This window comes from Silurus meridionalis, chromosome 5 (assembly GCF_014805685.1).
Source record: "Silurus meridionalis isolate SWU-2019-XX chromosome 5, ASM1480568v1, whole genome shotgun sequence".
In the NCBI taxonomy this organism is placed as follows: domain Eukaryota; kingdom Metazoa; phylum Chordata; class Actinopteri; order Siluriformes; family Siluridae; genus Silurus; species Silurus meridionalis.
The window spans coordinates 18,728,259-18,800,347 of record NC_060888.1 but is presented as its reverse complement, the minus strand read 5'-3'; the positions used below and the strand labels follow the sequence as shown (position 1 = coordinate 18,800,347).

Genomic DNA, 72,089 nt, shown 5'->3' with positions numbered 1-72,089 from the left:
GGTGGTGGATGAAGGAGGAACCATTCATGTTAATCAGTAAATGTGCAAATACAGTACTACAGTACTATATTTCTCCATTAATAAATATTCAAAAAAAATAGTATCAAAAGCTACATTTATTCAATGAAATGCTCCATTCTCCTGCACATCACTCCTCAGGAAAGAGATTTCTATTGTTGCAGGCACATAGTAAAATATTCCTTTCTCTACAGGAACTCTTGCAATAACCATGGGGCAAAGATTGTCTCAGGTGACAGGTTATCATTATTTGCAATTCACTTCAAAATAGCAAGGAATGCCATGTTTTTTCTAAAATTTAGTGGAGTAAAAAAAAAGAAGAAAATATTTTAATGTAAAGTAAAAGTAAATATATCTCAAAATAGAAATCTGGTACAAAACAGATATACAAATGTACAATAAACAAATTAATATAGTAAATTCCACTGTACAATTTATAGTGGAATATGTGGAATGTGGAAAATGGCAAATTTTTTATTCTTTGGATTCCCTCGAGGATATTTTTTCACCGATATACCACCACTCCAATTGAACTTAAAGAGACTTTGTGCTGCTCTCCATTGAAAAAACAACATATTACCATGATTTAGAGACCCTTATTCGAGAGCCTAAATGGCATCATCTAAAAGTTGTCTGTCACTTCAAAGTTCTGTTTTTTTTGCACCACACTAACACTGTCCCGATGCTCTTGCCCCTACAGAAAAACACTGGAAGATTCACCTCTCCCATGATCTTTAAATGAGAAAATCAATGGTCAGCATGTTCAAGCAGATAATGAAAACAAATGAAAACAACCCCCTGATGGCAGGCACACATCTGTTGCTTTGTAAAATGTGTGAGAATTCTTTTATACGGCTTCTTGATCCAAATGCTGATGTGATGTTTGTTAGATGTTAAGTACACTGTACGTAGGTCTCAGTTTGACTTTTCTTTCTTTCTATTTGGCAGTTTAACCTATAACTGCTGCACACATTATTTCTAACATGACTGCATACTATGAATTATTCAGTAACGGCAGTAAAACCCACAGCAAAACTATTGTAGGTCTGAACACGTTGATCCATCCTATTATGTTATGGGATTGGCATTGCAAAAAATATGCCAAATAATACTGAGGGACACCTACGCTTGTTTGCCGGTAACAGAATAGTGATTAAATCTTCCCTTTACATCAATCATTCTGGCCATCAGCTCAGGGTACTGTCTGTGCAACATTACACGTGGGTGTTCTCAGGTTTCTCACAGGTGTGAAAGGGAGTGTGAATGTGTATGTCCCATCTGGCTTTCCTTCCAGGGTGTATTCCACCTTACATCCTGTATTCCTTGGAAAGGCTCTGGGTCAACCCTTAACAGGAAACAAGTGGTTGGTTAGAAAGAAGTAGTGAATTTGACATAGCTCAGGTTTATGATGATCATAGACTTCAGATCAGCAATCTGACTTTTACGCTTTCGTTTTTTGGTTTATCCACACTAACACTGAAGAGCATTTTCACTTTTTGTGTTTCCTGGAAGTTCCTGAGAATGAATACAAAATATTTCTAATCTCTAAACTCTTCACCTAAGCATACTGGCTTTACCACATTTTTTTCTGGAAAATACAGGCGCTCAGGTTTCCCAGTGTTGACCGTGTTTCCATGTTTAGGTGCATGACTCAAGTCCGTTGTTCAAAAATAAATAAATAAAAATTCTCTTTTTGGACTTGTCAGGTCTAACGCAAAACGAGTCACCTGCAAGATTTTATCACTGCAAGAGTATTTATCAGCCACAAGCTGCTGCCAATATAAACAGGAGAACATGGCAGACAAGTAATTGGTCAAAGAGCAGAGTCCAAAGTAAGTTAGTCTTTCTCTGGAATAGGAAATGTATACACATACACATACGCGCACACACACGCACACACACACACACACACACACACATATTGAGCTTTGCACGTAAAACTCATTGAAGCCTCTTCAGTAATGGCTCTGAGTTACATTCTTCCATAATAAACAGCAAAAGAGAATACTCAAACTGGCCAAATAGACATAAAGAAATAAAGAATGGGTTGAAAGACCACTCAGTACTAATGTTAGGTAGTTGATAGCAAACAATAATAATTAAGATATGACAGGAAAACATATTTATTCTATTTTCAGCCAATAAGAAATACAGTACATATTTATGCTGGTTAATATATTGAACAAATAAAATAAAATAAAAAATATTTAAAGTTCTTCTAAATTCTTTTGTTGTTGATTTTCACATCAGTATTTTTTACATCACATCAGATGTGGTTTCATCCACGAAATAGGACAACAAGGATATAATATCCAGAGGCCTGCAAATCACATGGCTCATTGATTACTCACACCTATCTCCTGCTTTCTCTAATTAGCTCCCTTTTGTTTCCTGGTTGAGTTTGTGTTGTGTTTAGCCTGTTTTTTTGCTAACATTTTTTGCTTTATTTTTATTTCTTTTGTGTATTCTTGGAATAAATTGCTTGCACATGCATCCACCAAAATTGCACAGTTCAACAATTACATTTAATGTATTTTTATTTGTATACTGCTTTTAACAATGGACATTGTATCAAAGCAGCTTTACACAGATAAAAACGGTAATAAAAGCATTTATAAGCATGTATAAGTTTGTTCCTTATAATTGTAAGTTTGTCCTTAATGAGCAGGCCAGGAAAAACTGTGGCAAGGAAAAACTCCCTGAGATGGCATGAGGAAGAATCTGTGAGAGCAACCAGACTTAAAAGGGAACTCATCCTCATCTGGGTGGCACCAAATATCCATTTATCGCAGTTCATTGTTGTTGAGGTGTACAGTGATAGGTGATAAAATGTTATTTGCAGTTTTTGTTCATGCAGGTTCATAGAAATTGTTTCGAAAAAAATGTCTGATGTGATCTAAGTGTCCTATCTGAGTAACACAACGGTTTTTAAGTTCAAACATTAACTACCATTAAGACACAAAGAACAATATCCTGAGCTGCAGAATAAATAGTACTCTATAATATATTAACATATTCCCAGAAGTTTGTATATATAGCATAATATATTCTGTTTCTTTGATAAATAACAACTTCCTGAGCATATACACTTATAGGTATATTATTAACTTCTATCAAAGAATCAGCTAGGGAGTGCTTATAGAGAGTTACTGTAAAGTCTTAAGTAATTTTTTTTTCTCGGTGGATTTCAGATGTGTTGTTTTTAAAAGATTAATAGACCTGTATTAAAGGGTCTACATCAGAGAATATGAACACGTTATGTCCAAACTATAGTATGTTACAATATGCTATTTGGCCAAATGTAAATTTTATATATAATGCATCAAAGGAATAAAGAAAGCTAATGGTTAAATATGGTTAACTTGCTGTAATTTTATTAGATTTTCCTATAAATTTGTAAAATAAATAAATAAATAAATAAATAAATAAATAAATAAATAAATACAGCTTTCCAGTACGTGACTGTCACCTATTACAGTCATTGAATCACTGAAAGGGAAAAGAAAAGAAAAAAAGGTTGAAAATAGAGATGATCAGGGGGGAAAAGGTCCAGACAGGATGTATGTGTATTACACTTCTTCCCACAGCCAAAGTGCTGTTCTGCTCTAACAAAGAACCATTGCACAATAATCTGCCCTTCTGAAACCACCCATCATGCTGCCAACTGGAAAGAAAAATTATCACAAAGTTTTTTTCCAATTTGCCTTGCAGACACTCTGGAAGGGTTGCTGCCAGTTTCTATCCAGTAAACAGCAAATTAAGGTGTTTATAACCTCGGTATTTTATTAATTAGAGCAAACTGCTGAGCTGTAACACAGGCTGTTGAGGTGTGAATTCACAACGTGCCACAAGAGAGTCGTTATACACTCAACACTTAACTCTAAGGTGGAAAAAAACCATTAAATTGCATTTGAACCGTGAGTAAGATGTCAAAAAGGTTAAATAAAAGGAAATTGAAATTTTCTAGAATTTTTTCTTCATACTAAAAAAACAAAACAAAACACAGCAGAATATTCATATGTGTACTGATGATTTCTTATGGTTAGATGTTTGGTGTGTTACTGTAAAGGAACAAGAGGTCACCATCCTAAAAAAACTAGAAATAGAAAGTGAAACATCATGCTCACAGTGTGATTGTAAATTTTGTTCAATGCCAAGTCAAGACAGGTCTTGGCATGTTTATTAATAAAGGCAAATTTATTATTAAATCTTTCCCAATTTCCCTTTGGGTCATCAGTAACACCTTAACAAGCTACTCCAAAATTCAAAAGAAACCTTTTTTATCTTTACCTAAACTTGTGAAACTTTTTTCCCTGAATCTGTATATTCAAAGCCATTGGGGCTAAATTTAAATTCATACAAATGAAAGCGATCGGTGGAATATTTGACCAACTCGTTAACCTTTGCTTTACTATGGAAGTTTGTAAGAGCGAACTAATCATGGAGTGGGTGCTAAAATAAAAAATAAATAAACAAGCAGATTTGTTTCTTTTTAATAAGTAGATTATTATATATTTAATCAATTCATATGTCCATTATACAGATAAACTATGAATTGCCCTGTGCAACTTCATTTATTTGTATGTACTTTATCTATTTTCCAACCCAGTGCACCTTTTCCATCAGTGAGAAGCTCACAAAAGCTGGGTATTTACACACTCAGTCTAAAGACATTGATTAATGAGAGACAAGATTAGAGTTCTGTCTGAATCCTAGTCCCTGGTTTAAGATCACTGGTTCAGACACGGATAAACAAGAAAAAGAAAAGGAAACTTGAACACCCTTTTCCTGCTAGCTATGACTCTTACAATAATATCAGCCTTTCATGTAAGTTAAAAGTAAGAGGTCATTGTTTCTGTGTATAAAAATTAAATATGGAACACGAAGCCAAAAATCCACTTTGCACCCTTCAGAATTTTCCTTGATCTTTCATATGTTAATGTTTAAAGCCACCAAATGTTGTTCGCTTTGAGATATGAAACAGTTTAAAAGTGCAGTTTTAAGCCTATAGATGCACCACAGTATGATGGATGGATGGATGGATGGATGGATGGATGGATGGATGGATGGATGGATGGATAGATAGATAGATAGATAGATAGATAGATAGATAGATAGATAGATAGATAGATAGATAGATAGATAGATAGATAGATAGATAGATAGATAGATATCTTTGAAAATGATGCTCAGTACGTATTGTCAACAAAGCTTAATCTCCCGGCAGCCCAGTCCTGTGCCTGCTTTGTGTCATGCAAGGTTTTGACATGGGATGATGGATTGAGGACACTGTACACTAAACACCAACGCCTCAGAGCGTGTACACACTCACTGCTGCCTGCATCAGGAGCACGGGATGTGTTCCAGCCAGAGAGAAAAAAGTGGCCTCAATGAACTTCACAAAAAAAAAAAAAAAAAGAAAAGAGTGTGTCTTAGACATAGAGTTGAAAACATGGGCTTCCTGGGAATAGGCTCCTTGTTGTTAGTGACTAATAATGAATCGTCTGTTGACATCACCGAAGAAAGACTTAAATACTGAATAAATCGTATATATGTCAAAATAAAATAAACAATTCAATTAAACTGCATTAAACAGGTCAATAAGAGAACAGGCAAGGGATTGAGGGTTAGTATTTTCCTCTGTGTAAACATAGGGCTTTATTCGCTATTTATAATGCTGTCAGCCAAGTAAACTAAGCTGTTTTAATCACACGCTAATCCAGACTTGTAATGTCGTTCCTGGATGTAAGGTAACTAGCTTTTATAATCACAGCCGGGAACAGGGCTGATACAAAATTAGTTTGAAGGCTTTAACTATGCACTCGCCAAGCACTTTCTTTAAAAGCACTAATCACACTAATACAGGATAGAGCTTCCCTTCCAAAACAGCCTCAATTGTTTGTTGCACGCAATGTTGTAGTTAGTTAATGGGTTTATCTGGGTTCATTCACATTTACAGGATCATTGGTAATATATATTTCCATAAGGGACTGTTTATTTTTTTCTGTAATATTTACCAGGACATAAATGAGCTTTGACCTGGAATTTAAATAACACTACCGCTTTTAAGTTATGTTGAGGCAACAAACTTCACTGAGCAGAACGTGCAACATAGCAGTAGAGTGTTTTATAGTCTCAAATCGATCGCCTGCAGGCTGTTCTGACCTCCTGCATTCTGACTTGTGCAAAGCGAAAATACATATAATTGCATTCTGACAAAATTATTTTCAGGTTGTGTTTATAGAAAAATAGTCAGAAGCTTGAAGCAGCACTGTGTAACTGAGCAGTTTGGAAGAAGAGCAGATCTTCTCCAACTGAGACAGACAGTATTGCGCAGTACAATCGGTTCAAATGTTCGCATGCCCAAATGTGCACACAGCGGTCAATGCTGATTGTCGATTAGTGTGTGTTTGAGGTGTCACTGTTAACTGTGTGTGTTATGACTGGTTATGTGGGCAGGGTATTTGACAACCTGAAAGTCTACTGAGAGCAATCTGGCAGTCTGAAAGATGACATTTAAGACTGTGTGTGTGTGTGTGTGTGTGTGTGTGTGTGTGTGTGTGTGTGTGTGTGTGTGTGTGTGTGTGTGTGTGATCTTGAAGCCTTTGTAATGATTTGCTCTACAATTCCATAAACTTATATCATACTTTACATTTTCAGGAATTCTAATCAAAAACTTGACATATAATACTTTTAAAGATACACTAGAAGGACAAAAGTATTGGCAACTTAATTTTCTAGCCATATGTAGTTTTTCACCAAGCTTTTACCACAAAGTTGAAGACACACACTTGTGTTAAATGTGTTTTCATGCAGTAGATTTAAGTTGTCATTTCACTTTAACTAGAAGACCCAAACCTGTTCCAGTATGACAATGCCTTCTGCAAAAATCCAGCTCCATGAACATGTGGCTTACATGGGTTGGAGTGAAAGTTCTTGAGAGGCCTACTATAGAACTCTGACCTCAAACCTATTGAACACCTTTGGTATAAATTGGAATGCTCACTGCAACCCAGGCCTCCTCACCTCATCTACATCAGTACATGAGTTTACTAACACCCTTGTGGCTGAATGAGCACAAACCTCCACCAGCACACTCCAAAATCTAGTGGAACATTTTCACAGAAGTGTGGAGGGAATTATAAGTGCAAATATGGACTTAATGCAGAACATAATGTTCAACACACATAACAAAATCTTATCGTCTAATCTTGGTCATGTGTCCACAAACCTTTGCGTTGAATTGTTTGGTTGGCATCAGTTGAAATATTAGCCACGGGGTATCGGTTCGGGCCACATGCTCGTAGTGTTTGTGTGACTATATATCTTATAACACACATTGACACAAGTACAATCACTCAAAGCTTCTTAGCTCAAAAAAGTGAAGGGTTGTGTGTATAGATTCATTTAGTTCCTAGGGTATTATTATGGTTTGAAATTTTTCAAAAGACTTCTTAAAATAATGACGATTAATCAAAATGCTGTATCTCAGAATTATCTCAGGGTCATTTTCATGGTTTCATAGATATTATGCGCACATCTACAAAGATCACGAATATATGAGATTCCTTATTATCAGAAAACACAGTCCTGTCTATATACAGTTATGTTACATTTAAATTCTATTATGAAGGTTTTTTTCATTGTACAAATTTTTAAAATGTTTTAATCTGTCATATCTTTCTATTTTCTTAACTATTTATCCTATACAGGATTGCTGGGTAGCCGAGAGCCTATGCCAGGGAACCAGAGTAACCACAGGAAAACCCTAAAACACCAGGAGAACTCACACAGCGTGAAGGTACTGGAGATGCAAATCAAATGTGCTAATCAGTAATCTGCCATGCTCCCTTTATTGGCTATCTGCCCTCTTTTACATGCATGAGTTCAGAGATGCTCTGAATGAGTAGTGTAACTGTGGTTAACAAATGGGAGGAAGTATGTCATACCTCCTAGAATGCATGACAACTATGCTCTCATGACCTGTCCATAAATGGCTGTGGCATTTATTTGCTTGTTATTTATTTACTGGTTATTTGTTTTTTTTTTCTCCGTACAATAGAGTGGAATTGTTTTTTTCTTTGTCTATATTATATGTAACACCCAATGAGAAAAATCAATAATAATAATAATAATAATAATAATAAAAATAATAATAATAATAATAATAATAATAATAATAATAATAATAATAAATGTTTTCATCATCATCATCATCATCATTGTTATTATTATTATTATTATTGAGATTATTAATAATATTAATATTCAATTCTATCTTTTTATTAGCCTGTGTTATTACTGTTATATATATTATTTCTCCTTTAGTCTGTTTTGGAGCATTTAATCAACTATACAGTTCGGCACTGTCTCTATCACAGAGTCTTAACCACCTTCGTAAACCCGTACCACGTTCATTTTCTAACCTTATCAGTCTGCAGTGTGTCAATGTGGTCTGTCTACAAACCATGACAACTTTAAACACAATGTTCAGACTCTCTAATGGGCTACCACGACCCCCAAATCGCTTGGAAAATAAGAGATGAGGACATCACAAGGTAAACATATGCATGCAATGACTCAACATTGTGGTTGATCCATTTGTTATTGAGAACATTCAGGTATTTTCAATAAATATTTAAAGCGGCTGCTGTGATGTCACGTTTAGACGTCTGCATTGTTTCAAATGCAGAGTACTGGGATTAGTGGGTGAGAGTTCAAAGGTTACAAAGGGCCGATGTTTCTTTTCATAGTATTTACTTAAACCTTGGTCCACAATATTTGTCTTGACGCAGTGTGGAGCCTCAGATTTATGTGTCCACACTTCTAAAGCATGATTTTATTACTGGACATAAACACAAATTGGCAGTATGCATATGTTTGTTTACATTTGTACCCACGTGAGTTTGTGTATATATTGTTGCGTGTTTGCGCATGCGTGTGTGTGCATGTGTGTCTGCACACAGGTTCCTGTTTAAAGTCAGCGTGGTAGTCAGTAACAGCTGGGAATTTTACAGCCGTTTTCCAAAACAAGTCCCTGCACTCTGCATACCCAAGCCATGCGCTTTAATATTCTGCAGAAATTTAATGAGGAGCTGTTTTTTTAGCGCAACCCATAAGAGCACATATGCTGTAATCAAATAAAACTGCCATCCTGGACTGTTAAAGTTGCTTTGAAACCTCGAGCAGTGGTGTATTCCCAGCCACATTTAAACACAACTACCATAATCATTTTCATTTTAACTGTAAAAGTGCAATGTTCCTTGGTGGTCTTGGTGTGAAAAATTTTGCTTGCCTCAGTCTTAATTAATTTTGCCCAGTTTATTTTATGGCAATTAGCTGGAAGTAAAAAAGTAAAAAACAATTTAAAGCATATGTTACTACCTACACTATTACTACTACTACTAGTACTACTTGTACCATACCTGTCCTAATAGTAATAATAGTAAGAGGAATATTATGAAGAATAAAAATACACTAGAATAGATTTGTCAGGTGGTTTAAAACCAATCCAGCAAACAGTATTATTTTTTTTTAACCAATACTGAATGTTTATTATTAGTGAAACCATACTCAGAATTAAGACAAAATATTTTTGTAAATGTCAAAGTAATTATCGTGTTTTAAATTACATAAATCATCAGGACACCAAATGATATTTTTGCTGTTTCCACATGGACGGTCTTAATTGCCGGATGTGTGCATCATGGCGTGTTTTTTCTTGATTAATTTATATATTTATATATATATAGGCCTTCCTCTTTTCCTCCTTCCTGGTGGCTCTATCCTCAGCATTCTCCTAACTATATACCTCATGTCCCTTCTCTACATTACTGTCAAAATCCCTGACAACAAACCCTAAGTGAACATGTTAAAACTGTGTCCAAAGTGTAAATTCTTTGTCTGAGCACTATTGTTAAGGGTAGTAGAAATTCACCAGAGCTGGAGAGGTTGTGGCTGAGATATAGGATATATATATTTGCAATATGGCCTAGCATGCCTCATTTGTCTGCAAAGCTGCCATGGTGCCCAACTGACTGCATTAAATCCATCATGCACTATTACAGGAGTCAAAGTCAAAATGCTAGTAAAATATTTGGCCTGTCAAGATTTTCCTGCACCTGTCAACATCCACTAGGAGACGTTTTAATTAGCTACTGGCAAAGCTTTCATGAGTTATTCACTGAACCTCATGATTTTAGCTTGTTTGTTTGTGTTACATGACAACCTGAGCTATTTCATTTTTGAAACTGAGCAACATATGAAACATCTGGAACATTCGGTTTCTCTGAAGCTGCTGTTTACAACATTTCAGCCTGTCCTGCAATGCGACATTACCTCATGTAAAAACACAGTTATGCCATATTACCTTAAGGAAATTTAATTAGCTTTCTAAGAACTGGGAAAAAAATAATAATAAAACTAAATGGCATAATTTGACACATTATAAATAGCCTATCTGCACTTTTGCTGCAAAACAGACATGCTTATGTACTTATTTAGCGTATAAAGGACCTTCTAAGGACCTTCGAAATAATTAATGGTTAAAACTGGTACAATTTTATTAGCTTCACATTTTTGTTTTGTATGTACACGAAAGCGATTTAATAAAAATGTAAATGAATTTATTGTGCAAACTTGATTTTGCCTGGGAAAATGTTCCATCTGTGTACTTTAAAGGGTGCAAAAACAATATTGTGTGCAAACGCATGGCGAACGTGCGGAGGGCTGCACATTTTACAGCACGTGCATGCTCATAATGTGCGCTACAGCTGTCTCTATACCACAAGAAAGTCATAAAATCTATAGAGAACACTCTGTACTCCTTTGCTCAGGAAAACGGGTCTTCCAATGCAGATGATATTTCTGATGTGTGATGTCTGATGTCTGATATTTCTGATATTTCTGATATTTCTATATGATAGCATGACACGGCAAAAACAGGCAATGATAGTGGCTCACTTCAGGTTTCGACTCCCATGATGTTACACAGGTGTGTTAGCTCAAGCGATTAACATTTGATTTTTTTTAAGACATTTTTCATGACAGTATGATGTTAGCTTAATGGCAGGCTGTAACTCATTTTAAAGAGCACTCAGCAGCCTTTTTGGGCGTGGAAACTTTGACACATTGTAATCAAATGTGCTGCATTCTAAAGTGGTGTGTTTTTACTTTGCATATTTTGTACTGGGAAGCACGTTTCAGTACACTGAGGATGTGAGATGCGCACATTCCATTTGTATATCATTCAGACTAATGATTTTAGTTCACATTTTGTGGACTCCAATGGATCTTCATTCTAGCTCCAATCACATAGTTGGTTGGTTCCGAGCTCAAAAACAGGCACACTATAAATTTGTTTAGGCTTGGACGTAAATCTACAGGTGATGAAAATGTGTATAATGTAATAATTATACATATTATGTATAAATGTCTAATTCTCTGTATAATGTCAGGGACATGCCTTTCCTCAGCCCAATTATAATGGCACTATATGAAACTGAACATCACCGAGCTCACAAATGAGGACAGATAGCATAATCCTTTAAGTATTACACAAATCTTGAAAAAAAAAAACATGTGGTAGCTTTAACCTTACCTGTAAAAAAACAAAAGCTATATCTTAGCTCTTGAGAGAGTGAGCAATCATGAGAGCAGTACAGAAGGTATCTGGCATCCTAATAGCAAATTAACAGTTAGCTAGATAAAATGATCAAGTAGCTAGTTTTATTTAATCCCAACTACAATAATAAACTTCATGAGAAAAATGACTGATTTGGGGAATTTGTTCACTCATAGAATAGTTATTAGCCATTTTTACTAAGCTAGCTAATTCAAAGAGCATTTCCTAAAGATACAAGTGTGAAATGGTTGAACCTGTTGCGGTGCTTGAAACTGCAATTTGCTTTTTGGACAAAAATACATGTTTGTGATGTTTAGCATGAAATGTGTAAGATCTCCCCAGAGAAACATTCCTGTATTAGTCAATAATGTTCACACCCCAAGCCTATTTCACATATTTCACAACCCACCCATGCTACATGAGAGGAACTGTTGTAATATGCTTGAACTGTGGGAACCACTGGGCCACTGTAGAGTCAGGAAATTATAAGATTAAGCATTTAAAGAAGTGTCTTAGTTGCTATTTAAAGTCTGGCAGTCTTAAAAATAGACTTCCTAGATAAAGGAGATAAGCTGTGATATTTTTTATGCTTAGCTTTCAGTATTGTCTAAAAGCAGTTTTTGTGCCCCTTCCATGGATTTTCTTGTTTAGAAATTTCCCTTAAATAGTCACCGACCAGGCAGCACTGGTTTCCTGATTTGAGTTAAGAGGAACACAACAGTCTTGCAAATTATAAATAACCTAAGCAGTCTCTACAGCATTTTTTTTTTTAATTTTGGTTGGAAAATATTGATAGATTTTTTTTTTTTTCAGAGGGCTTCAATTTTAGGAAACGGGTTTCAACATTAGAGACTCAAAAGATGCTTGCTGTAAAAGCAATGTTAAAATGGCCTTAGTGTCAATATCTACCTTTAAAAAAATAACCTATCCATTCATGTATAGTGCTATATCAGGTAGGACACAGGGAAAATGTCAAACCTGGTGTATCAGAAGAAACATCCGTTGTTTTGAAAATATATGCTATTAACAGTCTGTCCTCGAGGTCATATCCTGCACTGTTTACGGCCAGACGTTTCCTGACGTGTGCAGGCAGCCGTGGAAAAGTGACAACTACAGTACCACCAGATAACCTAAGGGGAAATGCGTCTACCATAAGGTCCAAAATACCGCAAACCCTCATACACAAACAGTAATAAACACGGTTACATAATCATGCAACTTGGAACAACAGCTTCCAAATTGAACACTAGAGGTTTTGCGTAAAAATGTAACCATGGTTAAATAATATCATCTGAGTTGTCCTCATAGTCAAGCCTTTACAATGCCATTACTAAGGAGCGGAGGTGATTTTATCAACCGCACTTTTTCAGACCTCACACATCACTCAAAACAACCTGAACCTGAAAGAGGTGTTATTAGATTTCCCAACATTATCATCTCCTCTGGCGTCAGAGACTTAGAAAATAGGATTCAGATGATTCCCAGGAAAATGTACCACGGCTACTATTATCACAAAATGTTATGAAAGCTGTAAACTTCTGAGGCTCATGGTGGGAAAACAGTGTTTAGGGAACATATTCCATTCATTCAGAGACAACACCCTACATCCACACACCAATCCAATAACATACAATCGGGTATTTAGTATCACTATTCTACTGGCAGAAAGTTTTTACTTTTGTTCTAGGTGTATTTTGTTCTGGCATTCTGAAAATATGTACACATTGTTATCCCAGAGTAGCACATTAAAAATTCCTAACCAATCACTAAATTCCTCTGAGAGAACTTTCAGTGCAGTTTGAAAGTACCTAGAACTGGATTTCGATCTGTGGTCCTTCTGGGAAAAAAGTCTTAATTATTTGAAGAACATTTCAAATATTTGCAGATTCAGTCATTTTTATGGCCTTATTCTGGTCTGAGTCGTGGATCTGGAGCCTACCAAGAGCAGCAGGCATGAGACGAGATACATCCTGAGACACCGGTCCATTTAAAGGGAACCAAATTCATATATTATACATATTTATTTACAGCTATATACAGCTGACATGGTAATGGAAGGTGGAAGAAATCAAATAACCCAGGTAAGGCTCCCAAGGACATTGGGAGAACATGCAAATCTCAAAGAGCAATAAACTCGAGCTCATGATCAAACCTTGAAGCTGTGAGATGGCAACTAAGAGGGGAGCACCACTATGCTGACGCTATTCAGTATGGGAAGGAAAGTGGTAGCTCAGTGGTTAATGCTCAGGGTTACTGGTCAGGGGTTCAAGCCCCACTCACTGCAACTCTTGGGCCCTTGAGTGAGGCTTTAAAACCCTCTGTATATGACTGATATACAACATTGCTGGTATATGTGAAGAAAGAGTTTTACTGTGCTTTAGTGTACATGTGACAAAAAACCCATCATGACATTCAATTTGAAATAAAAAAAGAGAGATTTGGAGAAAGTTTACTTGTTATATAATACTTTTAGTCTATTACATTAGAAGAATAGTGTATAGAAAATGTAATTCCTAGAAGATGCTTCTGCACTAAAATGAACATTCTGTATTTGAACATTGTAGTCATGGTTTTAGGATGCAGGGCCAAATTCATTTGGTCACTGTCCACTTTCCACCTACTCACAATCTGTGCTGTACATTTGTATCTGTTTTAATAGTAAGACTGCACCATTTGTCAAATATTGGTCTTCTTGTTAATCACAATACCCCGTTCTCAATCTAGGTCAGGTGTAGACCAGCAGGACTGCTGAGACTGACCTGCATTCGTCCTCTTTCAGTTTGGTGTGTGTGAGTCTCAAAGCATTTTTGCACGTCGCTCTGGACAAGGGCATCTGCTAAATGGCACAAATGTGAATGTGTGTGTGTGTGTGTGTGTGTGTGTGTGTGTGTGTGTGTGTGTGTGTGTGTGTGTGTGTGTGTTTAGTTGTCACGAAAAAAGGCCCACATTCCATGCTCTATGATTTGAAAACAAACTTTTTCCACGTGTGTTTCAGGACTAAGGAAGGTGAATGAAAACTGGAAGAATTAAATGAAGTGCTGTCTCAAGGGTCCCGTGTACACAAAGTGTTCCTAATATTCACTGTGACCCTATAGATAATACAAATGCATCATTTGTAGATCTGAAATGAATCTGGTCAGCAACATTTTTGTCAAATTGCTGGTTTGCTCTTGTTATACTTATCAATGTTTCAGTTTAAATTCTAGGTAACTGCTTTAGAACCCCAACAATGATGTATATTATAAAATCTTTAAACTCATTTAGCTCCTGGCTGTTTTGGTCACCCTGTGAAACTTATATACCGAACTTGCTCCAGTTTAAAAAAAAATGCTTTTGCCAGAAAGCCTTCAGCAACGTTTTCACCACTCGTGATCAGATACTGACATTTGTTCTACACTAGACCCACAGCAACACAAAAAATATACCAAATAAAAAATATTATAACGTGTTTGTGAATAAGTTGGAGACACAAGAAATATCATCTGCTCACATTAGCAAAATAATAAGGATTAAAAGCAAGTATTCTATCCTTAGACATACTTTGCATGACAAACATGTGTATAAACTGCCTCTGGGCTTTTGCCATCATGCATTCCTCACTGTAAAACACCTCACAATGATTTAAAACACTGCAGTTTTACTCAATTGCTAATCTCACCCATTACCCAGATCAGCTTCAGTAGCATCGAAATGTTCGAAACAGGTGTCTTGCACAGTGGGAAATGTCCAGAAATAAAACTTGGCACCTCTCAGATGTATTATGTAATGCTTGGGCCTCCTGTGTCCACCCACCATGGTCAAGGTGAATGTGTTTACACTGAGTTCTGGGTTAATTCTAAGCGTATGCATGCCTATAGGTGGACCCATAAACTTTACAGCTTTAAATGAGATCCTTGGCCCTACGCTCTCGGCCTTTGTTCTGCCATATTTGTTAACATGGGATGCCATCGGTTAGCTACATTCCTGACATGGCTAATACCACACAGTTTCATGAAGAGAATGAAACTAGGAGGTTACAGAATGCACAGGTAAAAAATAAAAAAGACTACACCCATTCCAACACCTTCTGCTGGATTCCTTTGATTAATGGTAAAGGATTCATGGATATAATATTGTTAAAAGACTCCGAATTTTTTCATCATACATTAAGACATAATTATTATTATTACTATCATTATTTTTTATTATTATTATTATTATTTGAATATTCTATATCATTGTTGAATTCTCTTTGCTGATTATTAGTATTTAATAGCACTTAATCGAAGGAAAACATATATACAATGATAAGCTGCATTTTGATAAGCATTAGTATGAGGACAGTAATATAATGTGAAAGGAGTCTCCATTGTCAGTGTTTTGGAACATTTCTCAAAAGTTCTCGGTAAAATTACTATATTTTTGTAGTTGTTGTTGTTGTTGTCGTTGTTGCTGTTGTAACATATGTAATAGCAGAAACTAACCCAGTCCTTTTTCATAATGATTATTTTTTCATCTGGCAACAAGTTATTTAGCCCTTAATGATGTAGTGAGTAGCTTTTCATTTCTTAAACAACCATGTCGGAAGACACATCCTGTGGTGGTTACATGTATACTAATAGTTTTGGAAAATATATGAAAAGGTGGCACTATCGCATAAAAAAAAACACAGCTTCCCTAATGACGTTTCACAGCATTTTCTAAGTGCAGTGCAGCAAATGTGTAAATATATTTCTGCACTGAGAAACACCTGGCCATGAAACAGAGAACAGCACAGCACTCCAAGCATAATGTACACTCTGTGATGTCTCAAGCTTTAGTCCTAAAATAAAATACTGGATGACTGGTAGAATTTAAATAGTTTTAAAAATTATACATGCTCAATTATTTCCAGAAGTTGTGCCAGAAAGCACTTTTTAAACCAGGAATCATGTGGCTTATCTTTTTACTGTTGACCTCCTGTCTCAAGCTTTACCTCTCTTTAACAGTGTGGGAACAAATTTACAGCAAGCGTGTAGACTAATCGTATTACTATAAAGGATCTGTGAGTGCTGCATTATGTTGTTTTCTTTATGTTTGTTTTACTATTTTTTTTATAATTTTACTATTACAATTATTACATTTATAGAGTGTAATTTGGTTTATTTATTTTGTAACTAGCTAGGTATCGCTATTTATTGAGTGCGTGCGTGAGTTATGTGTGTGTGTGTGTGTGTGTGTGTGTGTGTGTGTGTGTGCGTGTGTGCATGTTATTGTCACTATTAATACAAATACTAGTTCCTTCTTTAATATATGAAGCTGGTTAAAATAGCCTAGCTGGAATTTTTTTCTAAAAACCCTCCCTTGCTAAAAATCTATTAAAGCCAGTTCTCGAGCTAAGTGCATAAATCATACTAATACATAAGGTCTTACTTTCATTATATCATATTCATAGTTTGTTTGCAAGGACAACCACTTGAGTGCTATCTAAGTTACAAGGAACTGCATTTACAAACAGTATATTGAAATATTGGAAAGGGCACTTTGAATAGTTTTCACAAGGTGAATAAAGTAATCTGCTGAAGCTTTATAAGCCTAAAATAAAAGGATGACGTTTAATATTAAATGTCTGCTTACAGATAGCGGATTTATGAATGTTACCAGCCGTGTGAATCGTACATGAAGGTGTATGAAAGTCACGGGAAGGCAGAAATGAGGGCCGGCGGATGTGGATAATACAGGGCTGTGTGTTTGTAGTTAGGATTTACGTGCCACTTAGGTAGAAATGGGCTGTGTTTTGTTGAACTCTAAATAGTGAAGGATTCGCCTGACCCTTAATGTTTTGCACAGCATAGTACTCGCAACCTTGCACGGTCTTACTTTAATGCACTGCAAGATTTATTTGATGCTTTTCCACAATTTTTCACGCAAGTCTCTATATATCCAGCATGTATAGCGCTTGCTTAAAGCCACTGTGCAATAAAAAAAAAAGAAACAAACAAAAACAAGCTTTTCATGAGATGGGATGTGAGCCAAAGCCTAATGATATGTACAATGTATACACTCAGGCCCTTCCTGATGTAAAAACTGTGTTTTGTTTTGCTTTTAATACAGGATGCACCTGCCTGAACCAAGCATAAAGGATCTAAGAAGCTTCATGCATTCTTTACCACCCATCATTTTCCACATTGTGCTGATGTCAAGCATTACACTGCGGTGAGCCGTCCCACTTCTACAGGACTATATTTAGGCAAAAGACAAATATAAATTATAGCAAACCTGACTATAGTGTATAAACTGCGCTGGTGAACTTGGTGCACTGGTGGATGGTTTATCACTCAAAATGTATTACATGCTAACAATTTAATCATCATTTTAGCCTATTTCACACATACTGCAGGGAATATAAAACAACACATTCATACAAAAAAACCTCTCGTCTCTCTTCCCAGGACAAGGCGCTATCACCGTTAAGTCTGTTACAGCTATTTAGACGGCCTAACAGCAAAAAGTTCTTGACTTGCATGCAAGGCAGACGACAGTATGTCTAGTACTGATATACAGATCAGCTCTCAGCTTCATACTCATCCAGATGTTGGAGAGTTACATAACAGAGTTGCATAAAAGCTGCTCTTTTTAATTTCTTGGCTCAAGCTTAAGTACAGCACGCAGGCCGAAAGCCATCAGCCACACCAAAACAGCACTCACATTCCAACCAAAGGAATTGTGGAGAGGACGTTTTTGTTCCAATCTCAGTTTGGGATTTCGCTTTTATTTATAAAATAAAACAGAAGATGCACATACGGCTCGAGATGATTTGGTTTACAAAGCGAACAATCAAGAATACGATTTCCATTTTGCTCTATTTCGATGCTCATCTATATCAAGTCATGATATTTGAAACACTTAGGTACTATTGGTTTGGTTTCAGAGCAAATTGAACCTAACACGAACAGACAAGAAGCCTTTTGAAGTCTGCATGCATGAAAAGTTTGACCCAGCACACATTCCTCGAGAGATAGCTGATCCGAACTGAATAACCTTCATATAATCCCCTTTTTCGGATTGTGAACCTTGTAAGGAATCACACTGAAATGTTGAGCTCGGATTTTGTACTTGGAAGCTTGCCATCTGGGAACCAAACACTGCTCCAGTTTTACTAAATGTGCCAGTGTTGAGATTTTCTCTGCTTTGACCCGAGCAGCGTGCAACTCTTGCACGCTAGAGGTCATATCAGAAGCTTAAGGCTGATTTCCTCCAAAATCTGCTGAGTAACTGATGGCAAGCAGCTTCCACCAGTTTCAGATGTTGATATACTTATCAACTTAAAATTTCTAAATCTTATCTCAAGTCATAAGTACATTGCATAATGTGCTCAACAGGAGCCTGAAATGGTAGGTAAATATACAGTATTTACCTGAATCATGATGTGCAAGAAGTGTGTAAAAAGGTCATGGAGGAAAATTATGCTCAATTTTCATATTAGTCTATTTGATGTGGTTTTGTTTGAGGTCATTAAAACTTTTTACCTTTTTACCAATCGACATGCCAGATTGCCTTTTAACTACATAATTGAACACGTTAATTATGAAACATGTATGAATCTGTTATTTGTGACCTCAAAATGTTGCACGTCCATGTTACACTATATCTGAAGATGTTCTCAAATCTATTGCTGTAAATTAGCTACTATCGTTAGTTTTAAGTAAATGCATCCGAGTCAGAAAAGATTTAGTGTAAACATAAGGTTTATTGCTATGTGCATTTTGTATCCATACATTATTAAAAACATTGTTCAATGGACACAGAAAAAGCAACAACACTCATGTTTTCTCAAAGTAGACAGAAAATCAAAAATGTAAAATAAAAAAAAAAAATAAAAAATACAATCGCCACATGACACGGTCATGAGTGACATGAGTATGAATGAAGTAAGTCTTTGGTAGTTAGAAATGTTAGCTCAAGAGCATGTAGTCTTCTTCAGACACACACAAACAAGTCTGGCCAGTGAGCAAATTGGCATTTTTAAGGAGCTGCAACATGCAAAGGCAGATGCTGCTCCACTCAATCATTTCATCACTTTGTATGGTGTGCTAATTTACAGAACTAAGCAAATTTTATACACATCACTACCTCCACAAAAGAATCAACAGTTTACAGGAGTTGATTTTGTTCAGTTTCTAAAGAAAAAACAAAGCAGAACATCCCTTACAAGCAGCAAGCCCCATCAGCAAAGAACACAAGATTCTCATGAAGCATGTGATTTAAAAAAAAATCAAATCAAATCACCAATGTAATAGCATGGACCAAAATGTCCAGCTCAACTACATAAGCTCTTGTGGATGTGTGCATGTGAGGGCACTAATGTGAGCTTATGAGTCTTAAGCACAGTCAATAGGCTTGTGCAATCCCAGGTAGCTTGTAGCATTGAGAACTCCACTTATTGTAGGGCTCTTGTGACTCTGAAAGCAAGTCCCTGAGGAAACATCCCCTTGGTGCTTTTTTTTAGGACCAGCACTGTCATCAGACAAGCCCCTCTCGCCTTCAGCGGCAACGAGAGAAAAGCTGGGCCGGGTTCCACTTCCACGCGGCCGGTGGTCTGGTCGTACTGTAACCTACATTACTCTCTCTTTTCCTGCAGAAGTCCGAAGAGATTGTCGGATATTACAGAAGAGGTAAAGGCCACTGGGAACGTCGGAGGCTTTCATTTGGGTCGGATTTTTGGGTTCTTTTTTTTTTTTTTTTTTTAAACCCCCGTCTGTACAGCCAGCTTCATGTGGAAGCTGCTCATCAACAACGACGACAACTCGTGAGGTCCATTTCAGGTGGGAGCCGTGACTCTGCCCGCCCCAATGCAGAGCCACTTATACAGCCGATCCTTTGTACTGGCTGCGCTGTTCGGACATCTCCATCCCCTGTGTTTCCAGCGGAAGCAGGGACTCGGATGGAAGACGTGACTGGAACTTCTCCAGCTGCTCCGGGCTCGCCAAGTTCTTCAGCAGGCTGTTCTCACGCTCCAGCTGGTTGTTCTTTTCAGCCAGCTCCTTGATCTGCTCTTTCAAGATTTCCACTTCCTCCCTGACTGCATACATTAGGTGGTTCTTCACAAGATCCTGGTCAAAAAATTATTAAAAGAGAGAAGAAAATTAAGTTTTTAGCCTTCCTGTGCAATTCATAACTTTATACAAAAGAACTTTTGGTTGAATAAATAAATGCAAGCATAGAAGAAGGTCAGTTTCTTATACAGTTGTCTTGTTTGAGGTACGCGACCATATGATGGTTAGTGTTTGTGTGTTTGTGTGTGTGTGTGTGTGTGTGTGTGTGTGTGTGGTAATATCTGCAGTCTGCATCAGTGCTTTAGTCTCACATAATAGATTGCATGCATTGTTTTCATGGTCAAGCCTGGGAAAGGTATTATTTTGCACTCATGCTTCTTTGGGGAATTCCTTACCATTGCTTGCTCGATCTTGTTGTCTATGGCCACAACGCTAGCACCAGAGGCACTGGAAACAAACAAAAAGCAAGAAAAATCATTAGTACTCAGTTCTCAGGGGTAAACACAGACTGAAGTTTGGTATTATGGGTGTAAATAAGCAAAAGGCTGTAAATGATCAGTGTTCTGCAATTCAAAACTAAAGAAACAAGGCAGCAAAAAGAGCAAACAAAGAGCTTTCACTTTATGTCGGCAGCTGCAGATTCCAGATGTTTAAGTTTTTGTAAATAATCTAAACTCGGTTGAGATTAAAACTCTCCACTATTGTCCTATCCACAACAATTTAAAGGCATGTATTCACCTGTTGTCAAGTTTGACAGATACAACATCCCCTTCCAAAAACGACGAGAAGAAGGAGATAGAGAAGTTGTGCAGCTGATACACAGCCACTTCCATTGGCGTTTTGAACATCTCCGCGCTCATGTTCAAAATCAGGCCGCTGTGAATGATGTTTGTCGCCACGTTTGCAGCTTTTGTCCGTACACTAGGTGAAGTTTCTCGTTTGTTTAAAAGTTGTGTTTGTTTGCTGTGTTGTTTTGTGTCCGCTTTTCCCGGAATGAAAGTAAAATAAAAGCCGGGCTCTACTTCTACTCGGATCTGTTTCAGAGAAACGCCGTCGGCAGAGTGCTGCTATTTCTGCTGCAGATTGCTTTTATACGCGGCAGTATGACGTCAGGAAGGACGCGCGAATATTTTATGCAAATGAGCCTGGCGGGTTTTTGAACCCTCCCTGAACTCATGCTAGGAACACCACAGGCAGCCCGAAGCCACGGGTCACAAACAAGTCCATCAAACCACAAACAACTCCACACCGGCGTGCTTTACACACACACACACACACACACACACACACACACACACACATTTCCCCGATCTTCAACTTTTCTGTTTTATATATTTTCTATATACTTTTCTCATTTATATCACCATATATCCTACAGAATTCACTCAAAAGTTAGACTTCAATTGGATAAGATTTATATTCAATATTTCACTATTCTTTCCGCGAATGCACTTTGCAAGTATTTTCTTTGTTCAGTCAGGGTTTCCCTCTTCTCCCTGCTTGTTGACTGTTTATTGACTCATTATCCACATCTAGTGGCTTTAGAGAAAACTACAGGCAGGTACACTCAGAAATGAAATACACCAAAACAAACAGATCTATTGCAAGTAATTAAGGCCTGGAACTATGAATATAGTCTATATTTAAAATTATCATAATTTTCATCAGCATTATTAGCATCAACACTGTCTACAGGCCATAGTGTAATGAATAAAAAAGGGACTCAAAAAAGGGGGACACTGCATGCACCTTTGCAGGTATGATATACAAACACAATGTATAAACAGAAAGTAAGACACAAGTGTCTAATTGCCTGATGCTTAACTTGCATTTACCAAATTTGGCAGACGCTCTTATCTAGATAGTCTTACAAATATCTCACTCACTGAGCAGTTGAGGGTTAAGGGCCTTGCTCAAGGGCCCAGCAGTGACAGCTTAGTGGTACTGTTATTTGAACTCATGACCTTCTGACCAGAGGTCCAACATCTCAACCACTAAGCTATCCTATATAGCTGAAAATGTATTCAACTTAACTATACACACACACACACACACACACACACACACACCTTCTCTCTCTCTCTCTCTCTCTCTCTCTCTCTCTCTCTCTCTCTCTTTCCCCTCTCTTGGTTTACGTGCGTTCCCTTCCTGTTGCCATGTACTTTACTCTCTAAATAAACATGTCCCTGTCTGTTATTTTGACACGGACACTTATATTACACTAACCGAGTTATTAGAGTGTGTTATTATGTATCAGGATTGTACCATTTGTACTTTGGCTGCTTTTAGTCCCATCTGTTTTCTTGTGGCTCTTTTTGTCCTTCCAACAACTGGTTTGCACTTGGCCTTTTTGGTCAGTCTGTGGAAAACATCTGCCATTCTGCAGCAATTGTGCAATGGTCCTAAATGATTAGCTTGAGACTCTGCCTACATTTCTGCCTAAACCATTTTGGATAAAGGTAATGTCAAAAACTAATAACAAAATGTAATAGAGGAATATTAATCAACAACTAAATCTTGTGTTATGGACGAAGCACACAATAGGCCCTCAGTACAGTTCTGGTCAAATTGTCATTATCATGTCTTGTGAGGAAGTAAACCTACGCCATATAGTCTGTACAAACTCTAAAAAGACATGCCTAGGCTTTGTACAGAGTGTATGTGTGTCACAATTAACCCACTCTTACAAATACAAGCTCCCAACCAAGTTACGAATACAAGTACTTTGCAAAAGTGATCTTTAGAAACATATTTTCCCTTTCCATTTCTGGAAAAAGTTTAGGGTTAATTATCTAGATTACATCATCTAGATTTGTAGTCCATGAAGTCCTTATTCTGGTAAACGACAGTGACCAGAAAATGTAAATCTGTATTTCAAGTAGCCTGTGGAGTTACATTTTTATGTCTGTTCCCATTGTGCAAAGATCTGTGATATTTTCACTGCATTAAACAGACTAAAAATAAAGCATATCTAAGTCTAAGTCTAAAATTGACTGACTCCTTGCATGATTGAGGACAATTAAATAGAAAGCAAATGATTCTGTTGTGGTTATTCATTACACACACCAGATTGAGGAAGAGTTCTAAAATGTGCTGTAAACTACAGAAATTGCCCCTGTTAAACACTTTAACCATATTGTATCAGCGATGACATATTTGAAAAGAATCTAGATTTTGACGTCAGTAGGTTGGGTTTTAAAGATATAGAAGACAACAATTAGTTGATTCATGCCACCTTGAATAAATAGTTTCCTTGTAAGGTCTTGACTCCATAAAATTGTGGCATTTACATACGAGATAAAACTTTAAACCTAATTTCATCAGAAGGCAATCAAGATAAAGTAAATGTAATTTATTAGCTTTGTATGTGGATGTTTCTGAGTACTGGGCTGGATCATTTCCTATGTGCAATGATGCATGAGATTAACGATTTACCCTCAGTTCTGCCTGTGGCAATGGCATTAAACATTCCTTCACTTGCAAGTTCATAGAGTCAGACAACAGAAATTGCTTTGCTTTTTAATATTGTTGGTCTGTTATTTAAACAGGTATATTTTCAGATATATTAAATAATAAATGCTTCTAGCACTGTTGCCTTTATGGAACATTGAGTTTTACTTCATGTTCTCCTCATTGGTTTCCTTGGTGTCCCTGGGTTTCCTCCCACCTTTAATAAACTCATACATGTAGGTGAATTGGGGTAATTTAAATTACATTTGGTATGAATGATTGCATGGAGGTGCATGTGTATGATGCCCTGCAATGAACTGGCATCACATCTAGGGTGTACCTCCAACTCTCCTACCAGTGTTCCCAGTATAAGCTCCTGACCCACCTCGATTCTGACCAACATAAAGCGGTTTACTGAAGATAAACACATGAATCATTATTGCATTGGATTATTTTATACAAGAGGCTCTATTAAGAGAAAGAAAATCAATGTTACTCTTTTGGACTAATGCATCTAACCAAAGTAACACCTGATCTGATTGCAGCTTAATTCCTAGAGGTACAATTTGTCTACATTTTCTATTAATTATCAAATCGATTAATTAACCCAGTGGAACAGTAAGAAAGGTAAGAACCCAGCACTCATTCTATTTATAGAGAATAAACAGATATATCCTTAGGGCCCATTAGTGGCAATGTGAACTGGCTGTCATGTTTAATTCGAAGCTGTGTATGTCAGGATGCTAGGTTGGATTTAAAGCAGCAGGGATATGTTTGCAGCTCCTTTCCCAGCCTGTGGACACCAACAGTGCTACAGTCAAGCTAATTGGTGAGGGCTGACGACAGTGTAGCGTATAAAATGTGAAGAGATGTAAGGATCTGCATCATGGTGGCAGCCCTGCAGGAGGCAAGGAACAAATCTTCTTAGTTAGTGGTGAGCTCAACATTATGTAACCTACTTCACAGGGATTGGTGTACTTTTTATTCACTTCATATGCATAAATACAAAAAACGCAGATCGTGATGGTTTCATAATTACAGAACTCACTGTGCTGTGGTTCAGTCATGTGCTGAGACAGCCCTCTAACAGCTGCTGCTTTGTGTATATACCATTACATACATCAGGGCTGGAAAGTTTACAGAGTGTTTTCCATTTTTCTTTTTCCTAATGCACTCACTCACGTACAGTAACCTCTTTATACTGGTGAGGGTCGTGGTGGAGCACTGGGTGTGTGAGGAAAAAGCTTGTCTGGGACACCAGTCCAGTCCAGGTTACCAAACAAACGCACGCTCTCACGTATTCATTTACACTTAGAAGCAATATAGGCAATTCAATCAACCTCCTGGCATTTTTGTGGTAGGAAACTGAAAAACCTGGAGGAACCCAAACAGTCATGAGAAGTGCTGGGATAAAATACTCAGCTTTTTCAATATGGTTTTGATACAGTTGCAGGCTTGGGATGTTGCTGTGGCTAAATTTTGGTCATTTTTAGTTTGTTCATGTACCTGCCTGTGATTTAGTAGTATTATTTATTTTAAAGAGAAAAAATGGTTTCCTGATTGTTGGAGGCCCTATACAAATGTGTGCAGGTTTTTATTTGATTTTATCGAATTTATTTAAAAATACATTTCTTCAAATATATTTTTTAATTCATTTCAATGTTTTCTGACATACACCTTTAGCTGTAATCACTCAAAAATAGCCTACTTACACACCGTCTTTTATATATACAAAACTGCTCATAAAAATAGATATTAATTCCATGTTTAAGTCTTTACAACTCAATAAAATTGTGTATTAGCTTAAAATATATGTAATAAACAACATTTGAGCCCTACTATACTAACACCTTCTTAGCTTTATTGGCATGGTTGCATAATAAGACACTTTGTAAAGCTTAAATGGAAGTGAAACAGAGTAGAGTGTTTCCCTGTCCTGTCACCATGGGACAGTGGAGATGTCTCCAACTCACTCCAATACACAAATGCTCTGTGATGCAGTGCAACATTAAAGAATACGGTTCAACTGACTATGTAGCGCTATTACTGGATTTTTAAAAAAAGCTCAATCCTGAAATGAAGCTATAGTTTGTATTGTTGTATCTTAGAAATGCTGATATAGATGTTCTGATATTGAGGTGTCATTTTGAACCCTTATTAAAATCTCTATCCTGTAGAACTATTGTGACATTTTTTAATTGAGCCATCCCAACATTAAAACCAAATTGTAGTTTATATTTGTACTACAGCATTTGCTGAATAAGCTTACTGATTAGTGAAAATCATTGGATTAGTACTCCAACAAGCTCCCCTTAACTGCCAAACCCATTTATAATCCACATATTATTATTAAAAAAAAGGTTAATTAACTCATGATCAGTCAGTCACAAATTTCAGCAATGAGGTTAGACAGGTAATACATTTGTTAATTACGAGCACTCAGTTATTCACTTTCACCGAACACCTACACCACCAATCAGTCAACTGTCACCAGGAATGGCCACTTACCGCCTGTCCCTCCTGTTGAATAGGCTAGGTGAGAAAGGGGGCTTGTAGTTCATGGCTACGTGCGTGTTGTTGAATTTTGCAAGATATTTGGTGCCAGGCTCTGGCACTATTGTGCAGGATCTTTGGAACAGTCTGGAAATGAGTGAAAGCGTCCCATTGTCGTAGTTGAATGGGAGGAGAGAAGATCAACAGCTGATGCTTTCTCTCCTTGCTCTACTTCTTATTGTGATGTATCACAAACGTTATTCGGAATGCTTTTGGACATGCGCAATCAGTGAACTCTACGATCGGGTGTCAAGCTAATAACAATTATCGACCAGGGGATTATAAGACAAGGTCACAACAGGTCACAGAGTTAATGTGTTCAAATTTGCCCTTATTTCCTGCACTTAGGAAGCTGATACTTGTCTGATGCAATGCCTTGTATTGTGGGTTTTTTTTCTTTTCTTTTTTTTTCTTTGAGAGAAGTTATCATCACACCTATCTTGAAGTGTCCATAAATCTTAGCTGTTTACTCTTTTTTCACGCTATATAATTACACCATTCTTCGAGGTGTCGAGATGACGCTTTTCCACTTTTGCAAGTCTAATGTTCAACTCAGCCCCCAGACAGCATTGTTACAGATGAATAGGTGAAATGCAGGCAGAGAAAAAAAAAAGCTCAATAATAAATAATAAAGAAGGTTGTTGCTGAGCCCAATATAGTTCTACATGTGCAGAATTTAATGGAGAGTGCCCAAACATGTGCAAACAGGTACTGTCTATTGAATATAGTTATTAGTTTGATTGGGATGGGCCATAAGAGCTTCATCATAATCAAATTCTATAATCAAATATTCCAGCCACCTAAACAAAAAAAAAAATTGTTGTGGTGTTATCAGTATCACAAAGATGTTTTTTTTTTATTTGCTTGACCTGTTCACAGATAAAAGCATGAAGGTTGCCAGATTCTAGACTTTGCAAAAAATGTACAAACAGTTCCATTGATATTTTATATTGCAATAAGTAGTATGATGTAGTGTGCATTGTAAACATTACATTGTTCACAAAGCAGCTTCATCTGGCCTTGAGCATGTGCTCCATATGTCGCTGCATGACCATCAGTCAGAACAAACAAGGTTCTTTGTATGCTAAGGTAATTCTGTATGCTGATCATGTGATAAGATTAGAGGATTGGCAAGGCTGTAAAAGAAATACCATAATTTAATGTTGCAAAGAACATGAATATAAGGTTGTATTTGAAAGAACTATATATTTATGGTTTATATGGCTTTACCTACCATAAGAATATTTTTCTGCTAAATTAACAATAAACATATACAGGATGTGCGGTGTAAGAAAAATATAGTATGATCATCATAAGTATCATAAAAATACATCTAAGGAGTTACGTCTTATACCTGTTTTACATAAAGCACACAAGTATCTGACAGCTTAATGCATCATTACCACTAAAGAGGTTTGTTGTAGACTTTTAGCTCTAAGCTCTTACAAAAAAATATTAAAAAATAAAGCACACTTGAATCTTCTATAATTGGTGTCTGTAGGGGAAGCTTTAAAGGTTATATGTAGAACGTTACACTACTGTTTCCTATTCACAAACAATTCCGAACAGAGCCATTTAACTATCCAAAATAGCCCTTCTTTCTTTCTTTCTTTCTTTCTTTCTTCCAGCAGAAATGTTATCATACTACACCATTTCATAAATGCTTTAATTAATGCTTTCTCTGAGACACGTGAAGCCATCCACCCACCTTTTTTTAAATTGCTGCTCATGATGTGCCCCAGCACAACACTACACACCTCAAGAAAGTGCTATCTGCCCTCTTTCAGATACTTATATGAATGTGATGAACAGAAAAGCGAACGTGTACCATCCTAACCACCAACAGACACAGCAGAATTTTGATCCCTTAGCTTTCGGCCATGTAAAAGGGGAACCAGTTACTTGTTAGAATGATATAGAAAGATTTAGTTCCGTTTAGTTTCGCATGACAAGGTTTTGCTTTAATCAGTGGGATGTCATGTTTTTTTTATATTTTGTATTAGGATGCACCAATAAGGCATTTATTTTCCTCTAGTTCTAATCAAGATCTTAGCAGTTCTTAGTTCTAGTTATTACAGAACACAAGGTTTCATGTGGAGAATTGGGATCCAGCCAGTTCTCTGTCCCAGTGGAGATGCAGTATGAAAAACATAAACCAAATCTCTAGACATTACCGGCTGGGGAATCCCATTTCTAGCTTATGTTTGGTCTCACCTTATTGCTGATATAACAAACACTGCAATAGGAGATTTTTCTTGCACGTGTTAACAGGCAGGTAGTACAAGTCATTTCACTAGGGTGTGTTTAATTCACATGTTTTGAATTCCATGGATTCTCAGATCGAAGTGCAAACACTATTGTTATCATGTCACCTTACAATATGTGAATCTGTATTTGGGTTTAACTTAAGCCTGAAAAGCTCCTCTTCTGTCATATTTAAAAGCCAAACCCACAATCACTTCTTTTCAAAAGAGGATTTTTATGATTACAAAAAATACATCTCTGAAGCAAGTTTATGTTGAGTGCATAATCATATATTTGAGTGTTTAGCCTAGCTTGGGTGTGTTCCCAGTAAACTCTAAATGATTGTAGCTGGTGTTCAAAGAACATATATTTTCTGGTATGACCAAAATCAAACATGCATGTATCTAAATCCATGTGATTAGCTATTCAAGTGAACAATGTAAATAAATGTTGATTTTTTTCTATATATAGTTATCTTTGTTCATCTTTGTATCTTTGCTTGTATGACTTCCTGGCTTCTTTTATATACTGTATATATCAAAATGAATAAAAAATTCTACAGTACACTCCAGTGTGTGTTTTGTCATGTTGTTGTTTTTATTTTTCAACCCAGTCTTCCCATGCAAATGCCAGGTAAAAAAAAAAACAGAAAGCACGCCTCTACAGTTTTGCGTCATTGTCACATCTTTAGTAAAAGGATTTTTCCGTAGGCTTAAAGCCAGAACAAAAATCGCACGAAGAAGCTCCGCTCTGAGCTTTTCCAATCTGATTAGCCTCTATCTCCGTGATCACAATCTTCCTAGTGTCCCAGAGCAAGTTATGCTTCACAGCCCAGTGTGACTTTGTTCTGATAAGTAGTGAGCGTCCCATTTACAGTAATGTGTCTGAAAGAAGACTTTTATTGAATTGTTGAACTGGTGTGCTTATGAACAGGCAATAATGCCAGGCATTATAGTCAACTCCAACAGCAGCAGCTCTGCTTACAGTGAGATGCTTTGTGTTTGAAGGACACAATGTTTTTGAGGAGACTACTGGATCCCACTAAAATATTTTCCTGCTGAAAAAATAGCGTTGACTGTTCAGGTATACAGACACAGCATTCCAGATGTGAGCGCAGCTGTGCAGCAGTGGCCGTGCCTCTGCAAATGGGTACAATTAATAATTCATGGGTTCCTGCAGAGGCGAAGAAATGTCGGAATGGCTTTCCCACGCATGACCGTTCAGCGACTGCACTAATCCGTGTTTCTTGTTACACAACGGCCTCCTGTGGGCTTCTGCTGCTTTTCAAGTAAGTGGGCTCCACTGTCACGCTAGGTTTATGTAACCAGCCTCATCTGTAGTGCCTGAGGAAACTGTAAACCCAACGGTCGCTCCTGCAGCAGGCCTTTCTTTCTTAACACAATCATAAAACATGCATGGACAGAACATACAATAATCCATGGCAGAACATATTTATAGTATCCATCAGCTGCTATGTGGGTTCAGCAACAAGGCTACTGAAATGTCTTTTTTTTTAATTGGGTTTACACTGTGCTGTTTCACTGGTTGTTAAACATTACAAGTTATACTGTATTAAAGTAACTAAAGGAATTATCATTTCAAACTCTACAACCTTATATACCCTGATATAGCAGGCATTCTCCATGTCAAGCAATATGATTAGTATGCCCTAACACTAGACCTACATTTTCTTAATGTTGTCAAGCAGCATGATCCAGGAATGCTGTCCTATTAGTTTTACATTTGCCATAATCTTATTGGTGGCTATAAGATTCAAGTTTTGATGAAAGCTGCCAGCTGAACTATTGCAAATTCACAGACAAGTTTTTTGTTTTATGTCTAGGGGTTATTGTTTGGGTGATCACAAGCCCACTGCCTTTCCTGTCTTGAAAACCAGCAGTGTTCTTTTGGCCCCTAGTAGAAGGAAACAGTGAAAGATGAAAGCATGCGACTCTTCCGAGAATCCACTCTCATGTGGATCGAATAGCATCGGCAGCACGGCATAGATTTGGTGCCCAAATCAACTCATTAGAGAACGCCATTCCTGCGAGCAGAGCCAGGCTTACACCTGCTGTGTCTCATTTATTTGCTCAGGTACACTGTCTGGCAGAGAGTTGCTTTGTTTGTTGCAGGCAATGAGGCCTGAAAATGAGGGTAAATGTATTGAAATTCGACATTTCATCCTGTGGTGTCTCTAGACTATGGTGTTAATGAATTCATCACTCTGTGTGCACAAAGGATAATTAACCTCAGCAAAATAGAGGAGGAAAAAAGAAAGCCCCCAAGATAGGGAAGTGTCTTTTTTGGCAACTACTTCTGATTGATTCACTCTCTAATTAGCCGCATCAGAGATTTTATTACTTGCATTAGTTTTTATCTCTCCACACGGTGGATTGAATTGTTTAGAATGAGGTGGATGCAAACAAATAATGGTGTTTTTGTGTTTAGAATGCTAGTGCTCTTTGAGTCTGTAACAGTATAATCCATAACAATTGTTTTCCACAATTGTATATCCTTTATTCTTTACACAGCACAGGACTAAAAATGATGCTTATTGTTTGCGCAGACAATATAGTACTCGCACACAAAGAGTAAGTTTTGGAAATCCAATAATCTGTGAAACCAGTGAGTGAAAATGCTCATGGATACATGTTCAGGCTAAGAATTAGCATGCAAGGCTGTAGGCAGGGCAGATATAGTGTGTTTGTTCATCACTGCCTTTTCATATGTTCTCTGTCTTTAAACCCAAATCTGAAGCAGAAAGGAATTCCAAGAAAAAGCCAGACCAGAGCCAAATGAAAGCAGCTTTTCGCTAGTGCAGGCTTGCTTTAGTGAGAAGTGTGCATAGTTATGTTAGCATGCACATGCATGAGTGTGTGCATTTGTAGATTTGTGCACAGGCACCACTTGTGTTCTTAATTCATATCCGTTATAATTGAAACGTGATATATAAATATATATATATATTTGCAGGTTGGACAAAGCAGTGATGTAAACACCTCATCTCGTTTCACATTCATCCAACCAGAGCGAAGTGCACGGGTGAACTAAGCAGAAAAGAGATGGAGGTAGCTGATGTGTCAGAATTGCACACGTAGGCACACGTACTTTGGAGCCAACGAGCTGTCAATTTTTATCTCCAGAACAATCTGGAACTTTCAGGCAACTTGAAGAAAGTTCAGACTAAAGTGGTGTTATGCAGGCAAGTATCTGCATAGCAAAGGGTCAGTAAGGTTACAAATCCAAACTGCTTTATGACATCCTCATTACATGTACGATATAGCTTTTTTGTTTTATTGCTCATTTATAATAATAATAATAATAATAATAATAATAATAATAATAATAATAATAATAATAATTGTTCTGTCAATTTTTAGTTACATTTGATACTATAAATGAATTTGCTCCTGATTTTTAAAGAGCTATCTATTTAAAGTCATCTTTTTTTAAAAAGTAGAGCTTTTTCTATGACTGTTACAAAGCACTGAAAAACTGTAAATATTTTAGAATTTTACACATAGAAAGATTACAGAAAAAAGAGAGAGACAGAGACAGAGAGAGCGAGACACTAGTAATGGACACCTGAATTTTCCAGTTATATGTGGTTGAACCCAAATGATAAAATTGGAGCAACACAATTGTATCAGATGACTCTGGATGCTGTAGCCAAAACTGTTCCAGTATGACAATGCCCCTGTGCATAATGCGAGCTCCATGAAGATATGGTTTACATGGATTGGAGCGAAAGCTCTTTGAATGGCCTGGTAAAGAGCTTGACTTCAATCCTTGTGAACACCTTTGGGATAAATTGGAACACTGACTGCACCTCCTCATTACATCGGTATGTGACTTTACTGACTATTCATTGTTTAGGAATGAGCACAAATCTGCAAAACAACACAAAAGAAATTAAGTGGAATGTCTTCCCTAAGGAGTAGAGGTTATTATAACAGCAAATGGGAACAAAAGTGTGAAATGACATGTTCAAATCGCACATACAATGTTATGGTCAGGGGTACACAAACTTCCATATAGGTGTCTGTATAGTGTATATAACTACTCACACACTCAAATGTGGCTGTAATAGACCCATTGTCTTGTTCTCATTTTAACACACTGGATGTAAGCTTAACGAGGGTTTGTAATGAACCAAACAAAATTGTCTAAATTCCAACTTGCCACACCAAAAAATGTTCCAATGTAGTGTTCGTCTTCTATATATATAGACAAACACCTCAGCCAAAAGTCTCTTCTCTGTTTCATAAAAAAATTATAACGTATCACCTCTCCTAAAACAGCACAATGGACAAATATTTCCCCATTCTGCTCTTGAACTCTTGTTTTCGGCCTAACAAAAGCTATCAGGTGAATCTTTCAGATAGGTGTAGATGAAAACAAGCTCTCTGCTGACAGCATTTTGCACTAGCACATGTGTTTAAACTCCTCCGATTCACCCCGTGCACCAGCCGAATTATGTTCCTAAACCACTAAATAGGTTTAGTCATTCCACCGAACATGTTGGTTTTTTGTGTGTGTACTGATCATGATACTGTGTCAACATGTAAAGCTCCTCTAGCCTGAAGCACAGGAGTGTGCTGCTGTCTGGCCTAGCCAGGTAATTAGCACACCTTTCACATGTGTGCGAGTGCTCTAGTGCTTGTCTGGTTCTCTGCTATTCCTGGCACGAGCAGAGGTGTTAGGCTTCATGTGCTGACATCCAGAATGACCCCCGGGGCTCTGGAGAGATTGCCTTGAACTGTGTGTTTGCTTGCAGCAAAGCGTTGTTTGCACTGTCTCCAGCCTTTCGGCTTTCGCATGCTCTCCTGATAGAGGGTGTTGACTGCCGACAACCCACACACCTGATCCAGCTGTCACTCTTTATGCACACATGGTGTATATCTGTGCACTACCGGGATCGAAATGCAATTCCTGTCAGCACCTCTCAATTCTGTGTTTTCCTCGCCGCTTTGTTTTACTCATTTTACACACCACATTGTGACGGGATTCCCCTCAAAGCCACATTCATGCCATTTGCAATTCATATCATGTATAATATATATGATTGTTCGTACAGCAACCTTGATTGTTATATGCCAAAAAAAAAAGACTGTCAACAATCCAGCTTCAGTATATACTTACAGATTAGGCACACTTGATCAGAGCTGTACTTCGGACCATATACAAACCCAGTAACTAGGAGTTTCCTGGCAACATAGGAAGTAAACAGAGCGTAGGACGAGCCTCTGCATGACCCTCACATGAGGACAGAGAGGAAAGCAGGCAAAGAAAAAGCCCTATTATTAAACAGATCCCCTGAGACATGGGATTGGAAGTGGCAGTTAAGGCGCTGCACTTTCAAGCTGCTGAGCATTCTCCGTTTGGTCGTTTCCAGCTCGAGTGAAGTGCATCCAAAGCACACAGCACACAGAGTCGCCTGAACACTGTGTTTGGGATGTGGTGGATTGTTTTGATAGTTATAATATTTCTGGTGTGGAAAAAAAAACACAAAAACAACAAAAACTCAAAAACTTTCTTCTGCACCTGCATATTTATTGTGGTGACAGATAGGATCAAGGATGCATTTGAAGTATTTTCTTAAGGTGTTCAACTGAAAATAGGTGCAGCACTAACATGAACTGTCATTAACACACATTAGTCCAGCTCCAGACACTTCGTGAGAAGGGCGTGCTGTGTCACTGTCAGACAAAAATAGGTGTGTTCGTGGGTGTGTGGGTGTTGGTGTGTGTGTGTACATGCCTCTGTTTGTGTGCGCGTTTATGTTGTGTGTGTGTTTCTGTCTGCCTGTCTGTGTGTGTGTGTGTGTGTGTGTGAGAGAGAGAGAGAGAGAGAGAGAGAGAGAGAGAGAGAGAGAGAACACTGAAAGAGGAAAACGTTTTTTTTCTTAAAATGAGGAAGAGAAAGAGGCAGGGAGGGGGGGTGTTCACAGCTGTTGTTCTGCTGTGTTTCCTCTGATAATGTACTTGGCAGTACTCCCAGTTCTTTAGGTAAACTGTAGAAAACATTAATTGAAAGGGAAGACAGCAGTGCATTGGATGTGTTTTTATTTATTAATAAAAATGTATTACTTTGAAGACATGCAGCAATCTTGGATTATGTATTGCTGGCCACTTATTACATGCATTGTATATATATATATATATATATATATATATATATATATATATATATATATATATATATATATATATATATATATATATATATATATATATATTTTTTTTTTTTTTTTTTTTTCTTAGCAATAAAAAACTCTTTTTTCGGATTTTTATTTAAAGATTAATGATTTTCCTGAAGCTATTTCATCCAGAATCTCTACATTTGCATATTTAACAGATTCAAAAGCAATTTAAATGTATCCCGTATACTGCGTCAGGAGCCACTAATGTGACGAATGGAAGCAATTGTTTAACTTTGCTTAAACATCTATTGTTGTTTTATGGCTATAAATTAAATTTTAAGTAGTCATGTTTATGTTTTATATTTATGATTCAATGAGTTGCCTTTTAGAGACACTGTATGCATTAATAAGCTTCACCAGAGATCTGCTACAGAACACAACCTGGTTAATTAACTATAAGGCCTATTTTGATCCCTTATAGGCAATATTTTTGCCTCTGATACAATACATGCTTGAAGAACTTTTCTGAAATACTTTGCTGTGTCCTGACAACACTCTACCAATCGATGACTGTCCATTATTAAGAAATCTATGTCGATCCCCTATTAAAGTCATCACTCGTCACATGAACGAACATGCTGACATATGGAACATCATGAGCTTCTTATTACTGGATCAGCTGATAGAACAGACTTAAATTCTTTAATCTGTTATTCACGTTTGCCCTTCATAAGTGTCATACGGGGCAAGATGGAGTGATGACGGAATCTCTAAAGAAATGTGTCCAGACTCGGGTGTTAATAAGCTTTGGGGCTGTAGTGCCTCAGATGTGAAAGTCATTCCCATGTCCACAATTGAAGTAAACGAATTCTGGGGATTGAAAACCTCTAGAAAGGTTGCTGTTATTCAACTAAAAACATTCTAAATGTTGATACGGAGGTTCTTTCAGTAAGGGGAAATATTTAAAGTCCCGAGTTGAAGTCCTGGGACAATTATTATGGCATTCAACCAGATTCCAATCAGATTACAAGTGCAATTTTTAAGAAATGATCAGCCATTTATATTATGAGGACATTTCATTATTCATTTGTTTGTCAATTTATCAAAAGGGGATAAAGACCTAAAACTCAACTATTAAGAAGAATAGGAGGCCCCTTTGGAAACTGGAATTATTCAGCAAATGAAAGTGCTGTTTGTTATTTGCTCAAAGGACAAAATGCTCCATCAAATGAATGGCACGCTTATGGGATGCCGTTTAATGAGCCAATCACTAGCAGACTCTGAGAATGCAGAATTAGTAGAGAGAAGAAGCAGATGCTAAACAACCTTAATTGTTTGAAATGCGAGTTTCAATAAATTCATTGTTCAAGGTTTGGTTTGACGTTGCATGAACGTGTCAGGACATTCATGCAAAATCATGTTTAAAGTATAGCTTGAATGGCAGATTGTGCACACATTAGCACACCGTTATGCTAATCACTTTAAATTAATTTTTTTTTATTCTTTTTTTTTATCTACAAATACTATTAAACGATCATTAAATGCACACTCTCAGGGTTAGGACGCTGTGGGTGAATTAAGGATTAGGAAATTGCAAGTGAATGAAGTCGCTCAACAAGTGAGACTTTTAACTATAGTCAATCTTGAAAGAGCCCTGCTCTGTGGAACCCATTCAACACTTTAAATGAGGCGGAGAGCAGAATGTTTCACGTTCCAGGCTCCATTCTCTTGGGTTTTTTGGCAGTCTTCATGGGTTTCTTTGGCAGGACTCGTAAGATGTGTTCTTTTTCTCGTCTTTGTTTTTCAGACTGCTTTGCTCTGCTGACTCATTTGCCTATTAGCTGCTATGTTAGCAGGCAGACTTGTATCTCACTCATGATATGCTCTATGACATCTCTCTGGAAAGAATGCTGCCACAAACTGGGTAAATGGCAATTGGTGTTGCTCTATGACAGCAGATATGGCACAACAGTTTTAGTGAACAATTTACAGAAGGTGAGGTTCAGACAGAAACTCGCTCTGATATTGTTTTTAGCATATTCATCCTGGGACAAGGCCTAAAGACAATCAAATCACCCACTGAGTTTGGCACAGTGCATTCGTAAAACAGCAACCTGCTCAGGAAGACTTTATCTCCGGAGTGGTGGTGGATCGGGGGAGGGGGGTGTTATTTTAACTAAATCTGAACTTACAAGAAAGGGCTTAAGGCTGGAGGATTTAGTGAAGTCTAACACTTGAAGACAAAATAAGGATGTAAATAAAAAAAAAAAGCTAAAAACACAGAATGAGATTGGTACAGACATGAAACAGGGTGTTTCCAGGACAAACTGATCGTTTCCTGTTTAGCCACAAAAAGGTTGCTTAACTAAAAAAGCCTTCCCTGTTATTCTCACTTAGATGCTGAAAGCACAATGGCAGAAACGAGTGCGAAGGAAAGGACAAATTCTTACATGCCCAAACACTGCAAGGATTATTGAAAATTGTGGGTACTTTTGCCATAGACTGTTATTATGCTATTGATCTTATTTCAGGCACCTAACTGGACATTTTAGATCATCATCATGTATAATCATTATCATATATAAAACACATAGATTGGACATTCTTGAGCATATATGTATAGAATACAAGTATAAGCATAAGCACAAAAAAAGGTTCTTCTATTTTCCCATCTTGCTGCTTGCATCATATTAATGTAGCAAAGTGTTACAACACTGAGCAAGAAATTGTTTAAGACCTGTGTTGCAGCAGTAGCGCTATCACCTTATATGACAATAGGAAACCTATCTCTGCTCATGTTTTGAAGAACATGCTCTGTTTCGCTGTGAAGCAGTTTAATTCTCAAACTATCGCAAAACAATTGTGAAAGAATGCAGTTAAAATCTGTATACTGAGTTTGGTAGAGTGCTAAGCTAGAGATGCAAGGTGGAAAACAGTATCTTTGTAGATGCAAATTTGTGTAAATACATGATGGTGTGATGGTAATTCAGCTCAAATTTCATGTATTCAGGTGCATTGTTTTATTAAACCAACTTGTTAAAACAGTTGTTTGTCACAGTTTGGCAATTACCGCTTACCACCTGCATTTGGATTAAAATATGCACTCTAGAAAATCACAGGTTTTTTTTTTTTGTTTTGTTTTGTTTTTTTACAGCAGCTTGTCATATGGTCTCAGCCCATTGCGTGAGAGTGGCATTTTGTAAAACAAAAATGCTCCTGTAATTACCCATCAGGGGCCACAAAACCAAAACAGAGTTTAAAGTTGTTTACCAAGAAAAGGCTGTTTTGGAGAAGGAAAGACTCACTTGCCAGACTGCAATGCAGCACACAAACAGTGACCTGGACATCAATTTAAAGAAAATGTAACTTTTTGACTGGAAAGCTTCAGTACTATGTAAAGTGTATGTGTGTAGTGATACAGTACTCTGCCTTACAAACAACAAGCTTGTGGAGAAGCATTATTTGGAGCTCTCCAGTCAAGCTGTGATATCTGGATGATTCATTTCTCCCACTCTTTACAGAGACAGGACACAATGTTTCTTTTAGGCTAAGCCAAGACTTGTCAGGGTTAATCTTGGAAAAGTGTAAACATGCAACCAACAAATCTATGCCATAGCCATTTCATTATTAGGTTATTTACATTAGCCATGTTAAAAACCTCACTCAGATCACATTAGTGTTTAGGTCAAGGTTGGGAGGATGTGATTGTAAGCATTGGACTATGCTCGGCATGAAGGGAGATGGCTGCTGCTGACAGGCTCTCTCATTATCGTAATAGATGTCATTGCCTGAATGTGAGTAGATAGGACTAACGCAGAGAAGCAACGAACCACGGCTCACCACTCGGCACTCGCTGTCATTCACTACCTCTTATGTAACCCACACGGCTGACAGCCACTCCCGATGGTGTGGTGGTCACAAATGAGCTAGGCAAATATCAGAAGCAGAGTGGCGATGCAGAGGCGACACTCCCTCAAAGAACAGGCTCAAAATCTAAGAAAAAAACAGCCTAATTATCAGATTAAAAAAATACTTTTAATATGTTCTAAATGTGCTTGACAAATAGTTTTCTTCTTTCCTTTTGCATTTTTAATTCATGAACCTTTAATGTTGGGTTTCTTTTGGCATGGCATTCCTTAAGGACAAACAAATCTGCTTACAATTTGGAAAATGGGCACCAATCTTGCACTTTACAGATTGTGCCATATTTGTGTCATATTTTCCACTTTGGAAATGTGAATAGAATATGAATAGAAATGGCAATATTACTTTTTTAGTCCTTATGGTCAAAATGTAAAAATTACGACACAGGGCTTGGCTTTAACATATTCGGATATGAATAGTTTCAATATTCGAGAGAAAAGAAGAATGCATTCAACATGCAGGATTAGACTTGTCATATACAGTATAAGCGTGCAAATTAGTGGAGCGCCACCTTTAAAATGACTCACAAGCTAACGCTGAATAATAAAGTACTTGCATAGGACACACAATTACTCATTATTTTATAAAATGTATAATTATTATTTATTACAATATATAATTAAAGAAATTTTACTCTGTACTGTCCAACAAAGTGATCAACAGGTACAAAAGTAAAAACATATAGGACAGAAATATACTAATATATACTGTAGTGATGCAGTGTGTAGATGGGGTGTGGTTGGAAACTTGTGGTCACAGTCCCATGGGCATTGAGTAGGGTTGGGATTAGGGATTTGGGGATTTTCAATCTTGTGCAGCCTTCTTCAACAGACCCTACAAAACAATTCCCCTCATCTTCTCCTTAACTATCTTTATCAAATATTGCATGCTAGCATGTCTAACCACTAATATATATTGTAATGCATATTATGAAATCATACATCATTTTTTAACACCTTTAATTGTTAACAGTCAGGTCCTGTGCTGCATGATGTCAATGTTATAACACATGGAAAGTTTTGTTATGATGAGAAACTCATGTTGGCTAGAAACTGGTTAAACTAGCTACAGGGAGGTTGATCATATCAGCCTAAGATATCTCAGTTTTGAAACATACCTTACTTTCCTTCCAACTTTCCCTATTTAAAAATTTACAATACATGGGAAATCCTGTCTGACAACATAACACACATTTTTATTCATCTAAGTTGCAAATGTGAAATCATTGCCATTACCAATCAGCAAATGAGTGAGTATTTATGCATTGTGAAAAAAGCAATCCATTGGGAAAAAAGTGTGTTTTCTGTTAATCTCAGATTCTGTCAGACGTTCTGCAGATTTTTGCTGAGTTATTTTGGCCTTTTTAGGGCATCTGTTCTTGCCAGCAGACTTTGAGGGCATGAAGAAAATGTTTTGGATAAAGTATAACTCACATGGTTCGAGCAGAGCACTCTGACCTGCTATTGCTATTCTGGATTCACTTCTTTAGGGCTTATACATACTGGATACTCAATTTGCCTAATGGTATCAAAAGACGACATGCATGCATACTTCCTTACTTACATATTAACACATCCAAGACTTTCTCATCTCTTCTTCACTTTCAAAGTCTTGCAAAATTAATTAAACCTGAGCTGTGCTATTTAATTACAATGTCTCTCTACAGATTTCTACATGTTTGAGTTCAAAGGCAACCGTATCTCAAGGCAATCCCAATCAGGCTTCGACTAGCCTGTGATCAACATCATTGAACCCATCCAATAAAGAGTGGGTAGTGTTTTTTTCGAGCCAAAATAAGATATGACTTGAGTGCGTTTCACAATCTACCAGTACCAGGCTATTTATATTAGCTAGCATTGCTCTCACCTCCCAAATAATCTGATTCACTATTTTGCATGACCTGTATGGGTTTCTTTTGTTCCTAATACATAAACAGGTTTAGTCTTTGAAGAGAAAAGTGAACCCTTTTTTCCGACTACTCTAATTGCTGCATTATTTGTTAACCACACAGGCCCAGAAGCTATATGTTTTAGATATTTGACATTGTTTGATTCATAGGCACACTGTCTATTTGGCTGATATAATTTGCTTGATTCTATTGAGTCATATGTTTTGGGTGGTTCGTGCCAATCCCAGAATTGGGTGTGTCTGGAATGGGTTGGCTTTTTAGTGCCAACCCATCCAGTGCCTTGCTTCTGTGAACTCTATTTGCCAAGCAGTTGGCGCTCTCTTTCCCTGAGTGAGTAATTAATAATCCTTTTCAACCACTTAATTAACACGATATTATATACCTCCGTTCAAGTCTATGCGAATCCACAGCAATTATTTACGCCCACATTTGTCAATGTGTGAGTTACATCATAATCCCTATTTCGAAAGCTATTATGTGATCAAATGAGCTACGTTCCCAAGAAACAAGACAAGCCACACAAATGCTAAGTCTCGTGCTAAACATCCATTTATAATTGCTGAAATAGAAAAATGTAAAACTAACCAGATTCAGTGTTGTGATGTTGATGCTAAGGTTTATCAATGTGTTTTTTGCCAGTGATTATTTTTTATCTTATATTAGTCATTTATCAACTTGTTTGAAAATGTTTTGATGTTCTTGGCAGTTTTTTGTTCTTCAATGCTAACATTGCCACCTCACAACACCAGGTTTTTTTTAACCAATTCTGAGTTCAGATTACTAGATTATTATTAAAAGATTATTGAAGATGAATAAATGAAAGGGTGTGATAAATAGCCTTAGGAACTGTAAGCCTTAGCAATTTGCCAGCATTTGTCCATATTTCATATATTCCATTATTACAAGTTACTTTTTCTGAACATCAAATGTCACAATTTTGATTCCTTTATTCAAATCAACTGTTCTCATGAGTATTACATTTACATTTATGGCATTGGGCAGATGCCCTTAACTATAGTGATTTATGCAACTGAGTAGTTAAGGGTTAAGGGCCTTGCTCAAGGTGCCAATGATGGCAACTTAGTGGTGCTGAGATTTGAACTGACAAACTGCCGATCGGAAGTCCAACATCTTGACCACTGAGCTTCCACCTTCCATAATGTAAACGGACATATAACAACCAGCGCAAACATGCAAATACTGGAAACCAGTATACAATGTTTATATATATATATATATATATATATATATATATATATATATATATATATATATATATATATATATGTATATATAATTATTATTATGTTTTTTATTTTTATTTTTTTTCATTATATTATATTAGAAGAGATCATAGGCGAAGTTATAAAAAGCTTGCCTCAGCTTTGAGTTTTTCCCCTAAGGACAGACCAGCTTGAATCAGCGCTTCTGTTCACACTGTGCTTTTCCTTTGCACAGCTCTTGTTTTTTTGTGATCTTGCGCAGACGTTTATTTACACAGCTGGGAGCAGCCACTGTGATTTGTGTAATGCCTTCACTTGATCTGCTTCCAAGTGACGGCTATAGCATACAAGTGGGTTAAGGGGCAGCGGAGAGGTAGGAAATACTTTATTCTTGATGCTTGGGGTCCACAAAGGCCAGATTTCCCCGGCCTCATCCTATCTTGTACTATCAGGCTTGCTTTCTAAAAACAACTTTCAAAGGGAAGCTCTTTAGTCAAAACCTCAACAGTCTTGTATGACCCCAGAAATATTTACGTAAGTAGTCTGGCCCATATTCCTTTCATGAAATATGCCGCAGGTTTAAAAAGAATCCATGAAAGTGTGTTTCATCCTTCAGTCATTCCTGTCTTTTAAATAGAGTGTTGCAGCATCAGTGTTTTGATGTAACCACAACATTAATACACACACAGTCACACGCACACACACACACACAAACTGCACAATTCCATGCTCCACCACTTACTTTGTTAAATTATGAGATTGAAACACTGAGCCACCACATAATGCAGACCTTTATTTTACTGCTGCCTTTCCCTGGCTGTTCTTGTTGTCTTGCCACATATCTGGGCTGTTGTTTATAACCCCACACAGTCCCCTCCCTCCCACTCTTGGGATAAAGTTTACGTCTCCAAGCAGGCCACTGTGCCAGGGTTATTTTCATTTCACATGTGCTGTAGACAAAACTGCAAGGGTACTGTTTACATCTGACTTGTGCTATAGACAGGATTCCTCTATTCTTGCATAGGAGTGACTGTGCATGCGTTCTTGCTGATAAACAATGACCCGGTGCACATAAGGAAGTCCGGAAATTCGCTCTTGACATGCAAGCCTGAGAACACAATGTTTCTCAGTGGTGGCTGTGTACGTTTCAGGTCGCACCATCGTTTTCAGTAGCCTAGTAACATCACAGAATGATATTACTGTTTTTTTGCCATTTTATAAGCAATGAAAAAAACACTAGAGCATTCAACTATAGGAAAACATTCAACAACAACTTTTAACCAAGTGATTGTGTGGAAGGTCTTCAAGACCACTTCATTTTTCTTCTCACTTACATTTATAATGGATTTAAACATGAATTATCTCCAACGTATTTTTGAAATTTTGTAATAATTCTAAAAATGGAGTATGTAATGTTAATAGGAAGTGGGAAAGCAAAACAAAATGTCCAGTATGACAGACACTGGAAACTCCTTTTAGCTGAACAGTATAAATACACCTTTGTCACATAGCAACACACTAATCATAATTCAACACCAACTAAACCAAAGCCTGATTTAACTGTTTTGTTCAAATATATCTTAATTTTATATTAAATGTACCTCCACCCAGCCGTAATCCTTAAAGCAATGGCTGGAATGAAGCAACCTAAAGGCTACATAGAGAAATAATAATGCAATAATAGTGCTGTGCACGCCTTAGTCCTAATCTCTGCTTTACATGGATTACAGCATGTTAAATAAACTCATCAGTGTTGTTTGGTGTGCAGCAAATAGGTCACAGAGTTCTTCCCTCTACAAGACACTAGAAAGCAGTGCTGCCAAAATCCCAGTTACTCCCTGTCCTAAACCCTTTCAGACAGACACACCCCCTTTATCTCAGCTGTATCAATAGCACTGCATGCCTTTCAAAATTATCCTGGGTTTACATCTTGGGAAAAAGGAACCTATTATACTAGGATATTATATAAGATATTTCTCCTTGGCAGTGTAAGATATAAAAAAAATTATAATATGTTATGTAAGAAATTGGAAGAGTGGAATACATTTCTTATTGAAGAGAAAATATCTGTGTTTGAACTGTACACAGTACACAATTACCTTTCTGGTCACATAGTTACTAAAAGCACTTGGGTATTTATTAACACTGGGTAATTGATTTGAATACCAGGAACGAATGCCAATGCATGACAAATGACAAAAAAATATGATGTGAAATCACAATGTTCTTGTTCTTATATACTTTCCACATGTGTCCTATATACATACACTATGTGGACAAAAACTCTTGGATTTTCCAACTATATGTGGCTCTTCTTTAAACTGTTACTATAAAGTTGGAGGTGCACACATACATAGGATGTCTTTGGAGGAAGTAACACTTGAACTAGAAAACCCAAACCTGTTTCAGCATGAAAATGCCCCTGTGCACAAAGCAAACATCCATAAATATATGGTTTACGTAAAAGTGGAAAATCTTTTATGGCCTGCTCTAGAGCTCAGACCTCAGTTATATTGAATATCTTTAATATTGGAATGCTGACTGCACCTCAGACCTCCTCACCCTACATCAGTACATCCCACTATATGTATAAGACTGTAGAAAGAACATTACTTATAATCTTATACTCCAGTGCTCATGTTAGTTCTCACTCTCCAGTGTTCTGTATTGTTGAAAGATTTATGATCAAACTCTTGATGACACCCAAATGAGGATGGGTTCCCCTTTTGAGTCTGGTTCCTCTCAAGGCTTCTTCCTCATAACATCTAAGGGAGTTTTTCCTTGCCACAGTCGCCACGGCTTGCTCATCGGGGATAAATACACACCATTCACCTTGACTGTTGATTTCTGTAAAGCTGCTTTAAAACAGTGTCTGTTGTGAAAAGCGCTATAGAAATAAACTTGACTTGACTTGACATCAGTACCTGACTTTACTAACATCTTTGTGGTTGAATGAGCACATTCACATAAAAATTTAGTGGATCTTATTATAATAGCAAATAGGGACTAAATGTCAAATCGGATGTTCAAAAAGCAGATATAAATATAATGTCACATGTCGCCAAATTATTTTGTCCATGTAGTGTAGCTCATTGGGAGAAATCAGTAATGCAACACATAACTGTTGTCTTTACTGCTACATTCATGAGATATTAAAGATTGTTTACTACGCAGCTAAACATTTCAAGGCCCAATTCTTGGTCTAAAAAATACTTTGTTTGAATGGAAATTACATCTCTTTTTATTAAAAGTCACACCGTGATGCCGAATGCTCGATTCTGATTGGTCAGAATGTGTTGATTCAATTACTAGAAATGCACAGCTCCAGGTTTATATTAATGCATATGCTCTAATACCTTATTGTTTCTACAGAAACAGCTTACTCGGGTATTTTTCTGGTGGACAATGATCTTCAAGCATCAATAAAAAATGAAAAAAGTGTGCAATTGTTTTTTTATGGTGAAGTTTTCACTCATAAGTAATCTTCAGAACAGAGGGCTTTGTGGTTTCTCAGCAACTTCACAAGCTGCATTTTGTTCTATTAACTTTAAAGGGGGAAAAAATAAAAAAGGTTGAAGGAATAACTGTTTATAGCTGCATAAATTATAACAACAAATTTCTTCCACAGATGTTTTCACAACAATAAACATAGCTATAAATAGATAAAATATATGCGTCATAAAAAAATAAAACGTTACTGTGATTGGAAACAGATAACACTGGTGCATGCCCTGTATTGTTTTATCCCATATATAAATCGCTATCACTGTTAGTTGGAAATGTTTTTAGCAGTACAAACACTGTAAAAGGGGAATCAATGACCTTGAAAGGTAGTGCACTTTACTTATGTACTTTTATCACTAAATCTATGACTGATAAAGGCCTATAGGACTTGTGATATTAACGGAGTAAGAAGCGAGCACAAAAGTAACCATTAATCATTTTGCAAGCCATCAGCAGTTCTTTGTACTTCAGTCATTTAGAATTGACATTAAATTCCTACCAGGTTTTCAAAATAACCAAGAAATCTATCTATCTATGGTGCGGCTTGTAATTTGGTCATTTATGTGGCTGGTGTTCAAGTTTAATGGTGAAATAATGTATCCTATGATGTCAATTAACACTCAATAAGGTAAGAAAAACGAGACACAAGAGATGCTGAGGAACCAAGTAAACAAAGTGTTGCTATTTAATGATTTGTCGTTTGTCAGTCAGGAGAGCTTGTCTGCAGGGTGTGTTGTCAATGTTTCACCTATGTATTTGTCATTCTGACATGAAGGCACAGACATGAATCCTGAAATGTACTGTGCAACGACAGCACCTAATGCCATGTATCATTATAATCCTAGCAGACACTTCGACTGGCTATTCAACAAGTGTCAAAACACGTTCCACACCTCCACTAGTCCTTTCTCAGTCTATAGTGGCAGACTAAACATTCCAAACTGTAACAAGTTTAAATAAGGTGTTCACATTCTGTTTTTGGTTCAGGAAAAGTGTAGTTCAGGAGCAAAAAAATAAATAAAATGCATCCAGTGATTACCTAAATTCCAATCCTCAATGGTAATTACTTGTAATTACTTCTCATAGTGTATCTACCCTTTTCCTGATTATATTATATGATATATTTTTATTGTAGCTAGCAAATAATATGCTTTCAAATAAGTGAACAGCTAGATAAATAATTTAAAAAGGACCAGCAAACATAATTCACACAAAAGACACTCACTACTGATTAAAGAGGAAGGATTTCAAATCCAAGGCCCAACCTTCAGCCTACTTTGTTTATACTTATTAGTACATCTTATTATAATAATTGATATACATTTATAATGTATATAGTTTATAAAACAATTATTATTATTACCCACACACAGTCTGAGTGCATTCTATGAAATATTTATCAATACCTAAAATGATTATGTTGATTATGATGATGATGATGATGATGATGAGAGTGATGATTATGATTTTTATTATTACTTTTTATTATTTTATTATTATTTTGGTCCCCTGGTGGTCTAGTGGTTAAGATGCAGCGCTCTCACCGCTGCGACCCGGGTTCGATTCCCGGTCAGGGAACCATCCCCAGCCACTCTCAGTGCCGGTTCCAAGCCCAGATAAATTGGGGAGGGTTGTGTTAGGAAGGGCATCCAGCGTAAAACATGTGCCAAATCAAAAAATGCGGAGGATCCGCTGTGGCGACCCCTAACGGGAGAAGCCGAAAGAAAATTTTTATTATTTTATTATTGTGTGTGTGTGTGTGTGTGTGTGTGTGTGTGTGTGTGTGTGTGTGTGTTTTGTGTGGTTCTGTTCTTTATTTACTCAATTTTACTCAATTTACTCATGTTTACTTACCTTTATAAACTTGTTTACCAAGAACCAACACTGTACCCGTAGTATGTTTTGACACTTTTCATCATTATGAATTATGATAAAGAATTACACGCTTTAACGGTGGAATATTCTGAGTAATGTTCTCCTTTTTTATGCTAACTTTGAGGGGAAAAAATTTGTTTTCGAGATACTGTCTGTAATGTGTTTTGATGAGAATCAGGCTGCATTTTTATTTCACTATGCTTAAATCATGTCTCTACAGAATCTGTAACGAATTTACCTTTGCTTCAAGTATTTAAGTAGATTTTATCAATTCCAGACTGATTTGAGTTCATTAGTGGGTTTAATTATTTATTACTATTATTTACAGATGTATTACAGAGTTAGCTTGTGCATAGATCTCAGAAATATGGTTGCAATTCTATTGGTATTATTATTTTTGTATTATCTGTGGGCAAAATGCCTATTGTTAAAGGGTCAGGATTGTATATGCATTAAACAGTAATAATACATAGTTTTAATTATTTAATTATCATGGCACCTTTATGAGCTGCTTGGTAAAATCTGTCAGTCAAAACATTGTGAGTTTGTGTGATTGAATGGCTGCTCTTGGCCAAATGGTTGTGTGGAAAGTGGTTGCTTTTGTGTGTGTGTGTGTGTGTGTGTGTGTGTGTGTGTGTGTGTGTGTGTGTGTGTGTGTGTGTGTGTGTACCTGTGGAAGAAAAGTAGAATTGACAGCATGGTCTGGTCGATGTTGCTGTTGCTGTTGCAGATGCCCTCGTTGAGCAGGTAGCAGGGGTCACGCACCACAGACTCCAGCGAGTCCTGTCTCATGATGGTGTTCAGCTTGTCTGTGTTCAGGTTCTGGAACATCAGCTGGTCCCGGAGCTGTCGGAAGTTATTGATGGAGGTCGGGCTTCCCAGGCTGGGGAGTCCAGATCGTCCTGGTTCTGGCTCACTTCCATTGGCCAGATCCAAGCAGCAGCTGCAGCAGTCCAGGCCAATGGGGGAACGACAGTCTTCGTTTGACATCAGGCCAGCTAAAAAGAAGATTAGAGTTTCTCTCGCATGCGTACCCACAAACCCACAAGTGCAGTCAGTAGTGCTGGCGGCTTTGAAACTCTGGCGAAACTGGCGTTTGTCTGTTTTGGCTTGGAGTGTGAAGAATGCCTCGCAACCTTGTTTCTCTGCAGGTGCTCTCCGTTGGAGTTCCAGACGTCCGTATGGGAGTTTGGACAAAATCTGACTGTTTGTTTATGTGTCTATATGTGTAGATATGAGTCCTCTCTGAACGTGTGCAAGAGTGTTTGAATTAAAGTGTCTGTGTCACACCGGTTTTGTGTGCACAGGGAGGTGATATGGCATGCAGCGAATGCTTGAAAGCAAAACCAGAAGCAGTCTAAGCTTTAGTCCCCTCCTCCTCTCACCCTGTACTTTTTTCCCTGCCCATGTGCGTGAGTACAGCAGCACACAAGGAGGATTGAGTGAGAGAGAGAGAGAGAGAGAGAGGGTGGGCGGGGAACCTCCCATGATTGGTAAGAGACGGAGCTCAGTGCACGCACAGGGGCCCTCCCATTTCTGTTCACACACACTTACATCACAAATTATGGGAGGGCCTCAGTCAGATATGGAGAAAAGGAAAACAGTTTGCATAGGCTGAGGTGGAAAACATACAAAGAGCGTGTAGTGTGAGCATGTATCTGTGTCTTACGGGTTTATTTACAAAGATATATAAAAAGATTTTGTCTGCCTTTCCACTCTTGTTGAGATGCAATATGTTTGTTTCTTAGAGTATTAATAATTACCGGCTCGACATTCATGTTTATTTTTGCATGTGCCAGTGCATGTGTGTGTGTGTGTGTGTGTGTGTGTGTGTGTGTGTGTGTGTGTGTGTGTGTGTGTGTGTAGACTACAGGGCAAAGGCTATGGAAGAACTTGGGAACATCTGCTCAAAGTCTATTTGTTGTCCTTGCCAAATGTGTTTTTTATTGTTATTACTGCTCATTAATTGTCTGATAAAACCAAAAATTTTAATAAACGAATAGATGAATTAATGAAGAAAGAAAGAAAGAAAGAAAGAAAGAAAGAAAGAAAGAAAGAAAGAAAGAAAGAAAGAAAGAAAGAAAGAAAGAAAGAAAGAAAGAAAGAAAGAACTAAACTGGTATGTTTATGTGAGGGTTTATGTGCAACCATATTGGTTCCTCGAGGGAATGCGGTGCTGCGTGAACAACGCTTTCGGAACGCCTCTGTGTGACCACGCTCTGAACCACGTGTGTAATCTGTCCAACGGAAGGGTGTGACGTCAACAGTGGGGTGACGTAGCGACCTGGAAGCTAAAAAACACATGCGGTGGAGGGCGCGCTCGGAGTGGGAAGGGAGCGCTTGCAGGGATGTACAAAGAGTTGCACCGAAACGCAGCATCTCGTTTCCTTTGGGAGCCAGGGTTACATACATAACCTAGAGACGATCCCTTTTAGGAACTCGAGCTGCTTCAACAACGCTTTGGGAAAGAGAGTACAACCGCCGGACTGACAAATCCCTACCTAGTGTGGATGGGCAGAGGGGCTAAAGGGCCCCAGAGGGGCCCCTTTAGAGGTCCTGAATGATTCAACTTGGACTGTCTTTGCACCTCACGATGTAAACTCATACCTGGCTGGTATTTTACTAGGACCACATGCAGCTAGAAGTAAACTTTCTGATTACGTAGCATCTCTGGATGGTGTTTCTGTTTCAGCATGTACGGCTGTCAAAGACCTTGGTGTGATTATTGACCCGAGTCTTTCCTTTGAGTCTCACGTGAATAATATCACCAGAATCGCCTTCTTTCACCTTAGAAATATTGCTAAGATTAGAAATATGATGTCGTTACAGGATGCAGAAAAACTGGTTCATGCTTTTGTTACTTCTAGATTAGACTACTGTAACGCTTTACTGTCTGGGTGTGCGGTAAGTGCATCAATAAGCTTCAGTTAATCCAGAATGCAGCAGCAAGGGTCCTCACTAGATCTAGGAAATATGACCACATCACCCCTGTTTTAATCAGTCTACACTGGCTCCCAATCAAATCTCGCATTGACTATAAAATATTACTACTGACGTATAAAGCACTCAATGGTCTCGCACCGCAGTATCTGAGTGAACTTCTGTACCAGTATGATCCTCCACGCCTACTTAGATCAAAAGGTGCTGGCTATCTGTTGGTTCCTCAAATAATGAAGACTACAGCAGGGGGCAGATCTTTCTCTTATAAAGCCCCACAGTTATGGAACAGCCTTCCAATCAGTGTTCGGGACTCAGACACAGTCTCAGTGTTCAAGTCGAGGTTGAAAACGATTTATTTAGTCAAGCCTTTTATCAGTAGATTTCTCTTAGGTAAAGGCACAGATCTGGAGGGAACATGGATATAGAGTGTTTGGTGAACTGGTATATTTGTATGCTGTCGCCCCTCACATTCACACGCTCACTCAGGTTTGTTGACGGTGGTGTGGTGGGTCGTCTCTTATCCCAGAGATCCCTCATGTCTGTGTTACCTTCTGGTTCTCCCTTTTAGTTATGCTGCCATAGCGAGTCTTGCCGGAGTCCAAACTGCACAGTGACATTAACTTTCATACACCAATAGTTACACTTAATAATCCATATCCTTCTCTCTCTCTCTCTCTCTCTCTCTCTCTCTCTCTCTCTCTCTCTTTCGGTCGAGTTAAACATGCTCCTGAGGCTCCAGTGACCAGTGTTCCTGCCCTCTCCTCCTTGGATCTTCACACTTCTGTGCAGCTCGGGACGGTCTCTTAATTCGGAGTAGAACGGGTGCTTTGAGGACGGATTGACTGTAGTTGGTGTCGGCGGTCTGCTGCACTGACTCGGGAGTGCAGTTTGCTTCTGATCATCATCACTGTACCCCACAACATTGTATATCTGCTTCAAATGGACATTTGGTGCAACCCAGATGAGGATGGGTTCCTCTGAGTCTGGTTCCTCTCAAGGTTTCTTCCTTATGCCATCTCGGGAGTTTTTCCTTGCCACAGTTGCTCATCAGGGACAAACATACTTACAAAGAACATATTTATGTTTAATCACCACATTATCTGTGTAAAGCTGCTTTGAGACAATGTTCATTGTTAAAAGCGCTATACAAATAAAAATGAATTGAATTGAATTGAATTATTGCACCCGCTGACCAACCCCAGTGAGAGCGGCGAGGGAGGACTCACTGCCGACTGCCTTTTGGCCTCCTGGAATCTGTCGAAAACATCATTGACGGCGTCGCCGAACAGGCCAGTTGCCACAAGTGTCTCTTGACGGCCACCAGGGCTTCCATAGACCAGCTAATAGCCCTAGCGATCTCCTTGGTGGCCAGAAGAGACAGGTCTGTGGCACGACGCAACTCTAGGATGTCGTCGTTCCCAATTTTTACTTCTTTGTCCAGCTCCTTAAGCAGGTCAACCTAGTATGCCTGCAAGACGGCAATAGTGTAGTGGGCAGTAGGCAGCCACCAGCCTGACCCTCTGACATGTACCCTTTACCCACCAAAGCGGAGGAGGTCCGAAGTAGCTTGGTAGGCAACACCGGGGGCCATTAGGGATGATGCAGCACCAGAAGAGAGATAGCTCGCAAGCATCTCCCCCTAACCATGAAATCGCCCCATAACTACACTCCTTCAGTCCCACTACATTAGAGTAGAAGGTAACATTGGGGCTAAAGAGGCAAGCCAAATAACGTGTGTGTATAAATACAAATACAAATACCTTTGTCACGCCCTTTCATTAGACAGATTACACACGTGGTTCAGAGCGTGGTCATGCAGTGCGATCCCAAAAAGTTGTTGACCCAGCTCGAGTTCCTGAAGGGGAAGCATTCTTCTTGTTTTTGTTGTTATTTTTAGCAAATGGAAAAATCCTGTAGTTACAGAGTGGCCTTTTGCATGCAAAGTATGTATATTTACCATTGACTTTGGTTCGTTCTTGTTGATATAGAAGAATAAGTGAATCTTGTTTGCATTATGGTGCCCAACACTGTTTGTTTTGACCTTTAATATGAGAACATAGCGCTAAACACAATCTGCAGATTAACAAAGCAAAGCCATGGCAAAAGGTGTTTTTCAGAGACGATGAGGAGAAAAAATATGTCCTGACATTTGTGTGCAATGTCACGGCAACAACACAGCATTCTTCTGGAGAACAAAGGTTTGCACAATCCCTGTACCCTCACAGACACTGATAATGTGTACTGTTATATGAAGTGTTAAATGTGACGCAATGGAAACATGAGAGTTTTCACCTGCGATCTTGTTTACTCACATTGTGTCTTAACCTACAAAACACAAAACCTCGACAGATTTGAGCTCAAAAATCTCTCTTGATTGGGTTTGATTTAAAGTGTGCATCATGTGCAAGCTGAATAGGTTTATGGGGATTGGAATCGCATACAGATTCTCTTTACACTATATAATTGATGTAAATACTATCCATAGAAAATAGTACATTGTGTTCCCTATGAACATTGCGTAATCTCCCGCATGTAAATATATTTCTATCTTACGCTTACTTGCATAATTCACAGTCCGCAGCCTCTAAGATTATTTATCCATCAATTAAAGCCACCTCCTTTTCCACCCTTTATACTCTTATTTCAGCAAGTAATCATGAGACGCATCAATCGGACGTTCCAACAGCAAACTGTCTGTTTCACTGCATCTGTTTTGCATTTGCAGATTTGAATGCCATGTTGAACTTCATTCCTTTCCCTCATCCGTTCCTTCTGGCCTTCTTTGGATAAATCCTTGTGTTGTCCGGTCTTAACCTCGGCCTTGGTTGCAGATTCATTTAAAATGTGTTCACTCTGTGAAAGAAATGATGAACATTAAGTTTTAAATAATTTATGATACATAATTTAGAATTTAAAGACATTTTCTTTGTAATTAGTTAATATAAAATGTAAATCATTTTTTGCACTTTTTTAAGCAAAACATACAAATTATAGGTACAAAACATACAGTACCTGTAACAAAGAATGGTACAATGGCACCAAACAAACTAATATAATAAAAATCATAAAAACTCTAGTGTACTAAATGTCTATTATATAGAAATATTTTGTTCAAATTTGTGTTACCAGTAACCAGAGAGAGAACAGAACTCTTTTTATTTATTCCTCTGGGATTAATTTTTGCATCCTGAGACTGTTCCGAATGTACAGCCTTGATCAGAGGAGTACTTTGGTCTATTTTTGAAAGCGTGTCTTACACAATTGAGGTCAACATTGAACAGCTCAATGATCAGAATGTTATGTAATATGCACAAAAAGCAAAAAAACACACTCTTCAGCAATTAAACTTCGACAGATTTAGTATATACTGGAGCTCTGAATAATGCTTCTGTCTGACCATGCACAGTTCTGCAACCTAGTAATGATCTGACTCACTCTCGGGAATCACCATGTTTAGTGTTGGAGTCTCCAAAAGATGCATTTTATACCTTAGTCCCTTGAGAAATGAACATGTAACACAAGCAATAAGTTTCAGAGTGGATACAAAAATATGTTTTTATATTGTATTCAGCGTGCAAAGAAATATCGCATTAATGTCACTTTTGAAAGTCCTTGACACCTAAAAGCCAAGTTGCTGCAGGTACTGAATAGGAATATATATATCCCACAGATACTATACATTTATACAGATATCTCACACACTCACTCTATACATTTAGGTTTGAATTCAGTTGTAATTAGGATGCCATGGCTTGTAGCAGGGATGGCAGTCACCACCACTCTTTTAAGATTTTATTTTCATACGTACAGGAAACAGTCAGTTATATAATGCAATCAAATCCTCAATTTGTAAATCCTCCAAGCAGCCTTATGTATGACACAAATGAATCACAAAATGCATAACAAATATGGAAAGTTACAATAGTGCAAATGCAAGAAACAGAAGTTTGTGCTTGTATTGTGCAGTGTCCAATGTAACATCATAGAAAGGCATGTGCAAAGTCCTGAAGCAGTAGATTGGGTTCATGTTGGTATTCCCATTCCTATTGTAAAGGAGTCTATATTTGTGTGCAAAATATGCAGAGGTTGACTGAACTTCTTTTCACAGAAAAGAGATTAGATTAGATTAAATCATGTGATTGGTTGGCTGTATGCAGAACATGAAACAGTAGAAACTTAATAAATAACAAAGTTCATTACTAATATCATATTACAATATGTACCTCTGAAATTAGAACATGAGATATGAATTAGACATCTTATATCCACTGAAGGTTTAATCTGTGAGCCACACTTTAATCTTCTCTACAGTTATAACCGCCACTGGCAAACTGTAATACAAAAGTAGAGCGTTGCTGCCCTCTAAAGGGGAAAACAAATCTTGTTTTTAGAGTAATTGACATCTCTTTATGAGATCCAGTGTTTATTCTGCAACAAGGGAGAAATCATCAGAGTCTCAGCCTTGGAAACAGCTTCTCTTTTTCTGGAATACACAGAAAACCTTTGGAGGGAGAAGCACTCAATGCGCAAGCTCATCAGCCTCGTGCGATCATAGACTGAGGCTGATACACTCACGCAAGCCAAATGAATTCAAAAGAAAATAAATATATGTACAATGGAAACAAAACCAGTCCGGTCCAGTCACTCTCCTATCTACCTTATGACAAACAATGCATTCCTTCTACACTTTAGCATTATATGATGCTAAAATGTGTGCAAAAAATAGATATTTCTTATAAAACATTGGTCATTGGTACATGGTATAATGAACAAATACATAAAAACAATGCAATTTACAAATGCATTAACACACACACACGAACACACACACACACACACACACACACACACACACACACACACACACACACACACACACACACACATATATATATATATATATATATATATATATATATATATATATATATATATATATATATATATATATTGTGCTCCAGACTAAATTAATCGAAATTAATCACATATTTAGTGCAGTAACTCATATAGGCCACATTTATATCCATAACATTACCCATTAGATCAGATTTACTTCCCAAATGCTCCATGTACATCATACACTGTTTCATTAAACAACTAGATCTCATTTTATACATATTAATAACAAGGAAAAAACATACCTGCAACAAGGGGAGAAATCATCATAAACTCAACCTCAGAAACAGCTTCTCCTTTTCTGGCATACACTAAGCACACAATGCTAATTAATTAGCGCATGATGGACACCCGTTTATATATATAACATATTAACCCATTCCGCAGAGAGGGGGCAAAGGTACACGCATCCTTCACCTGAGTAGAAGTACAGATACTCATGTTTTAAAAAGACTATGGTAAAAGTTGAAGTACTGAAGTACTCAAGTTAAAGTAGAAACGTTTGGGCTCTGACAAGTACATAAGTAAAGTAGCTAATATTACTACCTGTTTTAGTGTCAAGCTGGTAACTAGACCTCGCATCATATTAATATAATGATTAGGGCTGTCAATCGGTTAAAATATTTAATCGTGATTAATCGCATGATTGTCATGAGTTAACTCACGACTAATCGCATCTTAGCCGCACATTTTTCTGTTCTAAATGTACCCTAAATTTATACTTTCAATACTCAATCAACATGATAATCAACATGGCAATGGACAAATATGGATGTTTGAAGCAAATGTATGTTTATTATTAGTGAAACCAGACTCAACCTAGAGCATGAAGACAAAATATTCTTATAAATGTGTGAAAGTAATTATGGTGTTTTAAATTACGTAAATCATCAAATGGAACTTTTGCTATGTTTCAACACGCACAGTTAATGAAGTGATAACAAATAAACTGTTACCTCGTTTAACTTTCATACGGATTAATAATCAGAGAATATTTCAATGTTTTCAGTGTGAAATTTTTGTTTGAAAGTAGCCATTTTTTTTTGTTTGTTTATTTTGTTTTTTTTCAGTTGTGTGTATTTAGGGGCATTATTTTCTGATGTGTTATCTTCTGAATTCTGACCCGAAGGGTCTTATATTCTTTCTGATCAATAATTAATCCAAAAGCATTTTTATATACAATGTATGTCAAACTCAAACCTAGGATTATGTTATAAAGATCAATATTATTTCAGCATAATAATTTAATACTGCTTAAAAAGCTTGAGTTTTCATGATGAGTGCAAAAAAAAACCAAGACCACAAAATGAAAACACGTTCAAGCAATAGATTGAGAATTGATTTCTGCTCCGAAAATGTGGTCTTATCTCAAGCCGAAGTCAATTCTGGGCAAACACACTCTGCCTATAAACTAATAAAACAAATAACACAGCATTTAGAAACTTCATTAGGTGCAATAAACTTCACCAGCTTCTAATTACACTTAAATAACAGCGAGGAGAGATTTTAAACCAGTTCTCCTGATAAAACATCAATATTTCTATGATACCTGCATGGACAGCTAAAGTCAAACCTCAGTATTATAATTGGATTAAAATCTGGAACTGGATTTAATTGGAAAACATAAATTTGGTCTTAAAATCTGATTGGCTGAGCTGTGATTGAAGCCGTTGTAAAATCCTGTAACCACACAATAACTAAATTCTGTATCAATGTCAATTCACCAGGTTTTAAAACAATACAACTGCCTAATAACAGCTTGACTCATAATGAAATCAGTGTAACACATGTCATTCCATGCCTTATGGTTTTATCTGAGGTGTAAATAGTTTCTGAAAAAATAATGCTTGATTAAAAGTATTGTAAAAAAAAAATCACAAATTTTACTCTTATTGAATGTAGGCTCAAAAATACACTAGTCCTCAATGCCAAGACACAAGGAAGTGAAAAGTGAGTGAGAATATATTTACTAAAACAGAAAAACAAAAAGTTCACCTCAACACTGCATGAAACAAAGAATGAAACAAAGATCAAAGTAGTCGGTCCAAAACAATACATTCTTTCAAAAAGGTATCTTTAATTAACAAATAAAATGGCAGTATCATGTTACAAAGTAGAAGAACTATTAGTATTCAATTCAATTTCATTTTAGATCAAATAAAACCAAATATTTCGGGCTGTGGTTTGATGCACCTCTTACTCTCAGAGAGGGGCAATTTCAACTTTAACAAAAGCTGTTTCTCACAGGTTTTTTTTTTTTTTTTTTTTACAGAATTTATTACAGAATATATTATAGCTCATTTTGGACTAAAATGAGGCCAGCAGTGCTAAAAAAGTCACTCACAGGCAGCAGATATTAAAATATAGTGGAATAAAACAGTATATACCGTCATTTCCGGACTATTAAGCGCACCCAAATATAAGCCGCACCCACTGAATTTGACAAAGATTTTTATTTTGAACATAAATACGCCGCACCTGTCTATAAGACGCAGGTGTCTACACTGAAACTAATAAACTTTACACAGGCTTTAATGAAAGACAGTGCCTGTAACACGGCTTGTATCTAAACAGTAGCCTAACAAGAAAGTCATTGTTCACTGTCTTCCTCCTTCCTTTCACAACAATTTCTCTCGAGAGCTTTTCTTTTGGCATCGTCGTGCGTTTAAAAATCACCATCGTTGAATCTTTTCTCCCGATGCCGTGCAGCTCAGAACACAGGTGAAGTGCGTTTTTTCATGCCCGGTAGTTTTCAGCATGATGAATGATTCGCATTTCCTGTAGACAGTCAGAGTGAGCGGCAGGTCAAACGTGAGAGGAACCTCATCCATATTTATGATGTGGTGCGGCCCGATTCAGTGGGAGCGCAATTTAATATAAAGAGTTTCATTGGTTCACATGAACCTGTTCAGCAATTTCATTGGTCTAATGTTATGGGGCTCAGTTTTTTGGTTTGAAGCTTGTGTAACCGGGAGAAACTCAGGAAAAATCCATAAATTAGCCGCTTCATTGTTTAAGCCGCGGGGTTCAAAGCGTGGGGAAAAAGTAGCGGCTCATAGTACTGAAAATACGGTATATGGAATCATAAATGTATTTGAAAGTAGGAAAGAGTTAAAGTTGCTTGTATCTTTGATGCTCAGTAAAACAAAAAAATTGCCAGAAAATTATTTAAGTTCACCAACAAATGGCATTCTCTCAAATATTTTACACCACTGGGTTTTATTGCTTATCCTTTTTTCACCTTTCTGTTTGGGTACAGTTTCTTATGTACTTTGGGTCATTGTTTTGTTGAATCATTTATTCATTTGTCAAAAACTTAACTTTAGCCTTGTATTCAGATTGCAATTTAGACAGAATGGAAACATGTGGGAGAATTCACATGGATGTAACACCAGTTCATAAAAAAGTACATTAACAACATTCACACATGCACACAAACACCTCAGATAAATTTAGCATAGCCAGTTCACGTACCTGCATGTTCTGGAGAGTGAGAAGGAAACAAAAAAATCGTTGCATGTTTATGTACCGTATGCATACCTTTATGTTCTCCTGTGAATCGTCTTGATGCAATTTTGTGTTAATTAATCTTTTAGTTCATTTCAAAGAAGTTGTCATATCTATCTAAAAGAAACCTGTCGTAGAATAACTACATCATTTATTGAACAGCAGTGTGTTTGTGGATGATGTAAAAACACATGACGGGATCAACAGAAAAATGGTTTAAAGTCTGTGTTTTGAAACAAGACAAGTCAGAGTCCAGATCTTATTTGACATTGTCTAGAGGGTTGTTCTTCTTAAAAAAAAAATTATTGACATTAGAACATTAAAAATGGTGACCAACTGTAATCGGTTTGTTCGTTCCATTCCTCTTCATTGTTGTGAAAGTCAGAACAGCAGATACAGAAATGCAATGGTAAAGGTTTTTGCTGCTAAAAATGACATTTGGGCAGTTAATGAAAGGTAGTGGTGAAGGTGTTCAACATTTGATCAGAACATTGTCTTTTCAAATTCCACTACTATCAAGTTCCTACTGCTGGGTCTTTAACTCTCAGCTGCATAGTTGTAGAAATTTTAGCCTCATCAAACTCTATAGTCATGAGCCTCTGTTGCATTGATTTGTTTATTTAGGAATTTTTTCTTCTCTGTAAATTAAGTAAAAAAGTTGTACGTTACGATATACTGTGCCTTTCAGAGAGAGCATAACTTAGCATCAGTCATTAATATTGGTTTCACTTCCTATGAAAGGGTAATGTTAACTAGTAGAATCGACTTTAACCTTTCTAGTCCTGATTGAAAGAGTCGTGTACTGCGTGGCCTCTGATATTTGGCATTTTTAAACCAAGACACTTCCATTGCAAGAAAATTCTGTGATTGATGATTTCAATATCCTCTCATACTCTTGTTACTCGTATCATATCTCATGTTCATGCCCTAAAATGGGCAACATTATGATTCATAGGAAAAATCTGTGTATCCCATTTTTGGCTAGACTGGTACAATCAACTATTTACAGAGAAGAAGAAATTCCTAAATAAACAAATCAATGCAACAGAGGCTCAAGACTATAGAGTTTGTTGAGGCAGAGCAGTTTTAGATATACCTTTGTTCAATTGTATCGCTTAATACAACTGATATGTTGTCTGTTCAGACATCGTCATAAGAGTTAAAATAATGAACCTTGTTGCCAGGTTGTAAAAAATGCCCACCCCAAATAAATCTCATCTATATCTTGCTTGCTGCACCTCCACTTAAATGTTAATGTAATGCTGAGCAAGCATGTTGCAGCCTGATTCCTGCCCCGGTGGTCTTCTATTATTGTTTGCTACAGTTCCAATTTATAAGCACTTGGTGCTTTAATACTGGATGGGTCTCAATTAGAATTCTGCCCCACACTTGTGCAATATCTAGAAGGCTGAGCAGCTCAGTGTAACATCTATCAAATAGCAGCCACACAATCAAAATAAATAATTATGAATACAGAAGAGTAAAACAGATTTCATCATAATTTTTCTAAAACATTAACTATTGCTAAACGGCTGCTATATATACCCCAACCGCACCTGTGGTACAACCACCCTGTAAATAAAAAAAGCATTTCAGTGTTTCTATCCTAGAATAAATCCAATTACTTCCAATTTGTATTTTTTTGCATTTAATCTCTGCTGTCACTGTATGTACGTAATCTAATAATAACTCAATTGATGTTTTCGGAGATTCATTCTAACTATTGAATCATTTATAGTAGATGTTTAACGCAATGCTTTTAGATGAATGAGTAATGGTCTTTTAAAAATGCATTTTATTGAATTTAGGGCTTCTACTTCTGACTATAAATACTTCAGCTGGACAGCAGAGGTCACTATGTCCTTTATAAAGCTGCCTCGCTGCATGTGCATTGACCGTGCTGTCCATCAAGCTGATATATGAGGATACTTGAACATGTCAGCAATATATAAACAATTTGAATATGTTAGAAGTGACTGGCAAATAAAACAAAGATAATTGTGTTTTTTGGAACATAAAGGATGCAGATATGAAATACACAGATCAGCCATAACATTAAAACCACCCGACAAAACACCTCTGACTTGTGAAGGCATGAACTCCACAAGACCTCTGAATGTATGATGTGGTATCTGGAACCAATATGTTAGCCGCATCCGTCTTATATGTTGTAAAGTGGATCGGATGTGGATTGGAATAGTTTGTCCATCACATTCCACAGTTGCTCAACCAAATTAACCACAGTGGGAGAAACCGGAGGCCATTCAACACCTAAACACTTTTTAAGAGTGGCAAATGAAACTTTGGTGTTACAACCTTTTTCTATCATAACCAGTTTAAAATATTTCAGCAATCTTTGCTACATACCTTTTCTTTGGGATCTGTGGGAGCCTTGGTTTTAATGACCCTGTTGTCAGTTCTTTAAGGGTTTTTTTTTGTAGTATTTTTGGTCAATAGTAACCATTAAAATACCACAAACTCCCCAAAAGACCTGCTGTTTTGGACATGGTCCAACCCCATCATCCACTCATGGCAGTTTGTCAGTTTGTGTCAGATCTTAATGCTTGCCCAATTTTCCTGCTTCTAACACATTAACATCAAGGACTATAGTATAACCAACCTCTCAACACAGATTTCACTGTAACTCAGTAATCAATGTCACTTCACCTGTCAGTGGTTTTGAGAACATGTAGTGTATGTTGGTGTTTTTATGGTTCTTGGTTTGTCCTAATTTTTGTATCATAAATGTAGATTTTTACGTATCTATTTACACGCATGTTTGACAAAAATCAGTACTACTTACAAGGAAAGCCACCCAGTACCTGTGCACTGGGTTAGCGAATCCTTGGTGCTGCAGCTAGTTGTCAGTGGATATTGTGAAGACTGATGAATTGTGCATAGCAGTGTGGTCTGCGATCAATCCAAAAGCATGACCTTTGTATAGGCAGTACAGGGAATGATGTAGTGCTCTATTAAATCCAGGCAAGGCTTGCTGATATTGTTAAAGCAAAGAAGAATGCTAATATTAGGTATTTCCCATATATAATCATTCAGATTTTTGTGATGCATTTTGATGATTTTTGCACATTTTCTTCATGTGTACCAAAAATGACTAACGAAAAGGGAATGGTGATATACAATAGTTATTAAATGTATCTGAAAGAAATGCTGGGTAAACGTTAAATCTGAAGCTGAAGTAACTTCATTTTATATACTAATTTATTTGCTAAGGACAGCATCCATTAATAAACAAGTTAAGTAGTGATGTATCATTTAATGCAAACTCTATCCCAGAATAAACTTGCTGTAATGTTCAGTAAAACAGTGCTGTGCTTATTTTACTGGGATTATAGAGGTGTTTATCCAAGAAGTAGCTTTCCCTAATTTAGAAGTCTAAAGCCTACACTTAGCCTGACAGTTCACCAGATCTCTAATTATAGGTAGCACATTAAGACGATAAAAACCTTGAGTTGCTTTGCTCTAGTGCCTGGTGGGCCGAATGCAAATATTTGCAGAGGAATTAATAATTTCATTACCTTACCTAATGTGAACTCTTCTCGAAACCAAATTCAACACTGATCTGTATTCTAGGGGAAGTGAAATCAATATGCTGAGCATGTTGAGAGGACATTGTTCACTCCAGGCTATAGAGAAAAAGAGCAAAAACCTTTGCCTCTGTCCTCTCATGAAGTCCAGATGCACAATCATGGCCAGACTTCGTACTGCCCTGGTTGAAATACAGTTTATTAATGCTGTCCAGCCTTCTGCTATTATTCTGAGCCCAGGGTGATGTCTTATGACCTGACCTTCCTTCCTCATCACCTTAATGATGTGACATGTGGCCTCCAGGGCACAGAAGATTATGACTGATTTCGTTCCACCAGCATGAAACCTTGAGAAGAGCCAACGGTGTCATCTGAAAGCCAAGTACGCTGTGATCCGCTCATATCAACACTTGACTTAGGTGTCAGAGCTGATGTCAGATTTATGATTCTGTTTATTCTGTACTCAATTCAGAAGCTTGAGGTGGTTTGCTAGAACTGGGAGATGTTGGGGGTCTGTGATGCCACATGACAGATCTAAAAGCGACAGATCTATATCTAGAACACAACCATCACATACTCGTTGTGCTGTGGATTCTCAAAGGCATAAACTTTTGTGAGCAATCCAGAAACCTAGATATGGAAGGAACAGACTTAAAAAAAATTCTAACATAAATATCATATATTATTGAATTTTTCATTCAAACACATATTGCAATTTTTCTGAAGCTTATTTATTCATAGATTGATTTTATTTATTAAATAATTGATTCAATAAATTATTGAGTGACATAAGTGATAGCAATCAGGGGGTCACCTGTTGGGACATGGGGGTGTCCAGAGAAATGTTCAAATTGTGTACAAATATGGAGTGAATTGTTGCAGTGATGCCCAATGGGGAAGAAGGATCTGTCTCTGGATTTGTGATCTAAAATGGAATGCTAGTTGTGCCACCCACTGATAAAAGAAGAAATGACTACTGGTGTCACTGTATGCCTGCAATAAAACTGCTGCATGTGTGAGTGTAACATAACACATGCTTCTTCCAGACCTGCAGCTTTCCCAATGTATCTTATAACTGCTGCTCAGGCAACATTACATTACAGCTGAACACACTTGAACAAAAGCCAACTGTGTTATGTCCCAGGATATTCTGTTCTATATACATGACGTAACAAACACTGAACACTCACAGCTGATGCATGCTCTTCATAAATGGTTATGGCATTATTGTGATTTTTCCATGTTTTTTTTTTTTTTTTACAATGCCATCCACAGAGTATGCCACATTTCCCAAATGCTTCTAAATGCAAGTGGTATATCTGAACATTAAGAATGATTTTGTGTAGATATATAAGACTCACAAGATGCCATCATGGATTTATTCATTCATTCATCTTCAGTCCGCTTTAGCCTGTGAATCTGGAGCCGTTAGCCTATACCAGAAATACTGTTAATGATGTAGAAATACACCCTGGATGGCACCATGCAGCAAGATACACACATTACAACTAGGAGGCAGTTTAGATTAGCTACATACCAGCATGTTTTTGTATGTGGAGAAAACAAGAAAACCAGAGAACCTTAAAGAAACCTACACAGACTCTTTGAGAAACATGCACCCAGACAGCTAGTACGCTGATACAGGACATTTTAGTAGTGCAACTATGTGCATATGATTTGTTTATTCAGCTTTGTAGACCTATCCCATTACCATTAATCATGATGTGAACCCATTAAATCATGATATCGATAAAATGTTTTCCCTCTGTCCTTTCATTTCCCAAGAATCATATCGGACGTATTCTCAATGCTCTTCATCCACTCTAAAGCGTATTTCTACTTTACACCCAGCTTTCCCAGGACAGGCTCCAGATCTGCCGATCCGTGACCCTGACCAGGATAAAGCACATACCGAAGACAAATGAACGAAACCCTGTAATCGATGTCACACAAAATCCTCCAGATCAGGTTAAATTACAATGAGGCCATTTTTTTCCTCATTATTTCCCAGGCTCTGCCGGCACAGTGAGTATGACAGCAACAAATGACAGTTCTTGGTTCTTTTGTGAAGGTAAAGAGGAATAAAGTAAAGAGTTTGATGCAGAATGGGAGGACTGTTGACAGTTACAAATAACATGACAGAAAATAGTTGCATAAGCAAAACAACAAAGTTCCAAAGAGACTCTATGCTACTTGTTGCTGTTAGACAAAAGGAATAGGTGGGAATTAATCATTTATGTGAAATATCATATTTTGGTTGCATATTGCTCTTCTATTCTGAAATGTTACTTTTACTACAGTATCTATGTATTTGCAGTCTGATTTAGTTTCTTGTTGTTTATGTACATGACACTTTTTAAAATTTAATATCAGGCTAGTAAGCCTTTGGCTGTAAAGGAAAAACGCATCCAACAACATGTTGCTTGGTTTCGTTGTTATATTGGAGTTTACTGTAGCATTAAATTCTATTAAAGCATTTGTACGCCTGAGATGTGCAATAATTTCAGGCCAATACATTTGTCAATAAATTTAACATTAACTGGTTGTAAAACTGAAATATCAACCAGGCTTTTTAATTTTTTTTCAATAAAGTTTTACTAATGTCCAAGTTGCAGTGTGTATTTCTCATCATTATTACAGTGTACATGTTGATTTTAAGCTATACATAGTGCAATATTATCAGTGACTAAATGACAGGAGGTGGAGCTGGAGGTGGCAGAGCTGAACATGTTGAGATTTTTGTTGGACGTGACGAAGATAGACAGGATTAGAAACGAGTTTATTAGAGGGACAGCGCATGTTGGACGTTTTAGAGACAAGGTAAGAGAGGCTATGGGGTATATTGGTAGGAGAATGCTGAGGATGGAGCCGCCAGGAAGGAGAAAAAGAGGAAGGCCAAGAAGGAGGTTTATGGATGTGGACATGCAGGTGGTTAGGTTGAAAGAAGCAGATGTATGGAGATGGATGATCCGCTGTGTCGACCCCTAATGGGAGAAGCCAAAAGAAGAAGAAGACATAGTGCAATATTATCCTTTTATATTAAATCAAGCCTAACCTTTAACAACATCACAGGATTATATAAACTTTCTTGCTCATTTTGCAAATAGAGTTTATGTGGATCTAAGGCCGGTTCTACTGCATTTTATTGCTTTTTTCCAGTCTCTATTCTATAACGAAATAAAAAGAGGGTCATTCTTTTGCAAAGCAAAGCTATTTGCTACTGTTTATGAACATTTTAGGTCTAAAACTCAAACAACAGTATTAAGTAAAAATATATATTTTTTCCTGAAATCAGTTTTATTAAATAATGTAATATTTATTATACATTTTGCATACCGTTGAATGCTTAAAATCAAGTTGATGTACATTTTCTGTCTTCTCATTCCCTCGTCCATTCACAGCAAGGTTCATTTAGAGGTTTTTTAAGATTTCAGCTACAGCAGTAGTTTAAAAAGCATTTAATCCTATAGCATTGTAATCTCTTCTGGATAACCCAAAAGCTTTTTTTCAAAGACACAGCTTTCTAACATGGACTTCATGGCTCCATTTACCGACATATATTGTGATGGCATCCCACTGCAAACAGTAAATGTTGCTGGCTAGATCTAGAATGCTTAGGAATGTTGTGCTAGTGTTCATGGTGTCAAAGAAACTTGTGTGCTTTGAGTAGTTACTTTAACACCCTCTCAGTGTGCTTTACTCAGGGACACCTGCTGTGAGACCGACCTCTGTGGCTCCCTGCTGAGGGTTGGCTCCGTCATTACCATTACTGACATTCTGGAGAGAGTTTAAAGAAGGCCAGATGGGTATCAGTGCCATCACTATGGTCCAGGAACATATGAGTGAAGGTAATCATTTTTGAAAAAATGTGCCACTGTGCTGCCCTGCATAGACAGTGTTGATCACAAGTTTGAACAAATATTAAATAAACATTCCAATTATATATTTCCCAATGTTAACATTTCCTACTTAGTCTATTTCTATTTTATTTTTGATTTTGTAGATTCTATATTTTTTTGTAAACACGTTTGGGCCTGCAGCCTAGCACCAAGTAATATTTTCAACAACATGCCACGTACATCAATGAAAGCTGAGCTTGTTTGCCACTGATGAAAGCTCTAGCTGTGTATACATGCTCAAGCAGATGCCCAAACAAACCGGAACATCCTTTGCTTACAAGTAGGGCATGGGGATCCTGCCCTCTTTCACACTCAGTGAGAGAGGAGTCAGCATTGCACCTAAGGACTAGCTATGGATAAATTAAAACTGACACACTGTACGAACCTACCTTGGTCTATTTGCTCTCTGTTTTAGTATGTGAATATTTGATTATTCTTAAACACACTGGGTGTGAGCCAGACATTGGTGTTGCCTGACAGCTAACAAATGTGCTCCTTATTGTAGGTTAAAGGTTCCCTTTCATCTCCATAGTAGCCAACTTCTTGAAAAGTGCACATTATCTCAGGTCTGGTGTGTAAATCAGTCTCCTCTCCAAGTGCCATCTGTTTCAATTCTCTCTGGAATGTTTTCTTTCTAATGACTTTCTTCCAAGTGGTTAAATTGTCAGAAATATACCTGTCTGAAATCTTGCTAAGCACGGCAGAGTGTTACTTGGTGAGAATTAAAAATGATTAAACTGTAAATTTGACTCTGAGTAAATTGTTAATGAGCTACTTGTTACTTTTACTGGAGTAGATTTTTAGTGGTAAATTTACTTTACTTTAGCAAATTTTCATTGAAGTAACAAAGTTGACTTGAGTGAAATATTTTATTACTCTTTCCACCTCTGCTCAATATACTACTAAACATTTAATCAGCCTTCACCTGGTCTTACCAATCAGTTTTAAATAGAGGACTTTTGTAAAAGTTTTTTTTTTTTTTTTCTTCCTTTCCATTTAACAGTTTTATCTCTAGAAACAGGAAGATTGAAAGTCAGAAAGTCTAAGACAAACAGCTATTATCTTTGAAGGCAAATATTTGTCTTTCCAGGCCTGGATAGTGCTAATAAACAGACTGTGCATTTCATTTGTTGAGTATTTTTTGGGTAATTGTGTTTTTTTTTTAATCCTCTTAAAGACATGCATATACCTAGGAAATGGAATTCCAAATATATATTTTACTCAATCATTTTTATAAAATCAGTAAGATGTCTGCTTTACATATATACATTACATTTATAAATAAGTTAACCCTGTGAAGCTTTTGTATAATTATAGCACCACACCAAGTAACCATATTTGACAAAAACAAAAATGTAAGTTTGACTGGAATTTAAAAAGGTACTTTTTCCCATTCATGTTTATTTTTGCTCAGTATATTGGCTAATAAATGAAAAATTATTCAGCCTCATCTCACTTTCACTTCATAAATCAGTCCAGTGTAGCCCCAGTATAGTTATAGATCTATACCAAAAAAACTTGTTTGGAGTACTTGCAAAGAATCAAGAAGTGTTTACATGCTCAAGGTAAGATCATTTAGAGTGATTACTGGTAAAAGTAAATATATAGAGATGGGAATTTCTCGGAAAGGGTTTCTATTTGACTAGGATTTGAAGATGTACATCTGTTATAATACATAAGTGTTTATTCAGCATTTATGTGATCTTACCTCCCACTTTCAAAACATTTACAGATTTAAAAAGTCTGCTTTTCATCCCCACATCTCGCTTGTGGGTTTTTTTGCCTTTCCCATGACAGGTCTATCAGAAGGAGCAGGAACATTGAAGCTCAGTGACTGGGAGGTCTGGACATCTGGTGTGGTTTAAGCAGAATTTGTTCTGTAGCTCTGCTTTTAACCCAACTGCTGGCAAACTACAGCTTTATTTCCAATCACTCAAACCCCACAAAACCACTTTCTCTTGAAACCTTGGGTCAGTTTTCGACACAATCCTCGTCTATCTTATTCTATGCTCCTCTTGATGAGATATTTCAGACTGCTCCTGGGGGATAAGTTCAGAATATAGTGAGGTGGTCCATTTATCTACTTCTGCTGTGAGAGCATTTCACAGAATTACCTTTTTCCTCTGAAATAGCAAACCCTAAAATCCTCACAAATCCATGAAGGCTGACTTGCCCTTGCTCGGAGGCACTTGTTCATGTGCGTGCCAGCACACAAAGTGTATATGGTCTTAGAGTGCTGGAGGTGAAAGAAGATCTATTTTGGTTGGTGCTATGATCAGCCTAAGGGGACCATGGACTAGGATTAGCAAACAATGATAAAAGCAGACTGTGGTAAGGCGTTATGACACTATTCACGTAGCTGAATCTTCACATCAGCTCAAAATGTCCTCAAAGCTTCCCAGCTTCCCAGATTCCCAGACCACCACAACAAAGAGTCTTTTAGTTTGTTTCTTTGGACAGCCTTTTCCTCCAGCCTCGGGTGTTTGTGGGAAATGACGCCAGAAAACAATTGATTATATTTGGCACACTGCTTCCTTCTCTCGTGCTATTAATAGTGCTGATTTGTTTACCCTCTGATAAAGTTTTGAAGACTTTAAATAGCTACTGTGTGTGACAGATTTTGCTTTGAATCATGAGTTTTTTTTCTGTCCCGGAAAAGCTTTTGCATTTTTTTTTTTTATTTACAAAGTTCAAATTTGTATGAGAAAATTCCATCACAATTATAATCTAATAAATTCTATTGGTCATATATGTGTGGCAAAAAGTTAAAACCGAGTTGCTGTTTTCCCAGATATATACTTTGATTTTTCACAATCCACCATTTAAATGGTCTTCCGAGGCAATGTATTGCAGCATAGCTCAGATATGTTCAGTATTTCTTTTAATCTGCACTCAAGACAAGATAACCCTCATTATTCTTCATTTAGATCATCTGATCCTTTTGTCAAGCCTACCCATTTGATGATTATTTTGCATCATTTTCTTGTGGTAAGTTTTTATCTTCATCTCCTAGTTTTTCTCTTGATCTTTTGTTTCCTTGACAGACGTTCTCCCTTGAAGCTGCATTTCACACACCAGAGAAGAGATATCACATAATTGCCCCTCATTTCAAACTACGGAAGGCATTCAACCAACCGTTTCCTATTCACACTAGCACGATACATCTAAGAGATTTATTTGCCTCCTCCCCTGCATACTATTATAGCTTAATTTGCCTCTGGGGATTTTACCAATGGGGTATCATTATTTCACAGGATTTCGATCAGGAAGGAGGGCAACACTGTTTCTCATGTATTTCCTCTGTTTCAGCAATTCATTTTTCTACATCAGCGTTTGTTTCCTAAGTAGGATGATTACACTCACTGATGGAGCAGTGCAATGATTCATACCAAAATGAAGTTTAGCTTCCAAACACTGAAAGTCCTGGGGCGCATACAAATTGTGCAAATCAGATCTCATTGTGTCTGAATTTGATCATTCAGTCAGAGACAATGAATATGCATTGGAATTTATACTGCCGAAATCTCAAAGACATGATTCTTTTTGACTCATTGTAATGTTTTCTGTTCAAATTATTGGATGGTCTCTGTTGCAAGCTCTTGAAAGTTCTGACATATTGTGCAATCTTTAAAACTGAACTCTTCATTCGATTATTAGTACAAAACATATGGTGCTTGAATATGATGAAGCACCACTGACTGTTTTTCTTTTTTGCTGGTACTGTATTTGTGATGTGAATCTTATATTTTTCAAATATACATAAATCTTTAAGTCAGTTCGTTATAGTCCAGATGTGGAGTGAATCAGAAAAAAAGGATTAATGAATCAACTCATTTTGTGTAGCAGATCCTCTATTAGGAAAACACGTGCTTGCATGAAAGTACATTGTTTGGCTGAAGGCAGCTAATCAGACCAGAGGGTGTTTACATTATTAGACATTACGTCAAAAACACAAGCTATTAAAAAGATTTGATATGATTAGCAAACTCACAGCATTGCTGATTGACTATAAAGAAGAGAATATTTCAACACGTTTGGAGAAAGAGGACGTTTTATTTGCCCTGACATGTTCATAGTCTACATGCTAATGTGAAGCTAATTATCTCATCTGTAATATATGACCATTAATAGTTACAGAGTAAAAGATACTTGTTGACACATTTCTTTTGTGCTATCTAGACTTTTGTAAGCAAGGAGATGTATTTAATTGTCATTTATTGCTTGTTATTGCCTTTGTATTGTTATAATCAGTTCATCAATTCAACTGATATATCTATTTTGCATAAAGTATACATTTCTTTTAAATATAACCACTTGTTATGACAGGACATTTTCAAATTTCAGCCAAAGGAGCCGGCACTAATCCTTTTTGTTGTGACTAGGGGTATTCGCAGCCATCAGGAACGTGACCTTGAAAAGTCATAGTAAATGAGATAGGTGACCGCTTACCATCTGTCTGCTTTAGCTGTGTCCAAACTAAACACTAAGCTTGTCATTTCTACCCAGGTCTGATTTTGTCACTATGTTTGGAAGCTATGCTTGATTAATGTTGCCTAATTCAATTTCTGAAGTGAAGGACGATGCTTCGAGAGCTTCAATTTTAACCTGAGTAGATAAGTCCACTTTCTCCAGTGGAAGAAGTTGCTTGTACCATTATTGTCTTAATTATAGTATACAGTATTTAAAGAAGTTCACAAATTTACATTGAATTTTATTCATTGGTTATTGTTAATGCAGTAAACTCAAATCCTGAAGCCTTCTATCTATTTCAGCACATCATTAGTATAGTATTTTCAGTGAAATACCTCTGTGTGTTAAAGTATCTGAGAAGCAATTTTGCAAAAGGATTAATGAAACAACTCTATAATAACACAAATATCAAATGATCCAGACAGCAAATAGACTAATTCTGAGCTTTAGACTATCTGCACTGTCATATAACTATATAGACATATCCATCATTTCCAACTCTCAACTCACAGAGTTAAGAGTCCAAAGATTTAGAGTCTGCCCAGTATTTCATAGATGTAACCCATGTCTTTATTTTTTTAAATGAAAAAATGCAGCACTTGACTAGTTTTCCAGACACTTGCTACAGACAGCATTCGGATTCAAGGCCAAAGTAAAGAGGATGTATTTCCTTGGTATTTAATAGTACCAAGCGGCTAAAGCACTTTGTTTATTAGTTCCTGTGTACCTACCGGATGTGTCTAGCTCAACACGTGCACTCAACTCATTATGGGAAGTTTCTCTAGATTTACATTCTAACCTGGCCAAAATATCAATTTAGCCATCATTACATACCCATGGTTCTTGTTCAAACAAATCAAACAAACCCAACTCTCCCATTAGACTATTTGAATGGGAAAGGCAAGGGTATTCCATTCCCCTGGAAATAAAAGCACAAAAGCATCCCCCTGGTAAAACTGACATGTCCCTTCGCAATAAATGTCTCAATGACACATTAGTCACAATGTCACACTAATTAGACTGACTAGCTACTAGATTAAGTGCTTTACGAAGGTTTGATACCTCTCTGCAATATGAAAATGCTTATTTGAACTCTTTTGCTTTTGCTCGAAAGGCAGTTTAGTACATAATTAGAAATGATTGTATGGCCTGACCTTGCAGTCTAGGACTTTCAAGTTTACAAAGCCTCTTGGGAAAAACCTCATAAAATAATAATCCGTTCCCTATACACTCTGTTGAACAATCATAGGAAAAGACAAGGTTATTCTTGATTTTAAGAATTAATTAGCAAGCCATGGTGGTGTAAGTTTAGAAAATATAAATTAAAACATTAACAAAAAAGTACCCCCTGTA

At 37.2% G+C, this 72,089-nt stretch overlaps 1 protein-coding gene across 2 annotated transcripts; it reads right to left on the bottom strand.

The window, feature by feature from the left end:
- Window positions 1-19,329: 19,329 nt before the first annotated feature.
- Window positions 19,330-48,883, bottom strand: tsc22d3 (TSC22 domain family, member 3). Of its 2 annotated transcripts, none has more exons than XM_046849031.1 (3): window positions 48,150-48,883; window positions 21,051-21,102; window positions 19,330-20,712 (listed from the first exon to the last, which is right to left on the bottom strand). In XM_046849031.1, exons 1-3 carry the CDS (start codon window positions 48,467-48,469, stop codon window positions 20,464-20,466), a joined length of 621 nt encoding a protein of 206 aa, XP_046704987.1. In that variant the 5' UTR covers window positions 48,470-48,883; the 3' UTR covers window positions 19,330-20,463. The 2 variants fall into 2 exon arrangements, with proteins under 2 accessions (XP_046704987.1, XP_046704988.1); XM_046849032.1 differs by lacking the exon at window positions 48,150-48,883 and adding an exon at window positions 21,394-21,853.
- Between the last annotated feature and the right edge of the window lie 23,206 nt (window positions 48,884-72,089).

Coding starts and splice junctions, on each gene's coding strand:
- tsc22d3 (XM_046849031.1), bottom strand. CDS start 48,469: ATGTCAAACGAAGACTGTCGTTCCCCCATTGGCCTGGACTGCTGCAGC. Junction 21,103..48,149: donor ATTCTACTTTTCTTCCACAG/GTACACACACAC, acceptor GTTTGTTTCCAG/TGCCTCTGGTGCTAGCGTTG. Junction 20,713..21,050: donor ACAAGATCGAGCAAGCAATG/GTAAGGAATTCC, acceptor TTTTTTGACCAG/GATCTTGTGAAGAACCACCT.